Below are 72089 nucleotides of genomic sequence, written 5' to 3' on the forward strand. Positions count from 1 at the left end.
TATGTATGGAACTGAATAAAAAATTAGATTATCGTAAAAAAACCTACATCCTAATACAGAGACCATTCAGTTTTATAATAGGTTAATTCGCTCTAATATTAAAACTAACAAAATTAAACAAAGCGTAGATTTTCTATGCTATGTACTTGTACAATGGAGACAACAAATTTGAATGTGGTGTCTTCTTAAAACTAACAATTAAAATTTATTTTCTTATATTTTGTTAAACCTAGATATATTTTTACAGTTTATTTTAAGTGATTTAATTTATTTAATTTATACTCAATAGACAATAACATTAGTAGGTATTGCTCCTTGTATTTATAATTAATGCTAATTAGGTCACTAATTAGATTTTCAATTTTGTAGCTATAAAATTATAGGTATGTATATAAATATAACTATAAAATAATATGTTCTATCTATTAAAATTACAGAATTATACAAAAAGGTATATTATCATAAAAATAAACTTTATTCTCAACAATTTAGAATTAAGCAAATATAACAAATTTGTAGAATACATTGTTAAACAATTTAAAATATATTTAATTTTTTGAACAAAAACGTATTAAAAATAAGTAAATAATAAATTAAATACTAACTATTATGGGGTATGTCCTTAAGACCAAAATAAAAAAGCATGAAATGAAAATGAATCTATGGAATAATAACAATTTTTAAAAATAAACATAATATTCATAATCAATTAATTAAAGTTTATTTTATTCCCAGTTTACCACGTGATAATTTCACACAATTCCGAGTGTAAATTTTCATTTACAAAGCTGTGGCGTCTGGATGTCTTTCTACAATCATGCCAACTCCCTAAAATATCATAAAAAGCATATAAAATTCACACTCAACAATTGTTTGTATATGCATAGATTAAATAAGCTATTAATAAACAGTGCTATTCAATAAATTAACAATAAACATATATTGGAGTATTGCCTTTGAAAAAAAAAAATGTTAATTTATGCTTTCGTGATATACTTTGTTCCAAAAGAGAATACTCAGTTTTTGAACATGTCAACTGACAGTTCTGACAGCAGTATTAATCTTAATTTTTTACTACATATGTCAAATTTGACACCAAAAAACTTAAATTCTATTTAAATCCACCCAGTTATGTTAGATTAAGTTAAAATAATAAACAGAAATATGTATGGATTATTCTCTTTTTGAATATAGTATATTCCATTTCTTTACATTCTGTTTAGAAATAAAAAATAATACTAAAAAACAAACAATGAAGTTATGTGCATCACCTCAGATATATAAGATTTTAGATAAGAAATGGGTAAAGTTAAATTTAATTTTGAAATTATAATTTATTCCATGTATGATTTAAATGTTATTAATTAAAATAATCAATTTGTATTTATTAATTTGATTTTTAACACATATAGCAGTAAACTTTTTTTCAATAATCATATATATAACTATGGATCTTAATTTCATTTATGCCTACTTATTTTAAATATTACACAACAATTATAGTTTCAACATTAATTTTATCAAAAAAATATTGGTAACAACAGAATATAATGATACTAATGAGTGTATTTTTGAAGGGCATACTAGGGAAAAATAAAATAAGATTGGATTAGTATTGTATGAAAAGATATTTAAATTACCTGTCCACCAGCGGCACAAGCAGCGATCAAACCAAATTGACCATCTTCCCTTACTAACCTATTGGCAGTGTGAACTGTCAAACGTACTCCTATAAATAATAATAAAAATTAATAGGCAAAAATATTGTCTATAAAATAAAAATGTTAATAAACTTACCAGTTGCAGCAAAAGGATGCCCAATACTTAAAGATCCTCCCCAGTTGTTCCATTTAGACAAATCTGGTATTCCAACTTTGCTTTTCCTATTCATGTATTTCTGGGCAAACCAGTCACTATCCATAGCTTTAAGATTTGCTAATATTTGTCCCTGACATAAAACAATAAAAATAATTAAAAATCAAATAATACACTGAGAATATTTTTTTTGATAGATACTTACAGCAAAAGCTTCATGTACTTCCCATACATCAATATCTTTAACACTCAAACCCGCTTTTTCTAATACTTTGGGTGTAGCATATGTTGGTCCAAGTAACAATTGATCAATGGGATCCTGAGCCACATAAGTAAAATCTCTTAAGTAAAGCTTAGGTTTAAGACCTAATTGTTTGGCCTTTTCTTCAGTCATTATGAGACAAGCTGATGCACCATCGGTCTATAAAATAAGAAAAATATAAATAATAATATTATATAGAATAAATACTTAACATTTATTTATGTTATTCATAAAGAACTTTTTTTATTTAAACATAAAATTACAATAACATAACATACAAAATATAATTAAATGATTAATTAATTATATTTGACAATAAAATATTTTAAACTTTTTAATATGTTGTATTTTCTACTTACCAAAAATGACGAGTTTGCAGCAGTTACTGTACCATGAGGTTTAACAAAAGCTGGTTTAAGTTTTGCTAATTTATCAATAGGTGACACTCTTATTCCATTATCTTTCTCAATTACTTTAGGCGAATTCGGTACTAAACAAAAATAAATATTTAAAATAATTTAAACTGTATAAACAAAAATATAAAGCATACATCTGAAAGGTACTATATCAGTCAAATATCCTTTGTCTTGAGCTTCTTTAGCCATAGTGTGCGATCTGACAGCATATTGATCTTGTTCTTCTCGAGAAACTTTAAATGAAGCAGCCAATCTATCTGCTGAGAAACCCATGGTCTCACCAGAGCTGAATTCTGCAACAGCTGGCAACTAAATGCATATATAATGCACACATTATATAAGCTATAATTTTAAATACAATAAATTATTAACATACCTCTGGGAGTAAAAAGTTTGGTCTAAATGTAGAGAGAAGTTTCAATTTGTCTAATGGTGTCTTAGCTTTGTTTGCCCTTAAAAGTAGACTTCTCATTTTACGAGAATGTCTAATTGGAACATCAGACATGAATTCAACACCACCTGCTACGATTACATCATATGCACCAGCAGCAATCAATCCAATACCAGTTGTAATACCTTGATTTGAGCTAATACATGCCATAGTAACAGTGTGAGCTGGGACTGAGTTTGGAAATCCAGCAGCAAGGGCAGCTTCTCGTCCAATATTGCTAGTCTTTACTTCTTGTATTACTGTACCATATACAATATAATCAACTACTTCACGAGGTACATTTGTTTTTCTCATTAAGCCACTAATTAAAACAAAATAAATAAATTTAATTTTTATATTTACTCAAAATATAAATATTAAAACAAACAAAATTAAACAAGAATATAACATTATTTATAAAAAAATTTAATTTATTGCCAATTAAAATTTTTTTAAGTACAGTCATATGGACTTTTTAGAAATCATATTTTTAAATAATAATATTAAGCATCAAAACAGTAATATTTGTAATCCATAAAACTGGTTGCATGGAAAACACAAATGGCATAATAAATTAAATGTTTTGTATAAATCAGGAATTAATTAATTTACTAGGTATTAAAATAAAAATCAATTTTTAATGCATATTTTTTGAGAATATTATATATAATATATATTCCTAAATATTATTTAGTAATTGTTTGAGCATAAATGCATATATATTTAAAAGTTTTTTGAGAAATAAAGCTCTGATCCTCTTAGTACTTATAAAATTATGTTTTACAATATTCATAACAATTTATGCAAATAATTAGATTTAAAAAAAAAAAAAACCCCCAGAACAGGTATGATAACTAAATTTACTTGGCATAACATTGTATTCATATCTTATCTCCTTAATTATAATCAATAAAAAAATACCTCATAAAAATATTGAAACTATATAATGATATTTTAAAAATTCTAAATATTTTAAATTACAATAGACTATACTAAACTATTAATTAAGCTACGGTAATATAAAATAGATAAAAAAACATTCCCAAAATAATAATTTATAAAAAAAATATTTAATACATAGAGTAATGAAGTATTAAATTGAAAAAATACAAAATACAAAAATGATTAATCTATATGCCATTAGGTATCTAAATGTTATTAGTTAGTATTTTTTGAATTTTAAAAAGTTTTTTTTTTAGTTTAATTTTCATCTGTTTCTAACATCTTAATAGCTTATTAAATTATTTTACAACTATAATTAAAATATTAGTCTTAATAATATTTGTGTATAATATTAAATTACTATAATATTATTTGTAATAAAATAAGTACTAGGTATTGTCAATAGTTTTAAGTATATATATTTTTAAGTACTATTAAATAGTTATGGTCATATTTTGTTGACAGTCACTGATTTAATATAATTTTATACATGTAATATATGGTTTTATAATTAAGACATGCAAAGCCTGTTAAGAAGATGTGCTGAGGTGACATATATTATTTAATATGTGACACATGTAATACATGACACTACCACATGCACAGGTACAAAAAAACCCCATTGTCGTCGAGATATTTGATAGAAACGTATGCGCAATGATTGAATGAGAGAAATGCAGACAGTCTAAGAGTGTTCTATAGTTAAATAAAATGTTTACAACCAAAAAAAATATATATATTGTTTAAATAGCCACACAATGCTACCATACTCTTTGAATCTGATCTGTAACCAGTTAATTTATAGTCTTTGGGTGACTCAAATATCAATAAAAGTGTGTAATCAAAAGGGCACAAACAACATTAGCTTGAAATTTTTTTCTTTGATTAATATTCGGTAAAAGTATTAGCTACATAGAATGTTCACAAACTTACTATTAAAAAATTCTTTATATTTTCACAAAATTCAATTAAATTTAATTAAATTTCTAGATTGAATGTTGATTATTTTTATAACTGATAACAATAAATATTTTTTCAATTTAATAATTTAATAAATATTTATGATAAAGTTGGTAAAATCTAAATGGTTTTAAAATCAAAGCCTTAAATCTTTAAACATATCCCATTATAAATATTACAACAACTATTAATTTTTATTAAATTAAAAGAATTAAAATCAACATATCTCAAAAGATTTATCAAATCACAAATTATATTACTATTTTTAGTTCCAACTTATAAGTCATAAATCAAGTATAGAATTAAATAAAAAGATGTCTACATGCCAGTTAAAAAGTTTGTTATCCAATAAAAATACCTTGACCTTCAGTTAATTTTACTTCCTGATGTATAAAGTATAATTTTCAAACTATAATAATAAAAATAAGTTTGATATCTTTCAATTGTATGTAAGCATGCACATAACCATCTTTATATTAAAAACTATATTGAAAGTTTTATAAATTATTGAACAATTCACATTATATAAATAAATAACCATAAAATAATGCTTAATATCCTTGAAATTATAATTACATAAGTATACAATTACAATTAAAAAGAGATGTTCTAATGTTATGACAAGTCATAACACATTTAATAGTTGATTAAAATGTATAAAGAATAAAATCTCTATTGAAATACTAAATGTACCTATATTTATAATTGACCTGACCTAAATAAAAAACTAAAAAATTGTTTAAAACTAAAATTACCAGATATTATGGTTTCAAATACATATTATTATACACATATTATTATTATTAAAATTCAAAAAACTTTAACCTAATCCTATTCAAATAATAAAATGTTTTTTGACTAGAATTAAAACAAAAAATGACAAACTAACTTACATTAGAGCTTCTTTAGCTAATTGGTAAGGCATCAGAGGAGCGTAGTCTGTGCCCGACAATAAGAATGGAGTACGCACTCCATCGACAAACACTATATTCTTGCCAGTCTTATCCTTTACTCGTGGAGACGCCGTCGATAGACATCTGATCGGCACTACAACAAACGATCAAAAAGAACATTGACAATTTTATTTAATTTTTATCGACAAGAGTTATCATTTCATACTCACGGCAAACGTTTTGCGACACGGACACCCTGGTATCCAATTTGATAATATTCTTCAACAGATTGGACGCCATCGTAGCCGTAGGTCTGGATGTTACGGTGATAGCGTGCAAGAGTAATGAGTATGGCGACCCGATTTGATGTGAACAAACAGAACGCGGAAATAGCGATACGTTCAAATCGGAGAGAAAACAAAGGTCAGACTGGTCAGTAGGAATTTTTCTGATGTACAAACTACTAAGTAATGAATATAGTCAATACAATAGGTAATGAAGAGCGAATGTATAATGTAAACAGATAAAAATATTATGCACGTCGAACGAAACCACTGTTCTTATCAATCTACGAACGTGACGACAAAATTGATAACAGACGCTTATCACTTCTTTCAAATCCCGCTATTCCTTAATATTTATTATTTAGATCATAACATATTTTCTCCAACAATGCAAGGCGAATAAACTATTCTAAACTCAAAAATCGTAAATTAAAACATTTTTTCAGTTTATTTACTATTAAAATGTCTACTTTTCATAGTTACATACCTACAGATAAAAATGTATTTAACTTAAAAAACACACATTATTAATAAAACTTATAAAACCAAAACACGCATCGTTCTACTCAGAATCTGAAATAAATACCTAACATAATAAAATTATTTTTGATATAAAATATAACATTTTTAACTTTAATTTCTGAACGGAGTTATGAATGTATTGATTTTACAATGGGTTTCTTTTTTTTATGCGTGTGTTTGTCTATCATCAACTTTTGGGACAATAAAAATATTTTAGTTTTTAACTTAGTAGATTTTTTTTTTAATAAAGGTCAAAAAACTTTAAAACTTATAAAAAAACCTTGTATTAAACTTTTAAATCTTAAGAATAAAATCAACATTTATTTTAAACTCATAAAAAAATGTTGTTACTAGTTTTTTAATATATTTTAATTGAGAAATTAACAATTTATGAGAAGCTTTGTATCTATTAAATTTAAAAGTTTCGAAAATTTAATCGTAAATAGAAAATAACAATGTAAACAATTGGTGAAAATTTCAAGTATCTACAGTTATTCGTTTTCGAGTTTAATCAAAAAAACAAATTGACTTAGTCAAAACTTTGGGTTTTAAGTAAAAATTCCTGTTTTATCTTAATTTTTTTTTATATATAAAAAATAGTACTAGTACTTTTTATTTTTGATCTACCCAAACTACAAACTAGATCCAATGTTACCAGAAATCACTTTCAAAGTTGAAAATCTATGCTTTTTTAGACTATTTATCGGGTAGACACTTACATCTTTGAGAAATCAATTTTTCATTTATTGCTCCACTTGAAATATCCTAGAAATCGAAATGTACATTTTTTACTTAATGATATCAACTGGATAGACCGTCCCTGCTCAGAATCGTTATTTTCGTGTACAATGATATGTTATTGAATATTGAATTCAAATTTAACAAATCCAATAAAGTGATCCATGTCACATCTGATACCTACCAGTTATATTAATATAAGATATTGTTCGTGATTCATAACTCATAAATCATCACAAATTTAACATATATAAATATAAAAGTATTATTTGTTATGTGTGGTGAAGATATTTTAAACTAATGAGATTGGAGAATTATTGTTTAAGAATAAGTGAAAACAAATTATGAAAAATTTTTAGAGTATTGACGCACGCATAATAAATAGTAAATACTTGAATGTATGAATTTGTCCCGAACTCCCGACACGGGTTTAATCATACCTGTGGCTGGCCAGTCAACACTCTTGGCATTAAATATTATTTAATGTATTATAAATTATTTAATATTTAAATTTTAATACTGGTTACCTATATGAGATCGAAGTCCGCGGTCAGTGGTCATTTCACAGTCAGCTGTGACCGCTACGACTGTTATTATACCAGGTAAGCGGTGTCCGTTCCAACCCGTCCTGTTCGTGCGTTCCTGATAACGTTGGTAGTAAATACTAAATTTATTGATCCGAAAATACGAGCAGTATTGGTATTTGATGCGCAGCAAATGATTGTTGACTATGGTGAAGTTGTTTTTGTGATTTTTTTCCGATTTTCTTTTTTTTTTTTGTGCCCGTTTTGGTCGTCCACCAACATTCAGAAACGTTTCCGCACTTCCAACAGCGGGGCCGCACTCCGCGGGATATGCGGCGGTGAGTGACGGCGTTACGTCGTCGTCAGACGTCTTCTCGCCGGCTCGAGTGGTTTAGCTTGTAAGCAAGTAAGTACCTCTGTATATCAGTTATTCCTAGACTCGGTTCTACAGGTTTTGATATTTGAATAGACTACAATTACATCGTACTTATGGAGTTATTGTATGTTATGAATGTTCTCTTGTTGGTGTTATAGGTGGTGGGGGGTTGTCACTACATATCCACTACAGATGTTGACATTTTAGTTGGTTTTGTTTTCTTTGGTAGTTAATGGCTAGATTTTTTTGGATTAATACAAGTCTAAGAAACGTACCATTGACAACCTATAATATGAAAAGTGAAAATGTTCGGTTAAGAACTGATGATCTCAAGAGAGTACAATTGACGCACCTTTTTATTGGTATGGTTGTATAGTTATGTTGTGTGGTGAGAGGGGGGTTGATACTTTGATAGAGCAATATTGTTTTATAGCGTTATTATTTTCTCTCTTGAAGATTAAAACTTTACACCAATGACTATTGTATAATATTTTTTTAGATTACCTTAATCTATAAAATAAATGTTGATAACAATAAGGACAAATCAACTTGATACATTATTCGTAAATAATATATTTTTATATTGCATATTTGCACTCGGTTATGACTTGTACATGTTCACGTTTTATAAATATATAAACTATTTGAATTTTTACATAAAATATAAGTTTATTATCTTGGTTTAAAATTAGGTATAGTATGAGAACATTAATCTAAAGGTTAACATGTTGCTTGCCTAATTACTTTTTGATTAAACAGTTTAGTTTTAACTAATTATTTGTAAAGTTATTAGCTTTATTTATAAATATTAGTGGTGTTGGACGTTGGTATGATAAAAACATTTAATACCTAGACCTTGAAATTTGAATGAGACTCTAAAAATCAAATTTTAAACTCTAAGAATTTTATTTTGATAAAATGTATACAGCAGTAAAGGCATTCTGTAGATTAAATAATAACCCTATTTTTATAAGAATAAATCGGCTGTTATAATATTTGTATTTTTGATATAATATTTATATTATATATACATCATATATATTGTATGCTGATACATAATACTGAGAAATTAACTAAAATCAATAATTATTTATAATGGAATATAAGGTATCTATTTCAATTTACAATGTTTGTAAAAATATGTTAGTCGTTCCATTATATTGTGTAATACATACTTTAAACTTATGATTGTATAATAGAAACTACAATATTTTTAAAAGTCAGGAAAATTACTTGTTTTTATAAAAGATGACCAGAGAAATTTCCTTGAAATCAAAAACAAATTATTATTATTATTATTTACTGACTATAATTTATTTAAAAAAAAAATAGATATTAAAATGCAATTAAGCTACATAACAGCAGTAAGTAACATTTAATGTAAAACAAAATTTTCATACTTAATTACATACATTTAAGACCTAGATATTTAATATTTGTGGTGTGTATACTTCTTGTATCTCCATCAATAATTTTTTCGTATTTATTGCTTGTTTACTGTAACATATCATTTAATTATGATAATTCTCAATCAAACATAATGATATTCTTGCTCATAAAACAATATTATATATCAAAATATCATCTATTTATGTTTATTAAACTCATTGAAATATCTTTGATATCATTCCCATTAATTATTAGTAAGTCATTAATGTACAACAACATTTAAGTTATAGACAATGACCAATCAATAGTCACCATTAATATCAGTAAATTATTTATATTTTATCTAATTTCACTTAAATATTATTAATCCTAAAGAATATTATAATATTCCTTTGGTAGCTATAAATTATGTTAGTTATGTAATATTATGTAGGCTAGGATTATATTATATATTCAAGAAGTATATTCTAAAATCAATGATAATAGAAAAAACTGTGAAATAAGCATTTTATTTTTATATCTATAAAAAAAAAACTTTAACTACCTAATAACTTATTTTTTTGACACTATTGTTAAATGCTAAATTATTTTTGAATAACATTATATGAGTATATATTTAATATTAGATATCCACAATAAATATATTTTGGCAATATTTATGTAAAATTTGCTTGTACTATCTGTGGTTTTCTTCTAAAATCAAACATTGATACTTTAGTATAATTGCCTAAACAAAAACAATTAAGTTAAATAAAAATCAGTTCTAATATATTTGTCATATTTCTAATATTTTTTACCGGTGAAATATGTATATTTTTGGTTTTAACAAGTATCTATAATTATTATTATTTATCTTTCTGTAAATGTACAACTCTTTCTTTACCTTTTATAAACTTGTTTTTTTTTTAAGTTAACCTTTAAGTATTAATTTTTTCTTAGTTAATGATCATTAAAAAAAAAAAAGTATACATATTTAGGTAGTGTTGATAAATGATGATAAATAATGATATAAATTGGTTTCCCTAAACTTTGATATTTTGTTGCATTACCTATTACTTAGGTATATCATCAAGTATGTACATCAATTTAAATACATTCATTTATTATTTTTCCAGAATTTTTATTTATTCTAATTATCAAAAATTTTTAAATAACTGTGTCTACCGTCATATGCCATTATATACCAACATATATCACAAGATAATAATAAACATGTTTTTTTATTTTATAATTTCATTGATAGTCGTCATAATAAGTAATAACTAATAAGGCAATTAATTGTCTTTTTATTACTATCAGTTTATTGTACTATATTATGATTGGGATTTGTATATGCATTATCCACACACATGTTGTTGGTTAAAAAAATTACTGATAACATTATTCAATATCATTTAAGCATTGTAATATTATTTTATTTTTGTTAAAAATTTGGTCATTACCTATTTGTTTTATTTTTTTTTTTTAAATGAATTTTAGATTCATAGAACAGTATTCCATCCGCAACTGCAATATGGACGACCCTTCTCAAGGAGCAGATATTTGCAGGGTGTGCCGATCAGAAGGCATGCCAGAACGGCCATTGTTTCATCCTTGCATTTGTACAGGTAGCATTAAGTACATTCATCAAGAGTGCTTGGTACAATGGATGCGTTATAGCCGTAAAGAGTATTGTGAGCTTTGTAGCTATCGATTTTCATTCACACCAATATATGCCCCAGACATGCCTCGACGATTACCTATTAAAGATGTTGCTGCTGGTATCACTTCAAGTGTTTTGACTGGCATAAAATATTGGTTGCATTTTACATTAGTTGGACTGGCTTGGCTGTGCGTTGTACCTTTTACAGCATGTAGGATTTACCGAAGCCTGTTTAATGGTTCTTTTGATGCTGTAAGTGATTTATTAAATTAAAATTATTTTATTTTATCTTACTTATATTTTCAAAACAAATGTAGGTAATGTCATTGCCTCTTGATATGTGGTCATCAAAGAACATTTCTGGTGATATATTTCATGGCTGTTTTGTTGTGACTTGCACATTGTTTGCATTTATTGGATTAATTTGGCTACGTGAACAAATATTGCATGGTGGTGGTCCAGATTGGTTAGAAAGAGACGAACCAAATAATCAGCAACAACTCAATGTACTGTTGCCTCCTATTCCTGAAGAAAATCCTATAGAAGAGGTATGATGTCTTATGATATATATCTTAAATGGCTATATAATAACATTATTTATTCTTAATAGGCTGACGGAGAAGTTCGTCAAGAAAATGGAAATCAAGTTGATGAAGGACATTGGAATCCAATAGACTGGGGTGATCGAGCTGCTGAAGATTTGACTTGGGAACGACTTTTGGGATTAGATGGTTCATTGGTGTTTTTAGAACACGTGTTTTGGGTGGTGTCTATGAATGCGTTATTTATATTGGTGTTTGCATTTTGTCCATATCAAATGGGTAATCTGGCAATCACTGCAATGTCTTTACAAGAAAAGGTAGCTGCTTCACATTTTGAAGGTTTGGTCACCACACTATGTGGATACTGTCTCATTGGTATGTGCCTGTTGATCATGCACACCGTTGCGACTATTATTGGATTTAGAAGATCTAAACGTATAATTGGACTTAGTTATATTGTAGTAAAAGTAAGAATAATATACTAGTTTTCAATTACATAAACCTATTAAAATGATGGTGTATAGATTTCATGTAATGTTTATTCGTTTTTATTAGGTGTCCTTGTTATCAGTTGTTGAAATTGGAGTACTACCTTTAGTATGCGGTTGGTGGTTGGATATATGTTCGTTGTCAATGTTTGACACAAGTTTCAAAGATAGGCTAGCAAGTTTTCGTTTAGCTCCTGGTACATCCATGTTCATCCATTGGCTAGTTGGGATGGTGTATGTGTATTACTTTGCTTCATTTGTACTACTTCTTCGAGAAGTTGTCCGACCTGGTGTATTATGGTTCTTACGGAATTTAAACGATCCAGACTTTAGTCCTATACAGGTATTATATTCACGTAAACATTGGAAGATTACTCGATGCTTATCAATTAAATTTTTTTAGGAACTAATACAACAAGGCATGTTGCAACATGGGCGAAGGCTCATTGCGTCAGCTATGATATTTGGTACAGCTGTCTTTCTTGTTGTGTGGCTACCGATACGAATCCTGAAATTTATTTGGCCATCATTTTTACCATATAATGTAACTTTGCACAGCGATTCCGTCAATGAACTGTCCATGGAGCTATTACTTCTACAAGTCGTTTTACCAGCCCTACTGGAACAAACACATACTCGCAATTGGCTAAAAATAGGCATTCGTTTCTGGTGTCTTATTGTCTCACATTTGCTTGGAATAAAATCATATCTACTTGGCGACGGAGAAGAATTACCCCCAGTTGTGGCGCCCATACATCCACCTGCAGCTGATTTGGGAGCAGCTCATGAGGGATTGTTAAGACGTGGCGGACCTGTAGGTTTTCGACCTTACACTCGCCCCACTAACTTTGCTATACGTCTGATCGCCTTACTCGTCCTAGTGGCTCTATCTGTAGTCGTTATCAGTTTGTCGATCATAACCATACCTGTATGGTTGGGTCGTTTGGCCATGTCATTTTGGCCGGCACTACTGCCGTCTGCCCCAGAATCATCTCAGTTGCCCAACATACACGAACTTTATACAGCAGCATGTGGCACATACATATGTTGGTTGTCGGTGCGAGCCGTGTGTTTCATAGCGGGATGGCTGCCAGAAGGACGTGCCGTTGTCATCAATCGATTGAAGTTTTGGCTTAAGATTAGTTCAAAAGCTATGGTTGCATTTATTGTACTACTCGGTATAATACCGTTTTTGTTTGGTCTACTCTTAGAACTTGTTATGGTAGTGCCATTCAGAGTGCCTTTACACCAAACACCTGTACTCTGGGCATGGCAAGATTGGGCACTTGGGGTTTTATACATGAAAATTGCATGCGCCATCACCCTTATGGGACCTGATTGGTCTCTAAGGCGAGCTATTGAACGTACATACAGAGATGGTTTTATGCGTTTGGACCTCAAGTTGATGATGCAAGACCTGGCCATTCCCGTGATTGCCGTTCTCAGCTTGTTTCTAGCTGTACCGTATGTGATTGCGTACTCTGTAACTCCTATAATTTTTAAAAATCATGGCACACGATTGCTGATAGCTAGAAGAATATATCCAGCAATTATGCTCACGATGGCCATTGTTAAAGGAATGATGATGCAAGTGCGTCAATTTAAAAGACTCTACGAACACATTAAAAATGATAAATATTTAGTCGGTAGAAGACTTGTAAATTATAATCATACAAGTTCGGTTTCGGGTCAAAATTAGTAAGCTATAATATTATGGTGAATTGTTTAATGTCTTTATTATTATTATTATTATTATTATTATTATTTTTATTTCTTATTTGTATAAATTTTTGTGTAAGATAATTGTTTTTTTTTTTTTTTTTTAAACGTCAATATATTTATATAATATATTAATTATTATGTAATATATTTATTATATATTATATTATTGTATTGCATATTTTAAGTTATATGATATTTATATATACTCTAAAATAACCTATGATATTTTAAATGTTATTCAACTTAATAAAATTATGATATATAAATTAATAAACTCTGTACTGTATCCCATCGTAAAACGCGTGTTAATGTTTTTGTATTATGTTGATGTTGTTGATTGAGCTTACACTTGAAAGTCAAAAAGTATAAATGTATTTATTGATAAAAATTATATTAATAAACAACATCTCTTTTCATTAAAAACTTGAAAACAATGATTATATAAAAAAAAAAAAAAAATAATGTATTAATATTAAATACACTATGTAATGAATCACAATAAATAGAAGTCTATTCGTCTCTGATTAAAATGGCTCTTATTTTTAAACAATGTTCTCTTTTCGATAGCTTCAATTTAACTTTATCAAACAGTTGAAGTGTTTGCTTGTCTTCACCTTTAGAATCCCAACCAATGATCAATGTGGGTTTATCATCAACACTTGTTAATTTACAGAATTTGTGAAGCAAATCTGGGTTATGTGAAGACTGAAATAAAAAAATTGAACCATAGAATTTCATTCGAGGGTAAATTAATAGAAAACAAAATGTTAAGCCAACAGTTACACTTACAATATTCACGTAAACTCTGACGTTCATGTTCATCGAGAGGACTGTGGCTTCAAAATAGTTTTCTTTTACTTCCATTACGGACGCGTCAACCACTAGGCCTCCTAGTTTACCGACCAAACAAGCAGCGTATATATCTGCACTAGCTTCTGACGCTTTCTTCGCATTATTCTTTTTGTCATTACTGTTGATGGCTATCCTAAAAATTTGCAATGAAATTTGGTTAGTTGGTTATCAACAATGTAATTTAACAAAATAAACGTTACTTGTTAATAACTTTTGGGTCTTCATATTCCTTAATTGGTTCGCCTGTTAACCATGATATTAGCATTCGATGCACAACTATGTCTGGATACCTACGAATGGGAGAAGTGAAATGAGTATAGTACGGTACGTTTAGTGCAAAATGACGCATGGATAAATCTGGATCGATAACACAGTATTCGGCACGCTAGAAAATACAAAATCAACCTTTGAATGCATTTTTAACATTTTAATTTGTGTAATTAATTTCATTATTATTATTACTTACAACCATCGGCTTTGAAAGAATATTGCTGATAATAATGTCCCAATGAGGATTCTCCGAATTTTCACCTTGACAATAAGCAGCTTTAGACTTATGAATAGATCCAGCTGAAGTATAATCAATATCAATGTTGTGTACTTTCAATAGTTTCACTGCTTTTTCCATAGCAGCAGCATCTGGTGCTTGATGATTTCTAAGCATGGCTGTGGTCGGGTAGTGAGTCTTCAAATGTTCAGCGACCATTGTATTAGCGAGAAGCATGAATTCTTCTATTAACCTGTAGTATCAAGAAAAAATTAATTAAATTCCCTAGCATATCAATTGATAAATAATTAAGTATACTGTTCACAAACCAATTACTCTCGTGAAGTATATACAATGAATATGACAGTGGCTCGCATGTAGCTCTGTCAATTTCAAAAGACAACTTAGGTTGGTTGATCGCTAGCGCACCAGAGCTAAAACGTCTCTCTCGCATCACTGCTGCGAGCTTATGTAAATGGCTGACAGCTGTTGCACAGTCATTGATTGTATAACCATTATATACAGTAGGAAACTCAGATTCGTCCCAATCTTTTTTATCAGGATTCTCTAAAAATATCTAGAATACACAGGTTCTCAAATTATTAATTATGATATATGTATAATACATAGTAAATTAAATAGTTAAGACTAAAGCTCAAAATTGAATACTCAAACATTATTAATAAATAACAATACAGCAAATAGCAATGGAAACATACTTGAGCATGTGAATAATGCAATTGAGCACAAGAATGTATAATAGATCGACTAAAAGAGTGACTAATCACGTCAGCGTCAGGTGTCATTTCCAAAGTGATAGAAACAGCTAATTTATCGGTTCCGGGTAGTAATGATGCCATCATAGTCAATGCTGGAGGTAACATATGATACACCTGTTAGTGTTAAACAATTTGATTTGGTTTGAATTAACTCTTTGAGTGTAAGAACAAATTATTCATATTTAAAGCTTACTTTTTGTATTAAATAAACACTAGTGGCCAATCTTTCTGCAATTTCATCTAGTGGTGTACCTTGCTTAACAAAATAAGACACATCTGAAATGTGAATACCAATTTCAAAATTGCCATTCGGAAGTGGTACACAGGAAAGCGCGTCGTCTAGATCTTTGGCAGTGGGGGGGTCAATAGAGAAGATACAGTTTTTTCTATAGAAAAAAAAATTACTTCTATAGAAGTACTAAATTATATTTATGAGAGTAACTAGTAAGTAAATTACCTAAAATCTTTCCTGTGTTTCAATTCTTCTTCCACAGAAAACTGTGGAGGAAAATATTGATCTATATCTTCTGGGTATGGTCGTTCTTGTATATCATGGGAAATCAGTATACCTTCAGTTTCTGCATTTATTTCTCCAGATTCACCCAAAACTCCTTTCAATATTCTAGAAACCATAATGTATTTCCAAAATAAAGTAAATCATACATTATAAACTACATATGTTTAAGACACAAGTATATACCCTTTTGGAAACTTAAAATTGTCCCAGTTTGGTAAAAGAGCATAAAACAATTCTTTTGATTCCTTGGTTCCATTCCTCAAATAAATAGGATACGGCCAAATTGAAGTGTCAACAAGTAATCTGGGAATTCGACAGTCTCTTGGAACTAATGAGCTATAACGATGAAGAACACCTCTATCGACTATTAGAGTACCTACTACTATACGATTTTCTTTGCTACTTGATATGTAAACTACCTCACCAGTTCGTTGACAATCTTCTGTATCTGGGTTCTATAAACAAAATTAAAATGATAATATTAAGATGTCACCATTTTGAATTTTAGTGTGGGTTATTATATTTTTTAAATGTCAAATAGAATACCCTCCATTGAGATTTGTCAAGAATCTTTACGACAACTTTATCACCATCTAGAGCTCTATTCCGTGATTTAATACTGTTTATCAATATATCCTTTGATTTATCCTTTAAGTATAAAAAATTATGATTAAAATATCATAAGTAAAAATTTCATAATGATTTCTTACAGGTGATGGAACATATGCTTCTGTAGTACATTTTTGACTAATACGTATGTTTCCTTCAAATAGTTCACCACTTTCTAGACCTTTTTTCACATCTTCTAACTGCATATAATTAGGGTAATAATTTTTATGACTTATAAATGGCCTTCAAAATAATAAGGAAAAAACTATATTTTTAATAAATTATAACAAATTATTTTTATCATCTGTATACATACTCTATAACAGCTCTAGTTGATCTATTTTGTTCACTGGGACTAGTATTTTGATTCTCAATTAAAGATTTTAACTTTTGTTTTTGTCTCCTATGTAGTCTTTTTTTTGTACGAATTCTGGATTGATTTTCAGGCGTATTTTCAATATCTATACCATTCTCTAAGTTTGATGCTAATCTATTAACATCACTATGGCAAAAAAAAAAAAAAATAATTTAGTTTTACTTATTAGTTGATATTATTACATTCTATAAGTACTTTATCTTTATTTACTAGAAACATTAATTATAAAATTTGTTCATTTCTCTATAAATATTACATAATTATAATAAATTATCTAACATGGTGTAATGTTTCGGTATATTTGATATCATAGTATCATAGGGTACCCATCAGAATATGCCGATATACCCCTAGACTTAAACAAGAAATGAACAAAGACTTTTTTATACGCTGTTAAACTCATTTATTATAAATTACTTCATAGATTTGCCGTGGTCAAGATATCGCAAGACCGACCGTGGGCAGGGGAACTCCGATCTCACGGTGGTAACGTCCAGCTGGATGTCCTCCAATTGACGTGACAGATCTTCCAAGAATTCCATGACGGTATAAGAACGAACTCGTGGGGTAGCGGACACGAATTAACGGTGATAATTTAGATTTTAGACCGACGGATATAGTAGTCGGGTACTTGGGCGTCATAAATGTGTGGCGAACAGAAAGGATATGAACGTAAACTAGCACTTGGCATTACCAAAAAACATCGACAAGTACCTCCACTACTAACGGAACTTACGAAACGTTCCACTTTTGAAGTGTTAAAATTGATACTGCTGTAGCGATGTCTGTTTGTCAATATTGTTATCTCGTTTTGTTCGATAGCTGGTGACGCGTAGAGATAACAATTTGTTACAGGCAGCCAGTGTGGGGGGACAATATAATACTGTATCATGATCACAGAATAAATAAACATCAGATTCTATTCTGTAATATCGTCGTAATGATTTGTAAGTTGGAACCGCGATTTAAGGTTCATTTACGGTTGAGTCGGATGATTATTCTAAATCGTGGAGGTCGCGAATAATGCGCGATTCCGGTCTCAGGTTTGGGCAATAGAAAAAAAACGGGGTTTTAATTTTATTTTTCATCAAACTGACAAAAACCTAGCGATCACTAGCGCACTCACCGACTATAATGCAAGTCATTGGCGTCTTTTTTTCGAATACGGCTGTTAAACTAAAAAAAGACTGGCAAGGTAAAGAAACCGTTCTGCCGTGAAGTAGACGACGCCCACGCACTAAACATTGAGATATATCTTGTGGTCTTGTGGTGTCGAGTGTGAGCGTCTCTCGTCGTAGAGTAACTTTAACTGTAGTTTATGTGTTAAATTTAGTACTTACAATAATAATTATTATAAAAACAATGCGTAGTGCATACGAAAAACGATTCTGGCGGTCGGTCCATATTACTATTTATAGAGTATAATATAATAATATGATTATAGTATAAAATTATTATTACCTATTATTATATGATGTAATTAAATTGCTATCAAAGTAATATATTTTACTATCTGTCTATAAATAGCAGTACAATGGATTGAATTAATTTTTGAAGAAAACATTGCTTTTTAAAACGTATGTACCTATAAAATATAATAGTATACGTAAAACGTTTCTAGTACTTACGAATAAAAGTGGTAAAATTGAAGTGGCGTAATTGTAAATTGAGCACGATTTCGGATGGTGCTGAACAAGCCCGGATTGGGTCACTGAGCTACTGTTGTCTGTTCTACAACACAGTAGGCCGTTCGCTTTCAAATTTCTAGTAAAATACAATTAATGACAAAAAAAAATAAGGTTTTATTTTTAAATTATACCTATCCATGGGCCGACTGCTTACTGAGAATAGTAGGCCGGTATCCTTCCAGTCCGGATCTGGTGCCGATTCATATTCTCGACCTATAATTCCTAACCCATCAATAATCCAACTTCCAAGTTCCTAAGTTAAATCCTTCCTAATAAACTAAATATTTTCCCATATGGTATTTCTTTAAACAATAAATACATTTTGAATTAGTTAATTAGTAACCGCAGAATTCTGTGGTTGCCATAGATCAGTGTTCGCCAACCTTTTTGTAATAGCGACTCATAAATTTACTACTTGTTGGTTATACGACCCACCCTCACCAACACTAAAAAAAAAAAAAACACCAACGGATGTAGTTTTACAAACAAAAAATTTATCCATTAGAAAAATTAAAACTTAAAATACACAATATAAAATTTGAGTATTTAAAAATGAGTGTATCTAATCGTAAACTAAAAGTTTCCGTTTGTACCTATATACTCTCGTAGTCTCTATAGTCTCTAGTCTCTATGGTACTGCTTATTGCTCAACTGTATAAAAATTGACCGATACCACATCGACAGTCATTACAACATATAGGTACCGATAAGACAAAAATACAATACAAACTTTATTAAAGAATAAACATATATTGATGTCTACATTGTAGGATCTACAATAATAGTGAGTAGCGAAATTTCACATTATTATTATACGTAGAGGTATCAAATTAAACATAGTTGGGCATTTATAAATTATTTTCATGGATATTTTAATTATAATTTATACTATTTATAGGTCGCAACTGGCGACCCATAGATTGGGAAACACTGTCATGACTCATGAATAACAATCTAATAATTATTTATGGTGGTTACACAATGTTGGAATATAAATAGGAATAATTATTTAAATGAAAAAGTCTAATGTATACATTAATATTACAGTTTTGTTTATATTTGTGTATATATTCAGTGGCGTAGCCAGGATTTTGTGAGTGAAAATTAAACTTAGTTTTTCATTGTTTTCGTTGTTTGTTGCCCAATTATTGAACTATTTTAGAACAAAGTTTAGCTGTAAACTTGTGAATAAACATCTCAATATGAAAATAAAATTAATGAAATACACAATAATATAAATAATACATTTATTAGATGTGGAAAGACAATTGGGGGGGGGGAGTTAAACATCCAACCACCTGTCCTGTCTAAGTCACTTAATATATTATATATAAAAAAAGATTGTTACAAAATTGAAAATAATATTGTAGGTATATTAATTTCAATGATTTTTCTGGTGGTACAGATAATTTAATTAATAAATTACAAAAAAATTGTTCAAGTTTAAACTTAAAATGTCAATAAAAAAAAAGTTTCTTATGGCAAACCTTGTATTACATTTTAAAGCCTTTAGTATGAATATTAAAAATATGAATTTTTTATTGCATTGTTTGCAAATGTTCTAGATCAAAATAGAGTATTTTTGATACTTAATAATTACAACTTATAAGGAATTTTACATTAAATTTTCATATCAACATTGATTTTCTGATTCATAAAATTTTTATTTTATTGAAATATAATATAGAAGAAACAATCGAAAATTTCTACACAGATAGCTTGAAAAGAGTAAAATAGTATCATATAGTATAGAAATTTTTATTATAAACATTTTGTAAAAATTTCAAGTAGGTATCTTAAGTTATTAGTTTTTACATTTTAAATATATTTATATTATATTTCATAAAAATTCCTGTTTTTCAGTTATTTTTCAAAATACAGGGAATCTTTTTTCCTTTTCAGAAACTACCCACAAAAATTGAAAAATCAAATCATTTTTACAATAAAATGTCCTAAACACTAGAAAAAAAAACCATTGAAAATTTAATAATATATTCATCGTTTTGCACAGAATCTATAATGATGATTTATGATTATTGAAAAAATAAGTACTTACACAGTAATAATATCGATAACTTTGCTGTTTTTCTATCTATTATTTATAAAATCTATGCTATCGAAAAGACCATCATAATATTACTGTTCAATTAATATTTAATACGCACATATTTGCATTATTTTGATTTTAGTCATTTTATGAACTAACAATAGAATTTTCAACTGAAACTAATGATAAATAAATTAAAATTTATGAGCTAACAATATTCATGTAAACTCTAACGTAGGTACACATTTATTGAGAGAACTGCTGTTTGAAAATAATTTTTTTTTTTTTTACTTAAGTAATATTATGATTTATATATTTAATAATATAATATATTCTTAAATCAAAGTGAGGTATACACTTATTCACTTATTTTCATGTATTAACATGATATTAAACCTATCAGAAATTAAATAAAACTTAAAAATCAATAAAAATATTATGTTTAATACATTTTATACTTCATTATGCAACATTACTAATAATTATACAATATTACAATACATTATCAAAACCAAATATAATTTATAAGAAGTTTATCTACTGTTATGATTTATAGTGGTTTACAATATACAAAAATAAAATGCTTAATGGACTAACAAAAATTTGTGTATTCAAATTTAAGTATATATTTAATAGCACACTATATAAGTAATGATGGTGTTAATTAATATAATAATATATGCTTATATTAAATTTAGGAACAATCATCGTTTAACTAACATGTGTATTGAAATTTGAAAATTTGACCAATAAATTCAATAACACTGAGCTCTTTTCCGAATCCAGCATGAAACAAACATAAACTAATGTTTTTCATTCAGTTTTTTATCATTTTCTACTTCGATTATAAGTTTATCAAATTTGTACAAGTCTCCTACAACTGCCTACAAAAAAAAAAAAAAAAATGATTAACAATATAATTAATATATTCTTTTAATGTAAGTTGTAGTTAATTCAAATGTTAATTTGAATTTTACTTATTATAAACTTCTGTATTGCATTAAAAAATTTTTTTTAAAACTATACATTTTAAATACCTAAATTTAAGTATTTTACAAATACCAATGTGAAATAAATAGTTAATAATAATTGAATAAGAATCCAATATTATTCCCATAATTAATGCATGAACAATTGCTATATTATGCTTTAATTATTTATCTATTTACCAAATATTGTGTTATTGTTGTACAAGAAATATACATTAAATTACTATTAAATATACATTGATAATTAGTATGAGTTTATACCAATAGAAATAACCTAAAAATATTATTACTAATGAAATAAATTTTAGTGATCATTAAACCTCACTTACTCACTTATATTAGTAGCAGTGTTATAAATAAATTATTACCTATAACCTTTACACTTTTTTTTTAATTGATTGTAAACAGTTGATATAATAACTATTTACTATTATATTACAGTATTTAAAATCCAATGATAAGATAAACCAAGAATACTTAGAAATAATAATATTGAAATAACATTATTTAAAACAAAGAATGTACAAAAGCACTTTTAATTTTAGTTTAGGCGATAATTTTGTTGATCCAAGAAAACATAAAAACTGGAGTATTTGTTTTACTTTATAGTAATTTTTAAGCATATCTCATAAATTAATGTCTATATAATTGTAATATATGTATTACATTTTAAATTATTGATAAATATTTTGTATGGAAAAAGTTTTAAGCAGAGAGAGATAGTGTATTAATCTCTATTTTGTATACCTATATTATTTATAATTGGTTTATATTACTATTAGTAATGATTTAAATTAAAATAATTTGTTTTATATTTTAATTAGATAAAATTACTTGTATTTCATTTCCAAAATTAAAATATTAAAATAAATACAAAATATATACATTTTTATACACTAATTCTGTCATAACAAATTACATTAAAATTTAACTTAGAGTGTTTACATAACCTTATTTCTAAATTATTTCAAATTTGAATTTAATACACTTGTAAAAACAAAAAGTGCTATAAATGTTTGACATTTTTTACTGTGAGATTAACTTAGAAATTAAGTCATAAATTTCACATGTCTACAAGTAGTTTAAAAAGAGCAAAAGTATTTAAATCTCAATAGTATAAAAATGCTATCATAAATATTTTATTTAAATTGCAAGGCTTTACTATTTATTAATTTCTCAATTATACAAAAAAACAAAATTGAATTAATCAAAATCTGATAGGTGATAAATAATGTTGATCTCTTAAGTATTAACTTGATCAAATTTACAAACATAAACCACCATTAATGTTAAGAGTAAATTGTTTGTTCTAAAAAGTATCATAGAAACAAAGAATAAATATAATAATACCTACATATAGCTCAGAATCTAAAATAAGAAAATTTTAAATAATTTATTAGTATTATTACCTTTTTATAAAATTATTATTGTACATGTTTTTAATAGTTTATAATATGTACTTTTAGTTTTGACAATATCTTAATGTAATATTAACTTGGTTCAAACAACAAACTGGTATATTTTATTATACTTATATGTCTTAATTACAGTTCATAAATTGAACTCATAAAATATGATGTGATTTGTGACATGTAATAAAACAATGGAATTTCTTACTAAACAAATATACTCATTTCTCAGCTTGAAATACTTATTTATAAAAGTAAAATAAGCAATATAAAATTTACCTAATTATAATGATTTTCAGTCAATGAAGGGAAAACTAAAATAAAATGACAGATAACCTTTAAATTACAAAGTAACCAGAAAGCATACTGATTGAACTATATAAAAAAGTGCAGAAATAACTGTCACATTAGAAATATTGAATTACTTGTCGTTTAATAATATCCAAAAACTTGTATGCTTGAAGTAGGTGCTGTTGGATTTCTGATGAATCTTTGATCGTCTTTTGTTCCCTGAATGCATCTTTCACGCGTCTCAGAGCATACATTCTATATGTAAAATATAAATTAGTTGAAATGGTGATCAGACAACTGATTCGAATAACCTTGCTTACCTGTAGTTATAGAACGAAAACCTGGCACTTTCCCTCAACATGGTTTTGTAGATTTTGAGAACTTCCGCTCTGGTCGCTGAGGTTGCCATTGCGACCAAACACCGTTAAGAAAGAAATAGTGTTAAAAACGAACAGAATGAACAGATCGTAAGAAACTTACAACTAGACTCACGACGTCTGACGACTTAATAATGGTAATAAAACTAATAAACCTGAATGTCCTATAATCCGTGATAACGTTTTCCGGTTTTTCGACATAGGTGATAACTGATAATGATTAAATCGACAATTTGATAAGACAGTTTTATCATAGAAGCGCTGCTTTTCAAAATTTCAACTCATTACTTTTGATTTTCTACGTTTTATGACTTGACATTCAAATCAAAGACCGAACCACTCACATGTGTATCCAGAGGAGAGTGGGTCTATAGGGTCCAACCTTCCGATATTATTAAAAATTGTGTTCAAAATTATTCAGACTCCCCTTCAAAATAAAATCCAGGCTACATGCATTGCATCACTCACAAAGTTAAAAGCTACAATTGAGATAGAACTTTTTATGTATTCTAATCAGTTGTCAGGACTTGAAAGTTTTAGTCTGGGAGTTAGGGGCAAGAATTACAAAATAAATACTAAAACAATAGAATATTATTAAGAATTACATTATTATAATACTTAACTATTTTTAACTATAACATAAAATTATAACTCTTGAGGTAGTTGGGAAGGGACAAAACCCTACTCATTCCATGACATTTGATTATGCTATTAAACATATCCAATTAAAATTATGATGTGCAGTTTACATAAACAAAATAATAATAAAAAATATAAAAGGCAATGCAGCCAATTATGTACAACAAACATTGTTTGATTTTAAAAATAGGTTAATTTATACATTAAAATGTTAATATGTAAAAATTAAAATATGTTAATAAGAAGAACACTCAAATTTCATTACAAGTACAAATTATAAAATATAATTTAATCTAATAATCTTACAGTATTTAAACATCTGCTAAATTTATACAATTATATAATGATATGAAACTATAAGTTGATAATGACTAGAGTAAATATCTTATGAATAATCATAACTATGATGGTTTTATACATCATATGGTAATAAGTATTTATTGAAAACTTTAGTGAAAATATCAGTTTTGTATTAATAAAATTAAATGATCATAATAATTTTAAAATAGATTAAATTTTACATAAACCAGTACAAGAAATATATATATTTTTAATTCTTTTACACAATAATATTATTTAGGAAAATAGAAAATATATTACACACATTATAAAATGATTTTCTCCAAAATTATAAAATAATAAAATTTATATTTAAGAATCTAAAACATGATTAAATGTAAGATAAACTAATTACTAACGATCAATACATGTAGAAACATTTTTTATATATAAATATATATAAAATAATGTAAGTACTGATAGATCAATTTTATCGAATCAATATAATACAAAAGTAATAAATAATTAAAAATATTTTATACCAAAACTATCAGATATATATCAACTAAAACGGGTCAGATATTTCCAACTGGGGATCACAGTTATTGGAACTGGAGTGAAAAGAGTCACACAAATACTTTAAATCTTTAGTGTTTACATCAATATTAATCTGTCTTAAATATGAAAACATTTTTGAATTCCTAAGGTTTACAAATGATTGACTTATATGTTGATTTTGATATATAGATCGTATAACAGATAAATAATCATAGCACGTTTCATTTTTGCGATTACAATAATCTAAGCCTATTTGTTGTAGAACGTCCTTAGATGCATCCCATATCCTTTGACGATGCCTATTAAAAAATATAAATTATTGTTTAATATATTTATATTTATACATACTTTAATAGATATATAACAAATGTCATTCAGGAGTTTTATTTTAGTAATTACTTTAATTCCTCAGATGTGGGGTAAAGTTTTTCTGGAACATAATTTTGTTTATTAATATGTTTGTATGTCCATTGAGCAATATCTATGGAAAGTTGATCAGAACTGTCGAACCAATGATGAGGTTCAATTAAACAAGAACTGTCTCTTGTGGCAAGGTGATGCCAAAATGGTTGTGGGTCTAAAAAATTATAGCTCTAAAACGCATAAAAACCGCATAATATATTAGAAATAATTTGCTTTGTGCTAAAATTCAAGCTACAAACCTGCGTTTTTGAATACATAGAGTTTAATTTTGACATAATATCTAAATTTTGAGATATCGTTGCTATATCAACATTGCACTTTGGTTGTTTATTATCTTTGATGTTAGTTGAGGGACAACCAATTATATGCGGCCAATTCCACCAAATAGAATTTAAACTCATTGGGGAATGATTATTAAGGGTTTTCTAAAATATATATTTTGAAAAAATTATCGAGAAACAAATTTAATAAGTAAAATATTTAGTTTTATTAATATTACCTGATTTATCTCTCCAGTACTCAAAACATATTGTAATTGAAGAGTACTTTGCCTAATGTCAGGTTTATATGGATGAATAAATGCATTTATTTCGTCTTTTGTCATAATGACTCCTTCATTTAGAGCTATTAACTGTAGAAAACAATCTGAAATAAATTAATACAATTTTAAAGCATAATAATAGAAATGCATTAATTTAAAAACTATTGAATTGTCATTTTACAATTACTCACTTAAATGTTCTTTGAGTGGGTGTATAAAATGTAGAGTTATTTCATTGGATAAGAAAAATTTTAACAAATGATTACTAAAAGGATCATTTGCTGTTAAAACTAGTGGTCTCTTTGAATCTGTGGCTAAAGTTGATATTGCTGATAAAAACCCATCATCATAATTTTCAAAGAGTATATCAGCCTATTTATTAGAAACAAATACAATTAGTTAATATGAATTTTAAAAATCTTAAAAATATGACTTTATATTTACATCTTCAATTAAAATAATTGTCATTTTTTCATTCACTTTTTCTTTTTTTTTCCGGTTTTTGATTTTTACCTTTTTTTCTAAAATATGGAAAATATTATTATACATTTAGAAGTAAAACAAATAATATTTAAAAATTGTTATTATTATTTTTTTTTTTTTTTTTGGAATGGATTATAAAGAATGGATCAATGAGCATATTAACATTTAAGTATAATATAATACAACAATATTTACTAAATATTCAAAATATAAAAAATAAAATAATAAGGAAACTATTATCATTAATAACTTGAAGCTCCAATATAAAAGTAAAATTATAAATTAGACATGATTGTATGTAACTGTTTCCTATATTTAGTGTAAACACATCTCACACCTTGGGCATTACTAATTTTTAATACAATAGATAAAGAAAATATTTTATACTATACTTATATTTAAAAAGATTAAACAATATTTAAGTATTAAATTAATATTTTTTAAATAGAATTTGTAATATTTCATGAAAATAAATTGAATATTATTTTAGTTAGGCAATGATGAATGAAAGGTGAATTTTTGTGATGATGAGTATAAGAAAAAAAGAAACAACTAATGTTTAATTGAAAGTGTCATGAGATGATATCATACACAGGTTTGTAATTTCTATCCATAAAATATTAAGTTACATAGTAAATTTACAGATCTATTTTATTAAACTCTGTCTCAAGTTACAATATTGAATATAAAGTTTATAATAAATACAAAACCTTTTATTAGATTAAATAAACTGTTTTTTTCTACTGCATGTGATTGTGTAGCTTCCATTAAATCAGTAATTATACGTTTTCCATTTCTGTTACAGGAAGCATTCAACTCTATCACCTATACAGCACATCAAACACCAAATTAATTTCAAGAATATATTTACAAATATAATTAACAATTGCATTACATTTGCATTGAGTTCATTGGCTACAGCATAAACTGCACTAGTTTTACCACAGCCACTTGGTCCAATTAAAATTGCTAAGTTTCGTTGTTGTTTACAACTAGATTCACTATCACTATCAAAGATAAAGTCATCATCATCATAATATTTTTGACCTAAAAATGAAAAATTATTAGATACCTATATATAAAAAATATATTTTTCATGTTTGTTGTATAATAAGTTATAATTTATAACTAACCATTTTTTGATTTTTTTAAATTATTCTTATTAGGGGTTAACCAATTTTTCAAATCCTTAACAAGTTTACTATTCCCAAGCACTTCTTCCTTGCATATTGGTTTATATTTATCAATCCACATGGATTCAATATCTGCAGCAGATTTCTTTGCCATTAAATATTTTTTCTTCAAACTCTTATGACAATCTGAAACTGGAAAATTTGGTACCTGAAATTAAAAATCACCTATAAATTAATAACCATATTTTTAAACACGTGTATTTATACAAAATATTGACATTTGTGCAAGTATAAAATGATAAATAATAAAAATGTATTGTTTAGAACTTTAAGTCATCACAAGACACATTGTATAGTATTTTTAAATAAAGTAAATTATTGTAATAATCTATAGGTAATAGTTAAATTGCTTATTTATATTTTTTGATATCAAGTGGCTTCAACGCTTTAAGTAAGCTATTAGGAATCAATATTAGAGGTTTACATTATTCTATTTAGTTAGAATAAAAAAGTCAGTTAAAAAAATTAAATTAAAAATGACCAACCTCAAAATTTATGAATTTAGGCAAACAATGAAAAATGACTGAATTAATAATAAGTATTAATTTTTAATAATTATTAATATTATGAACAAATATTAGTAAGAAGACAATATAAATTAATAAATTTCTCTAGAAGAAAATCTGTATTTTTATCATTACATAGTAGTCAGAATATTGCACTTGTATCAAAGTCTGAGTTCCAAATAATTCAATATATATTGCACATCCACGTGGCTTTTCAAATACAAAATTTAGTGCCAAGTCCATATCAATACACTTAAAGTTTTTCTTAAAAATCAAAATACTTACAGATGTTTTTATAGATGATATCATGAGTGGAAAATTAATTTCCATTTGGTAAGGTTCTAATACTAGACGGTTTGGCAGGGAGAGGACAGTTTGGAATGTAAGAATAGAGTTTTTAATACAATTCTCATGAAATACTTCTTCCTTCAAATTAAGGATAGAATCTGAAGACTTTAAAGATGATAAATGGTTAGTATGCGTGATTTTAGGAAAACATCCTAATTCTTCTACAAAACTGCTGATATAAGACAAATTGGCATTCCTCCTACAAAGTATAAGATAAAATGTTGAAAAACAATAATTCAGGTATAAAAAATTGTAAAAATATATCATACTTAATTATACAAACAGCATCAGTGGGCAGTTCAATGATTTTCTTATTTACGTTGATGACTGGTGTTTTTGAATTATTATCACGAATGGTTTTAGTGATGGGGATTGGTTTTGTCACATTGTTGTGGACGTCGGAAGTTTTTTTGTTACTGCCATTGCAGCTGGTACTACTATTTTTGCCGTCATCAAACGATTTACCGAAATAGGCAAAAAATGCCTTTTTTTGCCTTAAATCCCCATTGCAATGTGCGGATGATTTTTCATTGGGTACCGCCACTTCCGCTTCTAATTTTTCTCTAGAAATTTTCTTCTTCTTGGTGTCGGCAAAAACGCAGTCATCCGATGACCTCTTTGCAGTACGTCCAACCATCGTCTGGACGCTGAATGCAGATGATGGATTATTATTTAAACGTAGTTAGCAGAAATCGCAGTAATAGAATTGACTTTAACTGATCAGTCATGGATTTTACTGTTTATAAAGGGTTATGATTTGACAATTTTGTTTGGAGTTGTGACTCGAAACAAGAATATCACAATAATTGAAACTGTTGACAAAACTTGCTCATAACAAGTACAACAGTCAACAATACTTTTCTCACGCACAGTTTTACACTTAATGTTTATCGTTTATCACGTCTTATCGGACGACGAGTTCCCGCCATTTATTATCACTGTGACTATAACTGCGGTATAAACATAATTTTAACGTTCCAATACTTTGCGCGGCAATTTAAATAAAATAATAAATTGATCATTGTTGAATAAACCAAAATCCTGTTTTTTTACACCCATCGATTGAATACTAATGGAAGAAAATTAACATATTTTTAAATGTTCAATCACACATTTTAAAATAAAAGAATATTAATTTATTAATATTAATTGTTCGCCACTAGAATAATGATTTAAAATATCGATATTAAGTTAAAGTCTACATAATATATCGTCGTACCAATCTTACATGGTTTACTAAATTATAGATATTAGTGTGTACATGTAAACAGTTTAATAAGAATTAAATATATTAGATAAATATTTGGTATTCGGTATTATAGTAATTGTAAATTAATCATAAAGTAAACAAGATACCAACGATCTTAATACTCGAATAATAAGAGCGTAGAAAATTCAAATTGTGAAATCAAACTTTTTCTTATACTAATAATTAAAAAAATTGAACAATAGTATCAACAAATTATTACTGTATAATATTAAATAATTATTCAAATGTGTACGGCGCGTTAGGTAGGCAATTTAAGGCCATAATTGAATGTTTAAATGATAATAATGAATTCTCATCAACGAGGCTTTAAACTTAAGTTCTGATTACTATATAATAATATTGGTAGTATGAAAGCATGTTTTTACGTACGTTTTTTTTTTATTGTGGCCTATTAATGGTTTGAATAGGTACTTACATCAAATTATGATAAATAAAAATTGAAAAATATATATTTTCTGTAAGACTGTAAAACAATTTATCAACAGTTAATAATTTTTTTTTTTTTTTTGATATACACGGGGAGGAATTTTTCATTTGACCACATCGATAATAAATTATTTTTATTTTGATCAAAAATAATGTGTTTTCACATACTTTTGTGGTATGAATTGAATAATTATACATAGACATTTATTTTATTTTTGTATTCAGTTTTTATGTATAATTTTTTTTTTTTTTTTATATCAGATGGTACTTCAAAGTTTAAACTTTGTTTGGGCACTTGAGCTGAAAATTTTCTACCGCAAGTACCGTCAAATTATATAAAACAGAAAGATATTTTATGTTAACATAACGTGTAAAGTCTACGATCACGGAGCTTGTAGTATTTTAGGCAAATACGACTATGTTATTCACATTATCCAAACATAAAAATTTAATACAAAACACACGGTCTATTATGATAATAATAAATACACTTACATATAAGCATTTAAACGTATAAAATATGATATGGTCGGTTAGCGGTCGTCCCTCGGACGCGGCTCGTGCTCGTCTGGTGAGATATGAGCGAGACTGAACGGTACATTATATTTATATATATACACGAGACCTCCATATATATATATATATATATTCATATTCCTGTATTTATTTTTTCGTTCCCGTTCCACTCTGTAATTACGAACATAAAAAATGATTTAAAACGTCCCAAACGCCTGCGGGACTTAACTCCGAAGAGACCCAGCGTCCGCCGCCTCGCCATATCGCAGTCCGATACGACGCGCGGTCATACATAATATATATAAACCATACTTACCTAACTATATAGGCACACATACGTGTTCATATATATAAAGTATATAGTGTTGCTGTCCAACACAGCCGACAGATAAACGATAATGTTTAAACAAAAAATAACAATAAAAGTTTAACAAATATAATATTGATTAAAGTATTTAATATACATAAAAAATAATAGTTTTATTATATAAAGCACATACATTTTTATGATGGTATTTTACTTTATTTGCGAGTCTGCACATTCATTTTGCAATATATTTGTCCAGACTTCAATTTCAGCTCAAATGACACGGATACACGGAAAACTTATTATATGGATTTATAAACAATGTATTGCTTGTAAATAATTAATTATAAACCATATTTTTATATTCGATTTGACGATAAGCAAAAATTGATTTATGTCGTGCAGATTCTCCGATTTATGTGCTATAATTTATAATATACATCGTATTTAAGTTTTCTACCTATAGTTTTAAAACTTGATATCATGACGACATTACTTTATGAAACAGTATATTATAATATGTTTTTGGATTAATTATCTCATTACTGAATTTATCAATATGACATACGAAATTAAGTTTATTTTTCATTAAAAAGAATATTAGGTTACAATTCCTCTTAGAAGTCTATTACCAATAAGCTATGATGTTAATTATACTGCATCAGCTATGCAGTACTATAGTTTTAAAATAGGAAATCGCTATTAAAATAATTGAAATTTGGTATTTATTTAAAAACAATATTTATCTCACACAAGTATGCATTTTAACCATTTATCTTTAAATCATTCATCAAAAATAATGTTAGGTACATTTTGACAATGTCGTAAAAAACAAAATTTCATTTAATACGACTCATAATAAATTTTTACATCCCCGTGTATTATATTTTAAAATTTATGTAACAATAAGCTGGGTTATCCGTCTCATGTTATGTTATATAGGTATAATAAATATTTAATATGTTTAAAAAATCTTTTACTTTACAACTACTTATGATGGATATTTTGTAAAACACCCTACGGGCTTACCTCGATAAAAACGTACAATAATAATAAATTGTTGTATACGAATTAAAATAAAATATATAATATAATTATACATCTCATTTAACAATATATTATAATATACATTATACTAAGATCTAATATGACATGGTAAAGAAAAGACTAGTAGAAATATATGATGTATCTATTGTATTCATATATATGCACTATTTAAAAACTGTCGTTATGTTAATTAAATAATTTTAAAAATGTAATTCAAGAATTGTAATAATAACGAACATTCTAAAAATAATCAAAAACGATTTCGTTTATCGTTGTAATGCGCTGAAAATTATTTTCCAAACATCACACTGGATCGATAATAATATTATGTGTACGTCGTCGCTTGAAGTCTAACAACATAAACATAAATATTATTAAGGCGTGCTATATATGCGGAGTCTATATTTTCCATTTCTATAGTGCTCAGCTAGCACGAGCGTATAATATAATATATACGTAAATTCTACATTGCAACATTGCATATAATTTACATTTAAATTAAAATAAACATAATTATGTATACTTTTCGGTCGAAATGATGCAATTACACATAAGTAAACGACTCGAATGTACACGGATGTAAATAAATACTATATAATATAATGCGTAGGTAAGTATCTCCTATACATCGTATAGGTAAGTACGCCATCGTAACATTTTATTATAATATATATTATTATTATAAATGGTATGTTGAGCAAATAAACCCGTGTTTTCTTTGTGAAAATATTATTATTTGGTACTTACTACCTACATTACAAAAAGTGAACCAAAATACGTTAATATTTGTACACGAGATTTAATATACGTCTCATCCATGACCTACGTATGTTAAAGGTAGATATGTGTATGCGATAATAATAATAATAATAATAATAATACTATAAGAAGAACGAAAAACCAAATTATCATTTCATTCGATTATAATATTATAATATTTGTTACGTCTATTGATGTATAACAATGGCAGACTTGACAGACTGTCTGTATTTATCTGTTGAGGGTGCTTGACTGTAAATAAATAAACAAATGACATGTCGATCGAAAAAGAAAATAAAGTTTTCACTATGACAATGTACGTACCTACTTATAATATTAATTTAAGCTTTTTATAAGTTTTTTTTTTTTTTTTTGTTTAATCTCCTGTTTTTGATATCAGTTAGTAACGTATAATCTTATGAATAAGGAATAACGCTTTGTTTGTTTCACAGTTCACCGATTAGTTGAGTTTGATCATTTATTCTGAATGACTCCTTTAAACATAATCAAATTACGATCCAAGACAAAGGTTTTCGATGATCGAAATCGGATCTGGTGGTGAACCTCTCCCACGATAGAGACACAGTAAATAAGTACATGACTTTCATTATTTTTTTTAACAAATATGTTATGTATCTATTGTATACCTATCTAATAACATTTAACTTTATAAGTAATTATAAATATATTTAAAAATGTATTCAAAAACTGGGGTATTCGCTTAATGGTTTAATGGTACTCTTGAATATACTTTGTTATTGAGTATAACAGATGTGTTAATTTTTAATTTAATGACAATATATATATATAATTTTGTATACGAAAAATCGATTCTGAGCGGAGTTAGAGGGTCTGCATATATTTTTAATGATTATTTTTATTTTTTTTGCGTGAAGTTTTAAGCTCCTATGAATAATTTTGTTTAATTACATTATTACAGTGAAATAACTGAAATGTCTGAAATTGCACGGTTCTTTTTTTTGTTGTTTTAACATCCAATTTCGTCAAATTTTAAACGTTAAATTTCTATAAATAAATATTATGTTAATGAAATGTCAATATACTTATATTGACGGTAAGAAAAACCAATAAGAAACCTTGTGATAATTTGTCATTTTATTTAAACAAGCATTCAATTTTTTATCAATCTTAGTAGAAAAAAACCATGAATTAAAGAAGATGATTTCAAAAATCTATTCATAACAGGACAAAGAGACCAAAGTATTTGAAAACTATACCATGACTAGAAAATGCTAATAAAAATTTGGTGTACTGTAATTTATGTTTCTCGTGTTATTTATTTTTAAGCTACAATAAAAAACAAAATCAATTTCAATGAAAACTTGTATTAAAATTTTTCTTAATTCTTTTTTGGCATTTCACAATAATTTTGAAAAATATTAAGAATTTTCACTTATGACACTTTTCTCCAAGTAATTATTAGATTTTCTATATGAGAAGTAATTAAATTGAAGGTTCAAATAGTTTTTACTGTTTCAAATTACGACGAGCAATAACAGATAAAAAATAGATTAAACAATTAAATTATAAACTTGTAGATATTTTTAATTGAATAGAGCCTCAAAATATACAAAACGTCGACTTTCTTTCAACGCTTTCAATTTATTTTTTATATTATTCCTAAAATAAACTTTTAAATTTAAATTATTCGAATAAACTATGATAAATAGGAACTGGATTTAAATGCACAAAATATGCTTTTTTAAATGTTGTAATATGCTACAAAATATGCATTAAATATTGAATCAAAAATAATTTATTTAAAAAAAGTAAAAAAATTTATACTAATTAATTATTAAAAAGGGTATAGAAAGGTTTTAAAAGTGTAAAAAAAGTATTTCGTCATCTTTGCCATTTATCATTCTTTATCTTCAATTTATAAAATATTAGACCACATTAATAAAAAATTAAAACAAAAATTGATTCATATTAATATATTATAATATATATGTTGCATATGAGTATGCCATGTTATCTTAAGCAATAACGACCAATTGTAATTTTACCGATATTATGTGGTTGTGAACGTGAAAATACGACGAAAAACAAATGTATGTGCTATTAATAATAATATTATGCACTATAAAACTACTAATATGCATTAAATATGTATTTAATAGGTAAAACCGTTGAAATATGCAAAATATGCAAAATAAATTATTAGTGTTATTTTAATAAGAATGATCTAAATCGGGGACAATTCTCATCAGATTTCAAAAACCATATTCCAATGCATATTTACATTTGCATATAAATCCGGTCCTTAACGATAAATATGCATTTTATGTTATTATTACTATAAAAACATCTGAAATTTTATTTAATATTTGTCATTGAGTCATAGCAGTTTGTTATTTTTGGACAACGTTATTATTTAATACTTATTTTTCTTTTAACACGCGTCATAGTTCAATTATTTGAAGGTAAATATTTAATATTTGTAATACGTAAACATAATTATAATACCTTCCTAGCTGTTAACACTTTTAGATTAACGATAATTTATAATATTTCGTTTTTGTAATGAATTCTAGTTATTATTTATTAAATTTTAAATAGTACAATGTACATTATACGTATAAAATATTATTGTAATATACCGTAGAAATTTCAATAGAATTTGATGAAAAAAATATTTACAATTTTCAAAGTAAATTATTTCATTATACTTGCTTCAATAGATAATTCCAAGAAGTGATTTCTAGTTATTTACAACCAAATTATGGTAATGCAACGATCTGATTATTAAAATGATTGAAGTAAAATAACAGTTATTTGTTTTCAAAAATCTAAAATGTATTTTCTCATATTTAAAATAATATTTTAATATTATTTATGGTAGAGAATATATTTTTGTTAGGTAAAGGTCATATCGAAAGTAATTTGAAATGTTTACAGAATATAAACATCGCCAGTGTATAGAAAAAGTTTAAATTTGAGGTGGCCTGACTTCGTATATTTTTTCATACCAACTAACGTTCTGTATTATGTACTTAAAAATACTTCGAAACGAGAATTATTGGAATAATAATACGATTCTGCAAAAGCAAGAAAAATAATACACCGTAACATAAAATATATTAATAAAATAAATAAAAAAAAAGGTCATCATATAATAAATGTACCTAATGTTATTAAAGAAATTTCACAAACAACTACATAAGATAGAAAGAGACCTACAGTCTGTCATTTAAGTGATCATAAAATTATTTATATACATATACATTATTTTATTAAATGGTATTAATGTTTGATATAATATGCTTATGATGAATCGACTCAATTACAAAAGAAAAATATTTTAGAGACAAAAGAGATCCGTAGACACAAGTGTAGATATATATTGTCGTTTAGACTTCTATTTGAAAATTAGCTTTCTATATGTTGCAAATGTAACAATATTTTAAATTAGATTTTTAATGGATTTGTCATAACAAATTGTAACTCTGACTAAGTTAATCCAGTAGATAAACTTATAAAGATAAAAAGATTAATTAATATTCATACATTTAAATTGGAAAAACATTGTTAATAGAAAAAAAGTACTTACTATAGCTTTTAATCACTTCATCAACTTTTTAATTAAAATCAAGTTATTAAAAACCAACACATTTTTCTTATACCACCTGTATAGTATAAATATTATAATTAATAACATTTACGACAAACAAACTTAAATTTGGAAATATTTTTTGTTGCTTTTCTATTGATGAAACCATGAACTATTATGACTGATTCTTTTATATTTTATTTTATTTTTCAAACAAAATAAACTATATTGATGTTCTATAGTTTGTAGCAGTAGGTATGCTATATTACGAGTTGCATAACACTATTATAGGTGTATATAATACACGAACTACATAGGTATTTCGAATACATATATAGTATGTACTATTACTCATAACATTTACCATTGATGTTAAAAAAAAAAAAATAAATAATATATATTACAAATAATATAAGAATGCGTGCTGCCGCTTCGAAAATATAAATATATCTGCAATATAATATAGGTGTAGCGTTTGATTATAGAAAAAATCGAATGGTGTTGTATACACACGAATACACTATAATATATATCGGTGTTAATATACGCGTGTCGTTGGTATAACACTGCAGTACTTATATTTTGGCCATGGGTTTTTTTTTTTTTTTATTGAATTTTTTTATCGTTATGATACAGATTTAACCACTATTGTTTACATTATTTATCGTATTTTTCACGTTAAGTTTTTCTTAAAACGAACTCAAATCACAACAACTAACGCTGAACAACTTGTTAATTTTTAGATCTGAAAATCATTCGTTATTAAAGAAAGTATGCGTATAGAAGATATTGTAAAGTTTACAATGAATCGCTTTCCTGAATAATTCGGCATTTTGAGAGCACACATTTAGTTCCGAGTCCATGACACAATATATTTGATATATAATTTGATGCACACCGAGGAGATGCGTACAGCAGTTGCGGCACTGCTATACGACGACTGAAGTAAAAAAAAAAAAAAAAAAATGTATTCGATCTCTAAAAACATAATAATAGACACATTAAACATCGGTGGAAAATTTTGGAGGGAGATGTCTCATCAGTCATTATGAATTATGATACTTGTATTCAGTGAAGAGTAGAGTTTCAGTCGTAATGCATAAGTATTTTTTTATTTTAAATTTCTGGTTAATGTACTGATTTTTAAAATGATTATACGTTATACGACCTGATAGTGGAATCGAACAATTCTTGTCGAGCGAAATAAAAGTTAATTGTTATGCGCAATACCTGTTTAGGTATTTTTTTCGTCGTTCAAATTTCAAAAGTTGGCGGCGGCAATAAGTGGGCCGACCCAAACGCAGTTCCGGTCCCTAAACCACGTTAACGGCGCGTGACGGTGATCTTCGCCGCCGTTTAAGTTTCACGCGTACAATCCAATCGTCGTCATGCAGATTATTTTTAGATGACGTGATCGTGTAATTATTTTTTAATAATATATCGCGGTGGACGTCTGCAGCGGGAGTAACTAACTCGTATCGCAATATTATAATATAATAATATTATACGATATCATATTATATAATATATGGTTGCGGGCGTTTAGCGGTGGAAAACGTGAAAAGGACCGACCGCGAAATACGGGGGACCACCGCGAATGTTGATAAAAGATATTATCATAAAATTATGGTCGTATTCGGTATTTATATGTGCAGGACGGGGTGTCAGGTTTGACGGACCGCAATAATTATATACGGACGCTAGTTGGGGAGGCGGTCGCGCACGGTCCGCGCATGCAATGTATACTTATAAATGTCATGCATCTGGCCGCCTGTGTCGTGTGTGCGGTATATAATGATGCGGTCGTCTCTGGGGACACTTTGCCGGGATCCGATAAAAATTCATGAGACGACGCCGTCGATACGACCGATCCGTTTAGCGTGGGCCGGGGAGAAAAAAAAATAAAAACAAATCGTATTAACTATTACACGGCCACACGGGCCATACACGGTGTGTGTAACTTTTAAAGGGTATTTAGAGGGTAGGTGGTAGGGTTGAGGGTTTGTGGCGATTGTAGGGGGACGGTGGAAAGATGTACGTCAAGACGCGCGAAGTGAGGCGAAAATTTGGAAAATATTCAATACTGTACAAAATCCTGCTGTACGGCAAAACCTTCACTGGTATTTTAGGTGTTTTTGAAGGCTGAATTATTATCTCGGAAGACGAGAATCCACTCGATATGATAAATTTGTGTTCAGATTGTGTTGAAATTGGAATTAAAATACACATTGAATTAGGGAAATTATAATTTTTAATGTGTGTTATTCTATAGTGTCATTTACAGGCTAGGGGTGTATTCATCAAGTGAGCAAAAGTGGTAGTCGCACTCTCTATAGGTACCTTGAAGGTTTTTAAAAATGTTGTGTTAGTTTTTTTATAAATAGTTCTTACGTAATTGCTCATTTTTTTTGTATGCATTAATATAAATAAACATTTTTAATAAGACTAATAATAAGTTAAATGGTTACATTTATTACGTTATAAGTATTTGAAATTGTTTACCCATAAAAGTTAAGAGGATTACAATGTTTTTATAGCGCAAATTTAAATAAAAAAATAACAAATTCTCTGCAGAACATCATTAAGATCCATCCCTTGTGAATAAAGTATGTTGGTAGAAGAAGATAACTGGTGATCGTATAAACAAATAGAAGAAGAATAGTATATTTCCGATAAACTGTAAATTTAATATTTTAGATTCTGAGTGAAGCTATGAGCACATTATATTTCAATTTTCAAATTTAGCGGTGGTTATATTGAAGAAATTTGAATTTAGTTGGTATTATGGATTGTCAAAAGTATTTTCAGTAACAAATATTAAAGAAAATTAGAATTTTCACGCTATCTCAGTTATTGACAAAAATGATTTTGTTTTTTGTATTACTCAAAAATGAATACCCGTAAATACTTAAAAGTTAGCATAATAGTTATAATATTATAGTAATCATACGTATCTAAAAAACAGTATGGAAACATAAATAAAATTAATAGGTAAACATATAGATACATTAAAAAAAATGTTTGTAAGACTTATCTTGGAAAAAATATAATTTCAAATACTATGTTATTAATTGATTTTTTCCGCAACTTAAATAATATAATATATAGGTAAAATATTTATTAAGATACTGTTTAATGTGCAATAAGATTAAAATAGGACCTAAAAATCATAATTCAATGATTTAATATATCGTATCCACACTGCAGTGAAAATACTCATTTTATGAACTGGATATCCAAATAGTGAAATTAGTCCAGATCGTGAATTTTAACGAAAATACATTATGTGGACATCCATTCTATGAAATGATCGATACCTATATTGTGTATTTTGTGTAATTATTATAAAATAATTGTTTTTGTTATTTACCAATAAATTATATTATTTTGTATTATATTTTAATTTATTTTTTCATAAAACAAAATAAATAAATAAATAAAAAATATAAAACATATAATATAATATTATTATATATAATTGTATATTATATTTTATAAACAACAATGTTACCTATCAAGTATTATTATAAAATAATATCATTATTATTTATTTTTACACGACGATTGATTATGACATATTATGTCATAATTTCGCGGTAAAAATGTTGTGAACACAAAAATATCACGAATACAAAAATATCTCTATGTCAATAATATAAAAAGTACAATATTAATATATTATAATTTATAATATTATATAATATTATATTTAATATAATATTTATAAACCTATACATATAGTATAATTTTATTTTATTTTTATTTTACTTTCACAGTATATAGGAAAAAAAATAATCATAATTAAAAATATTGTAATGAACAAAATAATTAATTATATTTTTGTATCAATTGATATTGAAAGTTAAACGAAATTCCACACAGGTTGTCGTTAATTGATCGATTTTTATAATCGTCACAATTTATGGCTTTAAGTCGAATCGCAGAATATATATATTTTTTCTTTGTCGGAGGTTTGATGTCAGTAATATACTGTTCAACTCTTAAACGGCTTAAGCTTTTTTTCTTTTTCAGTGATTTGATAAAAATCCAGGTAGAAGGATGATAAGAACTTAACATTGAACTAAATGTTAACTAGTAAGATGTACTCCGAACTTTATTTTTGTAAGTATATAGTACTATATTATTATTTATTACTAGCTATGGTAATTTAATCTAATCTAATCCTACTAACGACCTAACGAAAATCGGATCTGTGAGCCACATCGGTGACTACGGCGATATATTACTACCTGCGATATTGTTGTTTTGGCGACATTTTTATCGCGAAGTTTTTGCTGCGATATTTTCACCACGAAATTTTTACCGCGACATTTTAATGCGATATCATCCTAGACACTCTCAAAGTCAGAAAAGTATTGAGAGGTCTAATCAGGATGTTACGAGCATGGATGACTGATAACTAATCCAAAAAGTGAAACATGGAATTACATTTTGTTTAATTTCAAAAAATAGTTCATTTCATCAAATAACGTATAACTTTTATAAAGCTTTATTTGGAGATGACCCAAAAATTGGACTAATTACATCAAATTTATTATTTTTTGAAGAAGTAAACAACGGAAAAAAATCTCGAATATACATCTCAGATAAAGAAAATTTAAAAACGCCTGCAGCATTTGTAAAGTTGAAGTGAGATTGCTATTATCGAGGATTGCTAAAAATAATAAAATTATCTGCCAATTATGCGATTTAAGTAAAAAAATATAAATTCAACGCGAACGTGGACATCAAAGTCAAATGATTAAGGTAGATAATAGAATACGGTAAAAATGTCCTTTTAAATCTTAATTCAAAATTATTTTTAATTGTGAAACAAAAAAGAACAGACGATTTTGAAATGCGTTGTATTCGGAGAACCAAAAGTTTGTAAGGGACCTATAGATCTACCAAACGTGATTTGTGTGATCACAAAACAAAAACAAAAAGGATTGTATAAGCTTAGAACAAAATATGGTTTACTTAAATGATGGTTCACTACTAAATGTTTGAAAAAATCAACAATTAAATTTGTCACTAATGATCAAATTAATACAAATATTGAATTTTCGGTGTCAAAAGTTATTAAAAAAATTTCAGAAAGGCAAGTATTTTTGTCTTGTTTGTGTGAGGCAAAAACTCTTTGCCAATCAAGTCAGAGTGCATGCTTTAAAAATAACGTGCTGTGTAAATGTAATAGTCTATGTCATAATCAATTCCGTAAAAAAATAAATAATAAGGATATTATTTCACAATTATACGAGTACTTTATATAGGAAACATTGTTATTTATAAAATATAATATACAATTATACTATTATACTCGTATATAATAATAATAATATTATATTATATTTTATTATAGTTTTTTTTTTTTTTTTTTTTTTGTATAAAAATTAATTAAATTAATATAATAAATGTATAATGAATGAAGAATAAATAAAAATATAATAGAATATAATTTTTTAGTAAATAACAAAAATAATTATTTTATAATAACTATATAGATATAGTCCATTTCATAAAATGGATGTTCACATTATAATGTATATTCGTCAAATTTCACGATTTAGACTAATTTCACTATTTGGATATCCAGTTCATGAAATGAGTGGTTTCACTATGTGGATGCGACAAATACATCCATTGACCATTTTAGGTGCATTCAAAATATATAAAATTATCCAACAATGGTTTTCACAATTTTTTGTGTCTATATAACACAAAACATAGATGCTAAAGTCCTTATTCTAGTAGTTTGATAAAATAATAATTACCACACACTAACCATACTATTTGTAATTATTATATTTGTAATCATTATATTGTACTTGAACCTTTACCGGCGTTTAAATACATAAATAATTAATAAAAAAACAATAGGTGTTCATTATTTAGTGGTGACCAATAGGTACTTAAACAGAGGCGTACCTAATAATGTATTTAAAATATTGTAAGACGTCCAAAATAATATTATGTAGCCATATAGTTAAAGTACACCGAATCACAAGTAAACGTATAACATTTTATTTACCTAGTACATACGTCTTAACGGGGACCGTTTATAGAATTTCATTGTGGCCTCGAACTTTTGCAACTATATGCACTTTTGAGTTTTCCACCCGAGTCTCGTACTACTACGGCGGTAATCGCGTCGAACTGGTCCATGCAGATTTTGGACAGTTAATAGTCGTACGCGCATATCGTATCATAATACTATACTATGTACCTATATAATATATTTATATATATATATATATATATATATATTATCCGACGGAGTCATCGTCAATGCAACGGGCATACGATGTAATAACAATTTAATGGTATCACGATGACGATACAACGTATATACATATTGTGTCATACTAAATACTATATAATATTGTACGTAGGTACGGCGCAGAGTCGACGATGGTATCTTTGCGCGACCCCTCGACGACTATATTATAACATAATATTATACGCTGCGGAACAGGGGTCGTTCGGTAAATAATAATATGTATAATACGCACGCACACACATATCGACTGAGGGTAGATATGTGATATTAAATATACTTATATACACTATACGGTATATACATACTGGAACGCGTGTATAATAGACCGTATAAATAGTGTACGAGTCGTACTTTTATTTTTATTTTTTAAAACACACACTCACACAAACACTGGGACACGCCCTCTCTTTGTAACGTAAAAAACCGGAGATCGCGTAACTAATTTATGGTTTCATAAAGATGTTAATATCGTATATGTATATATATATATATATATATATGACACACGTCGACGGCGGCGGGGAGAACGTTTGTGTGTGTGTGTGTGTACCTATATACATATACGTAACATATTATAGCCATCTGGTCCAAAAAAATATCCGACCGTGACAAAACGGCCGCGGCAAGTGCACCGCGTTTTTGTCCTACAATGATTGTATTACGTATATTATTTGTATTGCAGTGTACGTAATATGTGTATACGAATGTGGAACGACAAACGGCGAGTCTGTCAATGGGAATTATTATCGTTTAGTAATATAATATATATATACAATATACATATATAATACGTGTGCCATTCATGCGAGATGTAACAGTTGATAAAAATGCAATATTGTATTTATTTTTTTTTTCGTCGAAAGTCGTATAATAATAACACGGTCCGCCGTATACTTACACATTATTATATTGTACGCGCACTGCGGATAGTTTCAACCCCGCGTCTTTGTTATGTCACAGCGATTATTTCTCAAAGTACCTACCTATTTCGATCCGGTTAGGTATTTTCAGACCACCAGTCACGGATCGTAGAGTCCCTGATATTTTTATTGTTATAATAATATTTCGTTAGAATAAATAGCGTATATTTACTTACTTTATTAAAAATTCGCGAGCTGCAACGTGAGGTGTAATGATGGTCATTGGACTATAATGCACTCAGTATTCTAAGACAATTGTGAATAAAAGTTTGAATTTGATTTTTTTTTTTTTTTTTTATAATATTGCTGGAATTAACATTAATTTAGTACTGGTAGTGTTTAAATTTACTTATATGCTATACACTTGACTCTAAATTCGACTACCTGAAAATCGGTATAATTTTAATGCACCTTCGAATTCTTCGTCTGACAACCAATTATCTGGTAATACAATTAATACTAATAAATTATTGTTCGTTTTGCGTAAAAATATAATATAATATAATATTAATTATATAGACTATCACGTGGCTTGCGTTTGTAGCAAATTACATGGCATAAGTATGAACTCAAATTTATTTATCGGTGTTTTAATTTACGTGATGTACGTTAAAGCTACAAGAAGTAGTGAAATAAAAAACTAGTAGGGCTCTAAATTCAAAGAAACTCGAAAGTTTTTAATTTTATTTGGTTGGCACTGCAGGACTATAATATTACATTATTTTTATTATATAATATTATATATTGTTGGCAGCGGCGTCGTTGGTGGCGAGTGGAGTGGAAATAAAACCACCAGAAATAGTAAGTTAAATCGTTGTTTCGAAGTTTTTTCTTCTCACACCCGCCATAACCATAACTTGCCGTTATTTTCGTTCATCGTATACTTCGCAAGTTGATTAAATTTGTGCTTATTCCCTTCGTGGTTGCTATATTGCGTTAAGTTAGAGAGAGTGGCAGAGATAAAAGAAGGAAAATACCAAAAATTAGATCCCCTTGAAATAAATCCTGTTAAGATGTAAGCCTGTCCCCTTCCCATGGGGTATTAACACCCTGCGAAACAACTATGAATGAAAAATAAAAACTTCGTTTGTTTGAAGTCAATGAAAAATGTATCACATTTTGATAAAACTGTACGTAAACATAAGTATATGTAAAAGTCAGTAAAATTCTCTATAATCTGAACACTTAAAGGTGGTGTTATATTATAATATTTTATATCTATTATATAAACATACATATCAAATATGTGTATTTTATTATGTTATTGTGTTATAGAAGCGAAAACTAACGAAGAAAACGACGAATTTAAATCACTTTTGTAATTTATATAGGTAGCAGTATGTAAATAGATATTGTAGTGTACATATAAATAAAGATATAGTTAAGTTTTTATATGTTCGTCATCGTGTTATTGTGGTTTAAAATTCTGCATTTTTTTTTTTTTTTTTTTTTTGTGAAATATACGAACCATATAATGGAAAGAAAACTTTTTAGCAACAATAACAACGACGACATTCTTATGACAATTGTAGTAGCTGGTACCTAATACATAATGTAATATTATTATAGTGAACAGTATACGCTCTGTTTCGATTCAGAACGAGAACAAATGGTACATAATAATATTATATAAACTGTACAGTTATTACAGGTTTTACAGAACAGATGTGTTTTTATTTTCTTAAAGAAAATATACTTTTTCCCATACGACAATCATATTATAATTTATTATGTATTTTGATAGTATATATAATATTTACATGGTACATATATAGATCCATATACACTTACAAAATATATTTAAATGTTTTTCAACTGTGAGATGGTTAGTTTATGAATTTAAAAACCCAAAACGTTTAAAAAAATTTAAAGCTAATACATTATTATAATACATTAATGTGTACAGGAACCTGCACGTTGCAAAAACGACTTCAGCCAGAATCGTTTTTAGAATTTTATAATAATAGGTTACACGTACGAGAACGCACGCCTCTAATACACACCCACTTCAGCAGTAGCCCACCTATAATACAGTGGCCCACCCAAAACAGTGGCCTACCCACACTCTGAAGAGCGCCTCCGCTAATTAATTGTTACATTATACAGTTAACCTTTACTTGCAGATAATCATGTACCAGTGTCAGAAATAAGTTGATAACGTAGAAATATAGAGACAATAGCGTGTTCATAATTAAAACCACGTAGCTGCAGATTATATAAATTGAAAATGTATACAATTTCAGGTACTTAAATGCTACGTGAAATAGCTATGTGATTTATTACTAGTATATTGAATTAAATAAAATTATGAACTAAGTCAAAACACACATGTGTTAAAAAAAAAAGTTTTAGGTTAATTTTTTACATTTATAATTTATATCGAATTTAAAAAATAATCAGTTTTTTTAAGTATACTAGATTTTGGACTAATTTTAAAATTATGATTTCACATTTTGTGTTAATATTGTTTTTATAATTTTTCATTATTAAATGACATATTTGAATAAAACAATATCATTAGTAAAATGTGTTGTATTGTAAATATATGATTAAAATATATTTAATAATTTTAAACATATCATTTTTTTTATCATTCTTATTTATAAAACAATTGCAGATAGATGGAATTCTGAAATTCTCAAGCGCAAGAAAAGTGTTTTTGAGTAAATTAAATAATTTGATGAAAAGTATTAATTTTGGGTGTATATATCTATAATAATTGTTCAGTCATTAACTCGTGTAGAAATGCATTTGAAGTATCATTATAAAATGTTTATCAAAGTCAGTGTTAATAAAGCTTCATTATAGAGCTAGACACGAATGTTTTAACAGATAGCTTTTTTTTTGTCAAGAAAACAATACAAAAATTAGTATAAAAAAATGGTGAAAAATGGGTTAAAATCTGTCCATTTTTTACCCAATAAAAAATATTAAAAAAACACAACCTACTCAAAGAGTTAAAATAAAATCTCATCGAAATACCAGTCATAAATCATTAGAAGGAAAATAACGATTAACAACAATATGTAGGGTGATTTGCCAAGCATAAGATATGAGAACTATTGTGACTTCAAAATATTAATCTATAAAAGTTGATAGTTTGTAAAAAATGGTCTAAGTATCCAAATATACTAGATCAAGTGTTATATAATATGCAAGTAAAACTTTTTTTGAGAACTGTTATCATTCATAACATAAAAATTTTAATAACTGAAAAACTACACATTCAAATTTTGAGTTGGGCTCATTTAAATTTTCAAAAAAAAATTAACTATTTAATAATTTACATTAAAAGTGAAAAAAAAAATTCAAGAATTTGAAAATATAGCGAAGGAGTATAATTTTTATATATTCTAAAAATAAAAATTTGAATAAATTCATTATTCAACTAAAAAGTGGAGGTAAAAATGCATGGTGAATTACCTTGTATAACGAGGAGCAGACATGCATTATACCTAAAGTTATTTATATCATGAACCCTCGACCGTATGTTTCTATCACTGTCGTCTCGTTAAGCGCAAGTTACAAATGAATGTATAGTAATATCTTAACACTGAACATATTGTGTTTAGAACTCGTGTCTAGTACAATAAATTATATTATAAATCTATATATACCTGTAGAACATGTTGTAGACATGATCAAAGGACGAGTGCACGAAAAAGGGGAGCAAAAGTTCAAACGCGATCACCGGGCCGCCACTGTCCATGACGGGTCTTTGTCGGAGGATTAACGTCGACTAGGTACGCTGTCATCGTCGTCGTCGTCGTCGTCGTCGTCATCGTCCTTGTTGCCGAAGTTGCGGTAGTTTTTGTCGTAGTGTTCTTCTGCGGCAAGTATGCTTATAATTTAACACATATTATGTAGGTACTATGCATAATACAACACAGGACCATGCCTATTAAATGGTGACACATGGCCGACGCGAGCCTTTTCCTTGGGTCCCAAAATTTAACAGGTCCCGCATTTTTTCTCATATGTATATTTGTGTATTTACATATGCAATACACAAACATTAATTTTCGACTGTATATTTCTTTGAATACATAATTATTTAAGTACCTATGTTTCAGACTTATTATGATTATTCGACATGTACGAAATTACAACTGATATTTGGAGTATAAATATTTTATTGGTCATAGCATTGACAATAAATAATAATCATACATATTTTTTATCAAAAAGACGATAATATAAATAATTATGACTGTTATAATATGACAGTTTTAAAATGTACCAAAAATTTACTATTTTAAAATGCTTATAAGTTGTTTAAAAATTAAAAAATCTAAGTTTATGGGAGGGTTTAGTGATAATGGGTTCTTTAAATGCTCTATGAATGGTTAAATTACCTTTATTTTATATTAACTGCAATCAGATATACTTACACAAATAATTACCAACACTTTAATTTTTAGTATGCATTGCCTTTAATTTTTTTTTTTTTTTTGAATTTATCTCTAAACGTTTGTCATTATGGTCCACGGGCCTTGATATTAGATTATATATTATTATAATGATTAAAATCATGTGGAATATACACTTATAAAGTCAGACGCATATTCAGCATCACTTTAAAGTGTGATTTTAACAAAATGTACCTAAATATATTCATTACGGAGTAAATGCTTAATTTATATTAAAATATCAATGTTTTCCGATTCAGAATTCTATGTAATAAAATAAAGTTTAAACAAAAAAAACTTTATTTCGTTTAAAAGTATCCAAACTTACTTAAATATCTCAGGGTGGAAGATCTAATTACCCTCCACACAATATGAATAGGCCACTGTATAGAGTGCACCAGTGGATTTTCTTTATACTGTTGTAGCCCTTATGCAATTACATATAAACACCGCAGGCCGTGCCGTTTTTGTAGTCATGCAATTACACTATATCGCTGCTACTACAGCTGCATACGCATAAGTTATCGATGTCACAAACAGCAACTTCACTTATGCTGAAATTTATTACAAAACACATAACATTTCTTAGAACAACTATATCTACCATATTATTATACAGGGTGTTTTACGGTGAACAGAGAATTGTAATAACTTTTGTTCTATTGAACATTTTCAACTTTTTTTTTTTAATTATCAATTGTCATTTGTGCTATATTTAAATTAATTTTTCAATTTTTTTTTTTAAATTTTGTATGTAAAATTAAGAAATATTAAAAATATTCTATTTGATATTTAAAAAAATTGAAATAGCCATTTTGTCAAAATAATTCTAAAAAAATGTTTGCAAAAAAAAAAAAATGAAAAACGTTCAGTCGTTTATTTTCTACAATTTTTTGAAGTTTGCATAATTTTATATTATTTCAAACAGATTTTCTGGATAATCGATAATTGATGTGACACTGGTAAATAAAAAATAAATTTGAATTTAAGCAAACTTTAAAATTATTTAAAAATTATTGACTCAACCTCAATAAAAGTTTTTGACACTAACATTTTTCTAAAAATCGGATTTACAAAATGGCTATCTTGATTTTTTTTTAAATATCAAAAAGAAAATTTTTTAATTTTGCATAAAAAATGTTAAAAAAACTTAAAAATATTTTAAATATAGCTCAGATGACAATAAACTGATAATTAAAAAAAAAAAAAAAGTTGAAAATGTTCAATAGAGCAAAATTTATTGAAATTGTCAGTTCATCGTGAAACACTCTGTATATACTTCTCAACGATGCGTTTATCGTCGTATTATTATATTAATTTCGAGTATCGGAACGCCCGTTTTTATAAAATACATACATTAAAATTATACTTGATTTATGAACCATATGGTACCTACACAGTGTCAAAAGTCTAAAATTGTAGTCAAGGGAAAATATCTTAAAACGTGTTTAGAAGAATGATATCGAATAGCTGTTGTTTTTTTTTTTTTCCGTACAAAAGCGATTGTTTGAGTTTAATTTGGCTTTCCTTTGAAACAGAATAAAACTTCGTGTATTATAACTTATAACCAAACATAAATGAAAATTAAATATAGAACTATGTCAGTGCTTACTTGAAAATAAATAATTAAATTACTCTGATCATAAAAAAAAAAAAATTAATATATTATGTAATTTATTACTGCGGAGGGCTTCACCCCATGCCACCACTCTTAATCCTTTTTATTACACTTCCAAAAATATTACTACAATGTAACTAACATTCTATAGTTTATTATACTTATTTACTTTAAAAGTTTCAACAATAAGCGTGCGTAGGTGGTAAACTTTTGCAAGCAACTGAAGTAACATTGGTATTTATTTTTATTTTTAATGGACTAATAATAATGTATAATTTAAGTATTATTTTCTTGGTTAAAAATCTTACGTATGTATACATCTTAGTTTAAAAACAGTAGAGATATTCTAAAATAACTAAAAAATTATTTGAAACACTCAGTCTCTCTATCCATCAAAATCATGTATTGATTATTGTAAAATTATTCAAATACCCATGTAAACAAAAATCTCGAACTTCAAAGAATTTACATTATAATTTATTCATTCCTATTTCAAATTTTCAAAAACATTTGGATGTGCTTAGATACAAAAAAGTCTATAAAATGAAATTTGTAAATATACTATCAAAATATATTTTTATTGGTGCGCAAGTTTTGATTTGTACTAATAATAATTACTATTGCCAAAATATGTATAATATTATCATTTACAATTTAACTATCGTGTATAATGTGTACACAGACATTATTATATTTTGTTGGTAGGGTGAGTGTGCAGGTGGCCTCTCACGGGTTATTACAAAAACACTCTTTACAAAATTATCTGCGGTCGACTGGTCCTGCAGCTGCAAGGTTAAACGTTATGGCACTTAATTGAATCGAGATTGGTATTTAGTTTATTTAAAATTATTTGTTTTATATTTATAGTTATAGATATTCATGGGTTGATGATTTTAACATTAAAAATTAAAACAATTATAGGTAAAATCTCGAAAAGTATCAAGTAATATTTTTGAAATGATTTTTTTTGTATGGTTTTAAGTCAATATAAAATCACGAAAAAAAAAACTTCAAGACAAGTTGTGTTAAATGAATCACTCAGTATGTATACGTGGTGTATCGCGGAGATATGATAATTTTATACTAAAATTACATTTGAATGTGTCAAAAAATCATTGTGATCCATTTTGTACATATTTATACATATTATATTAGTTTTGCAATTTTAAATAAAAATGCATTAGTTGTATAACAGTTTAAGTATTGGTAAGTACCAGTTAAGAGTTTATTTTTATATTAATTATAAAATACCAATTAGTGTTTAATTTATGTATAATAAAAAGGTGAATTAAACCCTCATTCCTGATTAAAACAGTTTATTTAAAAACTATACAATAAATTTCCAAGAAAATTAGTATATTAGTATGTAAAAGTCGTGGTTAACTTTATGGATCTCACCACTGCATGCAGACGAAAGAATAACATTCGCACGCAATTCAATCTTTTCTGTAAAAAAAAAAAAAAAAACATTAGACGATAGGTATTATATAGGTATATATATTTATAGGTACCTCTATACTTACTATATTTACTTTGAAACAATAATAATAATAACAACATAAGTATATATTATATTATATTGTATGTGCACGCCGATCTGTATAGATCGAATGGATTGTACACGTCAATATATAAACGGGTTGTATTGAAAATGTTACGTCAGATTTAAAAGTAGGTATATATATAATATATATACATAACTATGTTATGTGAATCAATAGCATTCGATCGCGGGTGGCAGCTGATGCATTACGTTATTATTATATATTATTATTATACTCTCTTTGGAGGATATCAAACGAAAGAATTAAAAAAAAATCGTCTCGTTTCGAGATTAACGTGTGGGTTCGATCTACTGAACGTTTTTCGATACACTCGGTATACCTATACGATTGCCACCTATATAATATACACACGTTGTTTAATTCTATGTATCATCGTGTACAGTACGTATTAAGTACGACGATCGTTTTCGATACGCATTGAAAATAAAAACGATCCAACGGCGGCGGCAGTCGAAATGTATTATTGATAGTATCGTGTGTACGAGGACAGTAGTCGCCGCAAAGTCGAGACTACCTGCAGCTATACACGTATAGGTATATCTATACGTGTATTAACGATGATAATATTATATATTATGGTGACTTTGAGATCAAAAAAAAAAAAAAAAAAAATCCATTTAATTTTATCGAAAATACTTTGCCGCATAATAATGGTAAGTACCTATAGGTATATACCTAATAATTGTATGCACGGCGATCCATATGCACGCGTATTATATTATATCCTATAAATGTGTAATATTATATGTTATCGTAATACGCGTTGTTGCCGGATGGTAGCCCGTTGTACGTCTGTATATCCTATATAAATACCTCACCCGTAAACATACACATAACCCTGTTTTGTACGGACGACTTATGTATAATGACACGACACGCACATATACATACCACAACGAAGTACGAACCGATATTATATATTATGCATTGATCTCCTACGTACAGGTCGAGGTACCCGCTTGATTATATACTACGCACACTCTGTTTAATGACGTACATTATATTATGAGTAGTGGGCATACCCACTGTACGCGTTCCGAAACTGAATTTTGACTTCTCTGCACCGCATATTATATTGTTTTCGAATCCCATATTATAATGATATCGTGTTACGCGCGGATAATTCGTTCGAATGACCAAATGATACCGTGTACGTGTAACATGATGATTATTATGCGTTCGATTTGGTATACGTCGTAATATATATTATATAGATTTTATATGTTGCCCATCACTCCACGTGTGTATACCTAGATACGTATACTGAGGGCGTTCTCTATTATTTAAATTTTCGACAATAACATATAATATACACAGAAGCTAGAACTCGCCGCGTTTTCGTCGCATATATACGTATTATATATATATTACAATATATGAACGGCCGGAAAATGATCGGTTATCGAAACATTTTTAATTTTTTTTAATACGATCACGATCGGTTTACCGAATTATACGAGTATAATATTATAATGGACGAATTCTACGAACCAGGACGAATATTATACATTTGTATATATAGTTTAATCGCAGTAAATATACGTCTGCACTATAGGTACGTGTAATATTGTAAACCTGTTGAGAAGTCAGTTGAAGGTACCTATATTATTATTACTATACGATATTAATATTGTGTCTGTAATGATAATATATAGTCATCCTCTTTTGATTTTCTTGAACGTCTTACTGTCGTTCTGTATCGATTTAATCCGTATGTCTTCGGTACTAGAGTGTAGGTCCGTGGTTAGAGCATTACAAACTTCAATCGACATATTTTTGATATCAATTGAGATTAAAATCGGTCCTTAAGTTTCGTTGGAATTAGGTTGAACATTTTACACCCGATACGATTACTGACATTTAAACGCGAGTTTCAAACTCCAAATATTAGATCAGATGAATAAATTGTTTGATTTTTCTAGGGTTCTTCGATCAATTGTAGATTGAAATACCACGATAATTTCAGCGGCTCAATTTCCGCGCGTATGAATCATAAATGTAATACTTACAAAGCCATTACTTATATTTTTTTACGGCACAGTAAAATGATAACGATAAGTGGTAAATACAAAAATCATATCATGATAATATATCTTAACAATAACAGTTTAGCTTCAAGAAAATAAAATATGAAATTTTTAGTGTTTATATTATTTTGGAATTAAAAAAAAAGGTGATATGTATGAAAAAAAAAAAAATTCTGATAAACAATTTTTCTATCAATTAACTTATATTATGGTTTTATTTAGGTTCGTATTGATGTCTTATTATTTTTGAAGTATTTTACACATGTGTTTACGTATAAATCAATGATTATACAGCAAAAATAATTTGAATTGAATTTGGTAACGACGTTTTTTTTATTATGCCATTGAAATAACATTAGGGACTGAAAGTAATAATTATTTTAAATACAGAGTTTTTCTTATTTAAATTACTATAAAATCTTATTATCTTCCAGTCCCTAGTTGCCGTAAATATCAAAGGTGGACAAGTTAATGAAAATAATTGACTCAACAACTCAAGTCAACCTAAACATATACGAGTATAAGCTTGCTAAATAAGAAGTTAATATTTTACAATAATAATAACCTTAACATGGTGAGTTTAATATTATTACGGAAAAAATATTTTAACTTGATTTAATTATAAAAAAGTTATTCTACTTTTTTAATTATTAAGTGAATCATGTAAAGAGTATTAAGTGATTATTTATAAATAACATAACTTTATCAGAAAAAATAAGATAGTAACATTGATTATTTTTATTTATTTTTTTTTTTTTTTATAAGCTGCATAATTAATAATATAAAAAATCATTAAGACCAATAATTTCAAAACATTTTTGATGGATTATTTCGAAATTAACTGAAGAAAATCAAACTATTTTAACAGTCAATTAAATTAGTCACGGTTTTAAGATGTTTAGTAAATTTTTAGTTTATCAATTATAGTTAAGTTAAAAATTTAAAAATTGTTTTAAATTTTTTGGTAAATCCATGAGAGGTTTGAATACTTTTTCTATATAGCTTTAATTTTAACTGGTCACTCCCTTAGCCACGTTACTGTTGAACAAAAAACACCCCTGGTGATCCAGATATAAATTATTGACGTATACGATAACTTGTACACGTTGGATTAGTACTTATAAGTTTTTAAAAACACGACAAAATCGTAAATGACTAGTGATTGCGATTTACGAGTTACACCGCCCGCAGCACCGGCAGTCCATCCGTCGAGCGTTTAAATCGTTGTGACGTGTTGTCGGCGGTCGAGTTCGTAAATCCGAAAATCTCGTCCGTCCCCGTGGGTGCTCTGAGTTTTTGAAAGTCTACCATTGTCATTTCTGATTTCGCGATTGACTTTTTCTGTATTTTTGGACTTAAAAAGAACCGATTCCTAGATATTCTTCCGACAGAAAACCATTATATGACATATTATCCGACATCGTTTAATAGATTTGGACAAGGAGACGAATAATATAATAATCCGTGTTGGTTTAATTCGTGATCCGTACTGATATTTACTCGTTATATTTGGACCATATGTCCATATACGAGTACATACTATTATAGCGAGGATTTCGTTTTCAATTATTTTAAAAACAAGTAGATATGGTAATACGTGTACGTATATTACTGAATTATGTCTGTGTTTTGTGGTTTAATCGGCATCTCCGCGAGAATAGTTGAGAGACGCAGTCACAGCCGCAATTGCTATACGTATTAATGACAGTTTAGCGCATAACATTATATTTAAGTATTTACTACCAACACAGTGCACCGCGCCCGGCTTAGTTGAAAATGCGACAGTAATAATGCGGTCTTATCAGGTTTTGAGGGTGAGCGTACGGGTGGAATATCGGACGGACTGGATTCCTCTGGAAAGTTTCGAGCTTCAAGTATCCGCCACGCCGCTAAGCCGTATCGCCGGGCGGAGGAGGATTTTATATTAAACAATAAGGACCTTTGCATCACACGGGCGCATATTTTGTACGACAATGCGCACACCCCGCAAACGAGCGCGGCGTATACTGCACGTAGGTACCTACAGCTTCCGCCAGCCAAAACAATAATCGATCTGCGGCGTGTTTGCGGTCACCGGGGACGACGAGAAATAATTGTGAGTGCGCGCGCCGCCGCCGGCCCGTTTGTTTGATTGAACGTTAAATAGACGTTGACGCCGACGTTGTTTGCTTGTCACCGTCGGTTTACTGGTTAATCTCTCAGCGCGCGTGAACGTCTGAAAAGGATTATTATTGTCGCTGCTGTAGGGGACGTCGCGAATTTTGCACCTACTCCGTCTCGAAACTTCGAGTACATGATTAATGTGACGTAAGTGTATAATACGATATATAGTTCTGGTGTGTACGTGTGTGTACGTATTGTATTGTATATTTATATATATATCTATATGCATACGCTGTCGGGTCCGCGGGCGAGTTGAACACGAGAGATGCGGTGCTTTTTGACTTACGGCAACGAATTTGGCCGAGCGCTACAGACCCAATACGGTTTTCCGACTGGTGTCGACGTAATAGTATTATACAACACTCTTCACGTCTTCTCGTTATAAATCCGTACGCGAATCGTGTACGTAATTGCTGACCCGCCCCAATATTGTGTGTCGGACCCACATCGGCCGACGAGTGTTTTACAGAAAACCCGAATAGCGCAAAAGTTAGAATTTTCCGCTTAAATAAGTAAAAAAGACATGACCAAAGCCGTTGTGTCTCCCAACCACAGTCATACGGATACTTGAACAAAGTTCAGTTGTGTAGTGACGTGACGCAGTCTAAAGCGAAGCACTTATTGAAAATTGAAACGTACGTAAAATCTTATTGTTACCTATTTGGCTATCGATTTGACGCGGCAAAAATTATTTTTTACGTTTATTCAAATTATTTCAGATACAATAATTCTGAAGATAAGTTCCTATATATATATATATTATATCTAAGTATTAAAGAGATTAAAATTAACACTCGTTTCGGTTTACAGATAACTACGACACGGGCCAAGTAATACTTCAGTCGTAACGAAAGTAATGGTCATAATATTATGTTATTTGATTTATCGATACAAATAACGCGTACGACGGCGTTTTAATACGCGAATTACATCATTATTATATTTATGATAAACGATATTTTTGTTCGTGTGTAAAAACAGAGAGTATATTATAATTAAGTATAAGTCCAGGACTTGAAAGATATAAAAGAAACAATGTTAAGAGGCCTTAAAAGGAGTCTTAAAATATGTTTTATAAAATGTATTTAAATATTAATTTATTTTTGTAATATTATATATCCACAAATGAAAAAATGAAAAATAAAAATTAGATAACATCTTTTTGTGAGTATAATCAGGCTATATTTTTTTGCGGTTTTACTACGAACGGAAGGCTAACAAGTGCATTATTTTGATACGTTTTTAAAATTTCATACATTGTTTACTATTAAATTTATGAGCGTACCCAATATATTATAAATTATAAATGGAAAAAAAATTAATATTAAAACTCTTTGAACGATTATCATAAGTCAACTTTATAGACAAAATTTAAAACTTTGACGGCATTTATGATTATTCAATACAATAAAATTGAGATTTAATTTTTAACCGTAATAAAATTTAAGTTGAACAGGTGTTACATATTTTGTTTACTTGACAATTATTTGTACTTATACAATAACAATTAACCAATTATATAATATTTACGTGATTGTAATAAACACATTATTATAATAATATATAGGTATGTACATATTATGTATATTTTCAAGTATACACTACATATCAACAGTTTTTTCAGTGACACAACGAATATTTTACTCATTAGGACAAAATATATTGAACTATTGAAGCTACTTACGTACAAAATCAAAACTTGTCTATTAATATTTATTTTTATTATAATATAAAAATAATATAACATTAAAATATAAACTACTATTAATATATGTATTAAATTATATCTCCCAATGATAGTTGAACAATCTACGCATACAACATAATATTGTCTTTCAAGTTCTCTTATTATGTAAATTTTTAAATACAACATATTATGTTACCGATGTGTTAATTTTTAGAGTAAATTACTAAAATGTATCTGTTGTATAATGTTAATATATTGCATCGAGTCACTGAATTAAAATCAATATATTACTTGTTAAATAGTGATAGTTAAAGATAAATATATTTTTATACCCTAAAAAAATTACTCAACCGTTTAAAATTGTTTGGCGCACTGTGTCAAAAAACATTGTAATGTGATCAAGGGGTGACCAGTCAAATAAAAAAAATCTAGAAATAGTCATGGAACACTGCAGATAAAATTACCATAGCCGAGGGTAGATAATAATATGATGATCTTAAATGTATTTGAATAACCAGGATTCAATTACAACTATCATTAATTTTATTGCCTACTAAATATTTAAACGATTAATAGTAACAAAGTATGTTACTGAAGTTTTACTGTAGTAGATAACTGTATCTTAGTTGTACGGAGTGTTAAGGTCTAATGAGTACTCTGCGAACTGTCGTTTTTACATGCGGTGTGTATTGACGATAGACCTTGCAATTAATTGTGTGTGAATATTTATTGTATCGATTGGTTGTTAATTGTATGGTGTCTATAATTTAAAGTTTATATAATAGCTAATCCATGCACGACACGGCGTAGTCCACAAAAAATTAAATAATACCAGTAAATGTGTAACTTGTCTTAAATTCAAATATCAGCTAAACATATTATTAACACAGTCATTTAGGTGGTTTTTATAAAATATAAAATATAGGCCTAAAATTATATAATAACTATTTTATTTTATGTAATCTGTAATGACAATCCTTGACAAATAAAAAAATATTGATTTTTTTGTGAGCTAAAATTTCCTGTGCGAGCCCCGTTTAAAGAGAAAATTTAAAATTAGGTATCCTCTGGCATAGGTTTACTGTAATACCTACCAGATTTAAGAACCACGAGGGCGATAGAATTGGTCGTGGTTCGCTTAGATATATAATCACACGGACATTGCTTTTTGATAATACAGATAAATAGGTAAATCAATTCAAATTTGCATCGCTACCAATAATATAAAAATATACAACCATAAATTTATTACAGTCTCTGTATTTATACCTATGGCGGAAGTTGCATTTGTCCTAGAATTATCGGCCGTTCAATTACCATCCATGAACGGATAATTAGTGTTCACTGTAGAGAGGTCTCGCTGCAAACCAGCGAACGGTTTACTTATCGCAAATACGAGTACCTATATAACATACATATTATATGCGTGTAATGTATAATACTAAGCGCGTTGAACACGACCGAAACGGAAACATGCGCTCGGAGGTCCAATTTGTTGCGGTTATAATGAGCTGCTGTCCTATACAATACATATACACACACACACACACACACACACACACACACATATATATATATATATATGTATATCATATACGACGTGTGTGATGTATATATAAAAAACGGCTACGACGATGACGACAACGAATGAGAAATATTACCATACACGCGGGACGCGGCGTTGTACATGACTCCAACAAAAGAATTGGTCGATTTTTTTATTATTATTATTGTTGTTAATACGGTTTTTTTTTCATCTTACGCGTCAACCACCCGCGAGTTTAAAGGGACAAATTATCAATTTTAAAACGACTGTATAATGTGCAATGGGGTGTGTATACCGCGAGGACGGTTGTTATTATCAGATCCTCGTGCGAATTTGCCCTCCCGCAAACATGAGGTTTGCCTCGTTAGCCGATGACTCACACCCACACCAGTCGCATTGCATATCGGACATAATATTTTATACGCACGTGTATTTATGCGCGTGTATGTGTATAAGCGCCCGGTACTAACCATTGTGGGCGGTTATTTTTTAGATTTTATTTTTACTCCATACGGCTCTCTGCTATTGTACTCGTGTCACACTTGACGAACAAAAGGACGGTTTTTTCTATTATTATTATTGTTTGAAATACGCGCTCGATAAGAAAAAAAAATAGCCGCACCCGCAAAACTACGGGGAACACCGGAAAAACGTCACGATCCGACCGAAAAGGGTAAGTCACTGTGGAGTCCTGCTGCCAAATTATTTCTTCTTTACAATATAGGTTATACCTACAGTATTATAATTTATATATATATATCAGTATTACTACAGAAGTCTTCGGTGATTATCGCTATCGATTTTTTCTCGAGCAAAAAACCGTAAGAATTATTGATCACTGATTTTACTATTTAATTTGAACAGCTTTGCGTGTTGCGATGAAAATTGTTTCTGTTTTTAATGCAATAACGTGTGCTGTATTTTTTTTTAAAATTTACTCGATTATGGTGTATACTGTAATAATATAAAAATAAAATAAAAATAAAACCGGTAAATCAAAGACATAAGAAGGGGCTTACCCTTGGAAAATAGGGCTAGGTCCGAGGGGTTCTTCTCTACACTTAAAAGTGTTGGAAAATATAATCATCTACCAGATATAAATATTAAATTTGCGATATTTCCTTCCTCCTGATCTCCGGAGGGGTTTCAAGGCTGTTTATTCGAGAATTTAATCAAGTAAACTGTAATATAAAATTGATACATAAACTATAGTAATAATAGTAACAAGTTTATCATGATCGTGCATTTTATCTGACTCGCAGCTGTTTATATATTATGCTGTGGCTTAATGAAGTAACACAAATTTAAAAAAAAACTCTAGACACGCGAATATTCAAATAAACTCAACACTGATATATCTCGTTAAAAATAAAAGCTCAGTTGTCACTCACAGGATCTGATGTTGCAGGTATGGCTGATAGGTGCGCTCGCACTAGTGAAAAAGGCGACATGGTCAAGCCGATCTGAGTGGCAGGCGATTTCATCAAAGGCCTCTGCGTTTTCAGGAAACTAACTTTCTCTTTGGTGGCAGATACTCTCATTCGGCCTCTCACTATCTCTTACTTCACACGAGAAAGTCGCTCGTCTTGCGCTACATTGTTACATATACGTACGTGTGAGTTTCTATGTGATCTTACAACGTGAATTATCTCCATTATCAGTGATGAAAGATTAATATTGATGGTAACCATTATCTGCGCGTGACATAACCTAGCTGCTATTTATTTAATATCTTAAAACTGTTATGCAGTGATATGTTAGCAGCACATCATAACAATATTCATCGCTTGAACTTCCGAAGTGTATATTCTACGGTAAAATATAATGCAATTATTACTGTAATTATTTATATAACATTGCGCAAAATAGTTGTGATATTTGTTAATCTTCAATTTTATATTACGCGGTTTCAAATGTCACAGTAGGTAATCTCCGATCTCGTGTAGATAATAATCGCAGCGAAATTATAAACGATGTTTTATTGCAAAAGTAATATACTATATAGCTGTTATAGCTATATTAAAATTTAAAATATGTGACGTATATGTTTTTGTTTTTTTTTTTAATATCGGATCAAAAGAAAACGTCATGTTGTTATAACATGAGACAACTTACTGAGCAACGACACTAGTCACGATTTTAATAACGTGTTATGTACTTGTATATTATTATATGTCAAGATGGGTGTGGTGTATAATACGACGTCTCGCATGCGATTATTTATAATGTTTCGTAATCGACGGAAATATCTACGCGGTATCGAGACGTACGTCAAACCAGCCCTCTAGTTTTAAATGTTTAAATCATCAACTTGTAAGTAGGTACCTATGGAATTTTTATTTTTTGCTGCTATCCATGAAAATAGATGGTCCTTGCATAACGGTCAGATAACTACATTGTGAAGATGTACGCTAGTGGACGGACTTGTGGAATGTGACTTATAACACGTAAATTAGTGTTCCTGATCGATCTGATAAATATAATATTATTACATGTTATTTTATTTTATTAACCTACTAGGTTATCGTTGATATTTGCTATTAAAATGATAATTTTATATTAGTATTGTTTATTTTATAAGTTTCGTAGACATGTTTAAAGGTTTAAAACATTTTGTACATTTTTTGAAACATTTATGGCTTATGGTAACAGCATAGACGAAAGTAAAGTCAGTCAGTTTTAATCAGTTTGGTGCAGAATAAAAAATAAATTACCATCAAATTTAGAAAATCAAAAAATTAAAATAACTATCTTCGGATAACTAAAAATAAAGTGTTAAATTAATGTAGTTATGGCAATAGTTATTTGTGATAAAATCATCGATTAATATTAATATTAGGTAAGACCCATCCGATCATACTAAAATATAATAAGATAGAAAATCTAGACCCTTATAATACAAAGTCAAAGGAAAATATTATATAAGTTAACTTCTAATAATTAAAATTGTAATACGTATACTAGTGAATGCTAGGTATATACTATGCGTGTAGGTATAATATTTATATTTTTATTTATGTTTATGTTTAGGTATTTTTATTTTTTTTTGCATTCGACTTCTTTATTGATGTTTTAAATTTGTTTTATAAAAATATTTTTTCTATAGAAACTTGCAAGTTAAATCAACTTTGTACCTACTTTTAATTAATATTTTTTATTTTTTATTTATGCTCGTAAAAATAGGTACATGTAAATTATTTAAAAAATGGTAACTAAAATATTTAAGTATAGAAAATTAATTTTTTTTTCTTTTAGGTAAATAAGCGCAAAGTGGTTGTAATAAAATATTTTTTCGGCACAAAAATGAAAGAAAAAAAATACTCCATAATTTATGATCATTTTTATATAAAAAATAGTATTAAAGTATTGTTTTAAACATAATATATTTAATAAATATATTTGACAGATCTTTACAGAAATCGAAAATAAGTCGATAAGTCGTATAGTAATAATACTAGTATAATATTATAAGTTCCGCGCAAGTTAAAAAAACATTGATGAAATAATCAAACTTAAGTATGATATGAATATCCTATATTATATGTCTTATATATTTTGTCGTAAGAATGTTATTTAAAACAGTGGTTTTCAACTTTTTTTAAATGACGACACACTAATTTAAATCCATAAAAATGGCGACACAGTCAGGCCCAGACGGGAGGATACCGGCCTATTAACCCAGGTGGCTCATAGATACAATATAAAAAAGAACTTTTTTTTTTTGCTCTTATATTTAAAAAAATTTGTGTCACTTAAAATTAGTATTTCACACAACACATTTGAACTTCTCGGTGACACATCAGTTGAGATCCACGGATATAGAAGATATAGAAATCCCGTAATATAAGAACTAATTAAGAAGACTTTACCAAACAAAAACAAAAATATTATTATTATTATTATTCGTACAATAAAGGCTTACCTATATATCGATTAACACAACATAAGTTTGTGCTGTGATTACTATGAAACTAATTAAAAGCGCGAGAAAAATGTTAGTCAATTTTTATACAGGGTGGTACTTTTAAAGTTTATCTACATAACTTCTTGTAAAATACTCATTAACGTTTGTAAATATTTATTTTTTTATTAATTTATTTTTTTACATAATTTCTGAAAATAATAAAATTACAAAATAATTTGGTTCTTAGTTATAAGTTACCTAATTCAATTTTAGATGAGCGGAATGTAGGTACACCTGCATAAAAATATTATGTAATATTATTACAATAATAACTATCATTAACTTTATGGTAATCGTAATTCAATACTATATGTTTATGTAGAAAGTTAAGACTCGATCAACACCGATTCAATGTAATTCGACACCAACGGGAAATTGACCTTTGATTTTACTTTTTTAAAGATACGATGTGTGTCAGCATACAAAACCAATAAAGCTACGAATTATTTAGTTATGATCTTATATATTGCATAAAGTTGAAAAATAGGATATTTAATGGTTTTTATATCTAGCAATCGTTAACTGAATTTTATTACTATTATACAATAGCAATACCTATAAATATGTAAAAGTAATAATCTAATCCGAGCTTGGATTTTTCAAAATAAATATTTTGGTCCTTGATTAAAAATATATTTTTAAATTAAAATAAAATAATATTATTAAGTGTTTTTATTGTGTTGTGAAAACTATAGGTAAGTATTTTTCAAAAAAAAGATAAATAATTATTAATTTATTAGTCACTCTATAACAATATTTTTTGTTCCATTAAAATAAAAATATTATCTACCTCGGAAAAAAATTTTAAAAAAAAGCTATAATAAGATTATATGACATATTAAAATAAATATAAACGAAAAAAAAAAACTAAATAGTTTCGGTAATGAGAAAATCACTAGAATGATAGGAAATCACTGCTTTGGATGTTAGACGTATAAATATGTTATTATAATATATATAGAACTGTGTTTGAAAGAAATTATTATCTATCATCGTATTCCAAGAGTGTATATTATTCATATACATTTTGATAGATAATTATATGATTAAAACTATTTGAAACAAAATTGTATTTAATATTATGTATATTTATTGAAAAATATATAAACCACAATAAATATGTATTATTTATTTTTATTCTAATCTTTAATCCTTAAACCTATAAATAAGCTAATCTTCTTATCTTTAAGTCTTTAAATAACAAGTAATTATATCAAACGAGTAACTTTTAGTTAGGTACTCTACCAAGATAATATTACGTGTATATTATAATGTCCGACCTTATCAAATACATACAGTATATTAAAAAATATTTTTTAAGCAAAAACGCACTATATAATTAGATAACCATTAAATTTATAAAATAATATATCAACTATTCATACGTCCTTAGATGTAATTTGATAACATTTATGCAGGTTGTAGTGAATGATGATTCTTTGAAAACGTGAATAATATGATGACTATAATGTAAATCTAGTGATATGTGGTCGATAATCTCTGATAAATTAGGAATAGATACATGTGATTGTTCTTGAATTGTCACTAAAATTAGAACGATTTATAAAAGAGTAGATTTTTATAAGGATCACATGCCATCGGTTGCGTCCCCGGATTGCGAATTAGGAAACGCCCAGCAGATGTGTAGGGTAATCGCAATACAAACCATAGACCTCAGGATTGGGCTATAAAAAGTGCATCCCCGTGGATATAAATTGACACCCGGTAACTATGCATATCAAAACACCAAAGTCAGAAGAACAACCAACCAGAATAAGGCTGACTCCGGCCACGGTGGCTAAGTCAACATTAAAAATAATAATGAGCTCTGTAGCGAATGAATATAATATTACCGCGCTATGCAGTCATCGGGATAACCGGATACCCAGGTAGGTGCTGGCATTCGAGGAACAGTGTTCCCTCGTTGTGGGTTCCATCATTGTTTGCAAGCACTCAAAGTGTAGACATTTGGAGGTAGTTATCTATAGTCAACAGAGACGTCGGTAACTATAGTGCAAGCGAAAACCTGGTTGCTATTTCCACCAGCACTGGAGTGATGGAAGAAAATATATTGACGTGTTGTGTATGTAATAGTTATGAAATTTAACTATATGAAGAAAAATATACTTACATTATTTAGAGGCAGTCTATTTTAGAAACTACGTTAGTTTTTTTACGATATTTCAATAGTTACTATATCACATAGCTATGATGAAGATCTGAAATTTTACAATCAAAAAATTATTATGCTTTGCTATATATGTATAGTTGAAAAATCGTAAAAAACCAACATGAATCACAGTTTTCAAGTTAAAATTTTAAAATTGATAAATTCACTTAAATACAAAAGTTAAAAACACAACTAATGTATTCAAATTTAAAAATAAAGTTTCTGTGATTCAGCCGATAAAATATTAGAATGACATTAACAATGTCTTGGTGACATCAAGGTTAGACCTAATACCTTTGAGTGAGAATAAAAAAAATAACATCTCATTTAGTAATAATTCTTGTGGATGTTTAACAGTAAATTAAAAGCACAAATAAGTAAAAATGTATAATTGTTTTTATTTATAATTACTTAACAACTATAACTGAAGATGTTAATGTTTTACAGTACGCATATTTGATAGAAGCTATTAAGTACAGTTGAACATGAGACTAGACAAATAAAAAAGGTCAAAAATAATGGTATTTTAAAAAAAATTTAGTAATTAATTATTGTAGGGGTAATTATTTTATATTGTTATAATTCATAGGACTATAAATAAAAACATAGAGTTTATTAACAGGTAAATCTAATAAAAAATTGTTAATTGATTGTATTTATGGAAATTTAATTGATAAGAAATAATTGACAATATTTTTAATCATTCAATTTTTTTATAAATAGTATAACGATCTTTTTTGAATGAGGCTCAACATTTTTTTATATAGAAAAATAAATTAAATACAATAATTAATTAAATAATACCTAACTTTTGTAGAAAATTTGATTGCCTTGAGTGGCTTTTACAAATGAATTGATTTAACTCGTACTTTGATACTTAAATAAATAACTAAACTGAATGATGAAAAAATAAATTAATTTAAAAGTGTGTGTAGACTTAACAAATACAAATGATTTCATCGATATAGACACTTTTTAATAACCATGATACGAGAAACCCTCGTACAGACTACAGACCGTATAAACGATAAAAACGTAAACATTTCGTTTAATATTATGATTTATGTATAAAATATCTTTTCATTTATTTATTATGACTACTTGTACCATTTATTGTTTATATTTGATTATAATATTTAATCTTAATGAAATATTTTTATTAGAATTTTCCTTTCAAGATTGTAGACAGTATAATTGTTGGTTTGAATCAATATTTGATAATGCAAAACACAATTGGAAGTAAAGTTTTTATGATCTGTCACTGTTATAATAATTAAGCTCATTACAATAAATATTTTTATAATTTTATGTTAATGTTTTATATAAATTTGTTAGGGCGTGTGACCGAGAATTATTATAGAAACATATATTGAAAGTTTAATAGAAAATAACTATACTATTAATCGATGCATTCGGTACTGCTACTGCATATAACTTATTTTTGTTTTGAACTTGATAAAAATATTGTTCGTTTAGAAAAATCAAAGTTCCTAAAGGGAATTTCCCGTTTGAATAACGGTTGTTTTGAAAAGTCTTTGAGTAAAAATCCGACCTGATGGTTTAGAAAATGTTTCGTGGGGGAATGAAAAAATCTGAACAAGCATACTTGACGATTTATTTTGACTTACCAACCTCGGGCGCCTTTTTATTTCCACTCCGTTTTTCTGAGGGTGAATAAAATTTAATTTTTAAACTTCCCTTTTTGGCTACAGTGGCAGAAATGAAATGCTCTCTGAAGTCCTTAAAACCTATAAAAACACTTTTAATATATATTTTTTTAAATATACAAATTACAAAAACTATAAAAATTAATGAGAAAACTTGATCAACTATTAAAGTTTTTTAAGTGCTACGAACAAAACAGACATTATCATATAATATACCTAGGTATTGTATATATATATATTCATCATAAAATAAAATTACCTATTGTCTTACCAACCAATGAAACACCCATTGCTTAACATTATTATGGCTTGCGAAAAATCTATGCCGCGGCGATATCGTGCGCGTTTTATTTCGATCGGAAATATTTTAATAATACATCGTGACTGCGTATTAAGTATTCTATAAATAAATTATATACAATTTCGTGTTGTACTGTTTTTTTTTTTTTTTGTTTTGTTTTCTTGTTGTTTCGTTATAAACAATATTGTACCGAAAATTTTGAGATCATGTTTTGCTGATTATCATATCAGTTACAAGTCTACTTATATTATATTCGAGAGGAGTAAAGACTTAAAAAAATACTCGGTGCTGTAAGCTATTAAAAAAAAAAAAGAAGTAACAATCTCTATCAAAAAACAATCATTTGTCAACGTAAAACAGTAAAGTTATAGGTACGCATACGTCATATTATTGTATTGTAACATAATATTAAAAGCTTGAAAACTGCGCAAAAATTTTTTTAGCAAAAATCAAACGTATTAAACGTAGGTAATAAAATTATTAATTAATTAAAATCGTTTTGGCAATTACGTGATCATTTTTCTCCGTCGAGGTAATGGTCCGCATAAACATAGATTTTGGTATCTTCAGTATCGTTCTCGTTCGTTGTAATAACTGTGAAATCAAACGTTTTAATTAGTTTGGAGTTTCGTACATAAACCGTTTATCTTTTGCAATTAATGTTATGGTTTACGAAACAAAAAAAAAAGGTCCTCGCAGGAAGTCAGGCCGTGGGAATTCGATGCGCATTCTATGCGTATTCCTATAATTTAGTATATCCCATATACGTATTTAATTGTCTTAGCACTGATGACATATTGACACCCGAAACTAAGCGGTGCGTCGATCGTTTGGGTCGGAAAGGATAAAAAAAGAAGAAAAAAAATCTAAAACTAAATAAAAAAAACCACCGTCCCGGAAGACCGCCCGCCTGAGTATATTATCATTATATTATTATTATTATTATTATGATATCGACGGCGGTGGCCCGTGCTCGCGTTAATGACGTTTTTAATTTACTCGAACCACGCGTGTTGTTTGTCGTATATACATTATACATATATACGCACGCTCTTGACGTAATGCACACACGCACACACACACATATATACATAATATATCACTCGACCCCTCGGCCGGCGCGATATCACACACGGCCAATTTGTCAATACACAAGCGCGTACGAAACGAAAAAGCATATAAAGTATAAAAAAAAAAAAAGCGCACACCCATATGTATACATGGCGTTGTTTTCTGGCAGGACTTAGGCGGCGGCGGCTAATCCGATTCGGGTCCTCGGGGCACAGAACTAATATATATATATATATATACACACACACACATGAACACACGAATCGAGACGGAGATGACTGTCCGACGTGGCAAGGCAGACGGGGCGAGAGAGAGAGAGACAGGTCTAGCGAGTGCGAAAGAGTGTGAGCGGCGGAAAAAAAAGACCGTATGCGTATGGTGTGGCTGTACATATATACTTATTATATATATTAAACGCGCGTATAAATTGTAACCACCGCGAAGGGCTAATCATCGGGAAAAAAAGTGTGCGAGAGAAACCGCCGGGGAGAAGAATGAGAGAGAACGAGTGATAGTGTGACGGGGGGGAGGCGAGAATGTTGGTGAGGGGGTGAGAGGAAAAAGGGTCTAGGGCTCGCTCGGGCGCGCGCGTGTGTGTGTGTGCGTGCACAACAAAAGAGTTTTATTTACATTCCCGGGACCTCCCGTGTCATGCGAAAAAGCACCCACGTCAAGTACTATACCCTCCACTAGTACAGTGTTTTGTTTAAGACTTAACGGCTGTGTATACGTATATATATATATTAAATATGGTCGTGTGTATACGAGTATATAAAATATAATACGCGCACGCCGTGTTCCATTACTTGGTGCGGCAAAAATCGCTCACAGACAGCCTACACACACACACACACACACACACACACATACACACGTATATATTATAATCCCTCAAACGGTGTACTCGTACACCAACGTAAATCCACTCGATTCAATTACTTATCAACTCTTTTTCTTTTACGCTTATATCCATTATAATATTATAGAGTTCTCTCTCTCCGACGACGACGTCTTTCGCGATTCCAAACAATAACAAAAATATTACACTGCGTCGTCGTTAGTATCGAGTCTCGTAACTAAATATAAATAAATATGTGTAATGTATATAATATGTACAAACTTACGTGACTATTGTCATACGCATCATACTCGCACTCAATGGATCGTCGATCACCACTGAAATAATATACCGCTTTGGTGCGAGATTTCACGACGTAACCTGTGCGTGTGCACAGGAAGATACGTACGTCGTGCTTCAGAGAGAACGGCGATCGATCTATACTCGAAAACATGAATAAAGTAATAATTTATGATTACACCGGATCAATACCGCGAACGCGTATGATATTAAGTCGTATTGAAAGTTCGCAAATAACGCAACCGTATAGAATGTTGAATTTACGGAAATGCGAAATTCCCAGTGCGAAGTCGTACCGTATACCTAATCAAAATTCAGTTATGAATTGACATAACTGTTTCAATACAGCACGCCGTGTATTGAGTTCTCGACGATCTCTCCCATTCTTCGATTTAAATTTTTATTTACGCCTCGAAAGAACTTAAACCGTTATGAAATACACTTATTTTATGCATCCAGCTATCATTCACGAACCACCAAAAAGTAAAATAAAAGTGCAGGGATATTATTTTTAAGAAACGAAATACTTACATGATTTTTTAAATAGATAACTTGATGATGACTCTACGCCTTTTTCAGTATCAATGCTTACCTTTCGTTTTTTATACATCCTCAAAGATTATTTTTTATGACGGTTTTTCTATTATATCGAAATAAATTAATACAATGATAGATTAAGTTTGTGTTTCTAAATATTTGATATATCAAAAAATATAATATTAGCTTAATTAGGCCTTAGATTCAAGGATTTCATGCTTAAAAAAACATAAAATTATTTATGCATTAATAACCTTAAAAATTATCATAATATATGCTCTATTGCTCTAAAGATATGTGAAAATGCTAAAATATGCTCTTAAAAATATTTTAGTTTTTATTAAAAAGTCAAAAATTACAAATTTACTTATTATTAAATAAGGAATTTTCCCTTAGGCGTTTTTAATTTAATTTTCACAAAAAAAAAAAAAGAAATAAAAAAAACTGTACCTAGTCTAGAATATTATTCTAACCGTATAAACGCAAGACAAAAATATACGTACGATACAGACAGACGAATTGACATCAACTGACCGTATTCGGCGTAATCTTTATCGCCCGACTTAATTTTTTTCATAATATACAAATAATTGGGAAAACACACGCTAGATAAATTATTTAATAATTTATTTTTAATTATTTTAATCTATTTTTTTCCTAATTTCTAGAAAATCCATATTAATAAATACTGTATAGTATGTTTTAAATATTATTTTCTATGTCACATATTATTTTAATTTCTTTTAAATAACACTTGTGAAATATGTACATAAAATACAAATATAACAGACTATACATAGAAAAAAAAAAAATTAATTACTTTAAACTTCTAGTACCTACTATGAAATAAATTTCTACATTACTATAAACTATGTTTTAAATGATTATTGAAAAACATACAACCTTCTTTAAATCCCTTATTATTAATTCTTTAAATTAATAATTATAAAAATAAAAATTATATAAAAAATAATGTTATGTGTGGGGAAGTGTAGTTGTTAATTAAAAATGAAATAATAACAAATATTCATAATTACGTTCAATATTTTTTTTAACTACCAATCATTCGGAAAAATTGTTTTTTTTTTATATTTACCAATATGAGTATATTACTTAACATTATATCTATAATATTTTATGTCACCACCCTAATCTATTAATTTCTATAATCTTTCTTCTGTCACTATTCTTTATAGCCCCCTTCATCGTCTTAAATGAAATTGGTCTCGAAATACATTTACATAATTAACCAAAAAAAAAAAAAAAAAATCACGTCATCACGCCTTTATACATAATATTCTAAAATGTATTCATTGTATTATTTGAATACAAATATAAATATTTAAAAAAAAATTTAAAAAAATACTTTGTATGTACATAGTATAGTATATACATAATATATAAACATGGTAGTTATTAGACCTTTGCATTTTGAGGGCACACATTTTTGATATTGGTTTTGCAGGTATTAATTGATAATTTTTAATGTACTTCTAAAATGCTCATAACTCTGTAATGTGGTCAAAGATGATCCATTAAATATATGTTGTTCAGGGAAAAAGTTTGTTTCTTTTGAATATATAATAACCGTAACACAGGAGCACAAAAAATATTGGGGATCTTAATATTATAAATAATTTCAGATTAGTTTCATAATAATTAACATATAAAATGTATTATAACTTACCAACACATTTTAGTTTAACAAAATGTAGGGCTGTATGGGAGTTCGGGTGCGCGTGATGGTAATTGCGGAGAACTGCCGTTCTCTCACATATTGGAATTTGACTATGG

The 72089-nt window shown here is 28.1% G+C and overlaps 5 protein-coding genes across 5 annotated transcripts; 1 reads left to right on the forward strand and 4 right to left on the reverse strand.

The window, feature by feature from the left end:
• Positions 1 to 576: 576 nt before the first annotated feature.
• Positions 577 to 6239, reverse strand: LOC112593128 (trifunctional enzyme subunit beta, mitochondrial). The gene is made up of 9 exons (XM_025337431.1): positions 5949 to 6239; positions 5719 to 5872; positions 2870 to 3245; positions 2628 to 2802; positions 2437 to 2567; positions 2021 to 2236; positions 1798 to 1948; positions 1641 to 1729; positions 577 to 828 (listed from the first exon to the last, which is right to left on the reverse strand). Exons 1-9 carry the CDS (start codon positions 6016 to 6018, stop codon positions 781 to 783), a joined length of 1410 nt encoding a protein of 469 aa, XP_025193216.1. The 5' UTR covers positions 6019 to 6239; the 3' UTR covers positions 577 to 780.
• Positions 6240 to 7877: 1638 nt separating this feature from the next.
• On the forward strand, positions 7878 to 13980 carry LOC112593213 (E3 ubiquitin-protein ligase MARCH6). The gene is made up of 6 exons (XM_025337563.1): positions 7878 to 8192; positions 11031 to 11445; positions 11511 to 11741; positions 11804 to 12202; positions 12291 to 12566; positions 12627 to 13980. The coding sequence occupies exons 2-6, from the start codon at positions 11065 to 11067 to the stop codon at positions 13920 to 13922; spliced, it is 2583 nt and encodes an 860-aa protein (XP_025193348.1). The 5' UTR covers positions 7878 to 8192; positions 11031 to 11064; the 3' UTR covers positions 13923 to 13980.
• A 165-nt stretch (positions 13981 to 14145) lies between these two features.
• LOC112593193 (DIS3-like exonuclease 2) lies at positions 14146 to 18917 on the reverse strand. The gene is made up of 13 exons (XM_025337535.1): positions 17983 to 18917; positions 17506 to 17691; positions 17291 to 17432; positions 17127 to 17228; positions 16764 to 17035; positions 16521 to 16685; positions 16257 to 16449; positions 16004 to 16177; positions 15614 to 15861; positions 15264 to 15537; positions 14998 to 15182; positions 14735 to 14930; positions 14146 to 14650 (listed from the first exon to the last, which is right to left on the reverse strand). Exons 1-13 carry the CDS (start codon positions 18105 to 18107, stop codon positions 14456 to 14458), a joined length of 2457 nt encoding a protein of 818 aa, XP_025193320.1. The 5' UTR covers positions 18108 to 18917; the 3' UTR covers positions 14146 to 14455.
• Positions 18918 to 21902: 2985 nt separating this feature from the next.
• On the reverse strand, positions 21903 to 24533 carry LOC112593242 (LYR motif-containing protein 4). The gene is made up of 3 exons (XM_025337601.1): positions 24310 to 24533; positions 24124 to 24244; positions 21903 to 22184 (listed from the first exon to the last, which is right to left on the reverse strand). Exons 1-3 carry the CDS (start codon positions 24396 to 24398, stop codon positions 22104 to 22106), a joined length of 291 nt encoding a protein of 96 aa, XP_025193386.1. The 5' UTR covers positions 24399 to 24533; the 3' UTR covers positions 21903 to 22103.
• A 1119-nt stretch (positions 24534 to 25652) lies between these two features.
• LOC112593139 (telomere length regulation protein ELG1) lies at positions 25653 to 30208 on the reverse strand. Its single transcript, XM_025337448.1, has 11 exons — positions 29606 to 30208; positions 29274 to 29535; positions 28423 to 28630; positions 28185 to 28336; positions 28000 to 28114; positions 27251 to 27327; positions 26998 to 27178; positions 26765 to 26910; positions 26505 to 26690; positions 26242 to 26435; positions 25653 to 26141 (listed from the first exon to the last, which is right to left on the reverse strand). Exons 1-11 carry the CDS (start codon positions 29971 to 29973, stop codon positions 25850 to 25852), a joined length of 2181 nt encoding a protein of 726 aa, XP_025193233.1. The 5' UTR covers positions 29974 to 30208; the 3' UTR covers positions 25653 to 25849.
• Between the last annotated feature and the right edge of the window lie 41881 nt (positions 30209 to 72089).

The sequence above is a fragment of the Melanaphis sacchari genome, unplaced genomic scaffold (genome assembly GCF_002803265.2).
Source record: "Melanaphis sacchari strain LSU unplaced genomic scaffold, SCAv2.0 Contig1_pilon_pilon, whole genome shotgun sequence".
Lineage (NCBI taxonomy): Eukaryota > Metazoa > Arthropoda > Insecta > Hemiptera > Aphididae > Melanaphis > Melanaphis sacchari.

Coding starts and splice junctions, on each gene's coding strand:
- LOC112593128 (XM_025337431.1), bottom strand. CDS start 6,018: ATGGCGTCCAATCTGTTGAAGAATATTATCAAATTGGATACCAGGGTG. Junction 5,873..5,948: donor CGTGTCGCAAAACGTTTGCC/GTGAGTATGAAA, acceptor CGTTTGTTGTAG/TGCCGATCAGATGTCTATCG. Junction 1,730..1,797: donor GCATCCTTTTGCTGCAACTG/GTAAGTTTATTA, acceptor TATTATTTATAG/GAGTACGTTTGACAGTTCAC.
- LOC112593213 (XM_025337563.1), top strand. CDS start 11,065: ATGGACGACCCTTCTCAAGGAGCAGATATTTGCAGGGTGTGCCGATCA. Junction 11,742..11,803: donor AAGAAAATCCTATAGAAGAG/GTATGATGTCTT, acceptor TATTCTTAATAG/GCTGACGGAGAAGTTCGTCA. Junction 12,203..12,290: donor TTAGTTATATTGTAGTAAAA/GTAAGAATAATA, acceptor CGTTTTTATTAG/GTGTCCTTGTTATCAGTTGT.
- LOC112593193 (XM_025337535.1), bottom strand. CDS start 18,107: ATGGAATTCTTGGAAGATCTGTCACGTCAATTGGAGGACATCCAGCTG. Junction 14,931..14,997: donor GACCCAAAAGTTATTAACAA/GTAACGTTTATT, acceptor GCAAATTTTTAG/GATAGCCATCAACAGTAATG. Junction 14,651..14,734: donor TCAGAGTTTACGTGAATATT/GTAAGTGTAACT, acceptor TTTTTATTTCAG/TCTTCACATAACCCAGATTT.
- LOC112593242 (XM_025337601.1), bottom strand. CDS start 24,398: ATGGCAACCTCAGCGACCAGAGCGGAAGTTCTCAAAATCTACAAAACC. Junction 24,245..24,309: donor TTTTCGTTCTATAACTACAG/GTAAGCAAGGTT, acceptor TTTTACATATAG/AATGTATGCTCTGAGACGCG. Junction 22,185..24,123: donor TGGATATTATTAAACGACAA/GTAATTCAATAT, acceptor TTTTTTTTGTAG/GCAGTTGTAGGAGACTTGTA.
- LOC112593139 (XM_025337448.1), bottom strand. CDS start 29,973: ATGGTTGGACGTACTGCAAAGAGGTCATCGGATGACTGCGTTTTTGCC. Junction 27,328..27,999: donor TTTATTTAATCTAATAAAAG/GTTTTGTATTTA, acceptor TCCATATTTTAG/AAAAAAAGGTAAAAATCAAA. Junction 26,436..26,504: donor CTATGTATTCAAAAACGCAG/GTTTGTAGCTTG, acceptor TATGCGTTTTAG/AGCTATAATTTTTTAGACCC.